The sequence below is a fragment of the Primulina tabacum genome, chromosome 11, assembly GCF_025594145.1.
Source record: "Primulina tabacum isolate GXHZ01 chromosome 11, ASM2559414v2, whole genome shotgun sequence".
NCBI classification, from domain to species: Eukaryota; Viridiplantae; Streptophyta; class Magnoliopsida; order Lamiales; family Gesneriaceae; genus Primulina; species Primulina tabacum.
Window position 1 is genome coordinate 26,899,703 of NC_134560.1, and position 72,089 is coordinate 26,971,791.

General features: G+C 36.5%; 1 protein-coding gene and 1 pseudogene across 2 annotated transcripts; one reads left to right on the forward strand and one right to left on the reverse strand.

Moving 5' to 3' along the window:
* Positions 1–33,729: 33,729 nt before the first annotated feature.
* On the reverse strand, positions 33,730–35,091 carry LOC142519713 (uncharacterized; annotated as a pseudogene).
* Positions 35,092–38,575: 3,484 nt separating this feature from the next.
* LOC142518186 (mannan endo-1,4-beta-mannosidase 2-like) lies at positions 38,576–43,454 on the forward strand. 2 transcript variants are annotated; one of them, XM_075620905.1, is made up of 6 exons: positions 38,576–38,744; positions 38,820–39,459; positions 40,083–40,280; positions 41,735–41,857; positions 42,535–42,746; positions 42,855–43,454. In XM_075620905.1, the coding sequence occupies exons 2-6, from the start codon at positions 39,088–39,090 to the stop codon at positions 43,264–43,266; spliced, it is 1,317 nt and encodes a 438-aa protein (XP_075477020.1). In that variant the 5' UTR covers positions 38,576–38,744; positions 38,820–39,087; the 3' UTR covers positions 43,267–43,454. The 2 variants fall into 2 exon arrangements, with proteins under 2 accessions (XP_075477020.1, XP_075477019.1); XM_075620904.1 differs by having other exon boundaries at positions 38,576–39,459.
* The last annotated feature ends 28,635 nt before the right edge of the window (positions 43,455–72,089 follow it).

Below are 72,089 nucleotides of genomic sequence, written 5' to 3' on the forward strand. Positions count from 1 at the left end.
ATCTCATAACCAGTAGCGTGAAATCAGAGTATTTGACATTTTCATAAATTCTTAAAAACATGGCAGTCCTCGGGTTTAGCCTCCCGCACAGTCCAAGCTAGCTCACTGGTCCTCACCCCTCGTCTCCTCAAATGCATCTTCACCTGCATCGATCAAGTCTAGTGAGTCTAAAGACTCAACACGTATACACTGGGAGTAACGAGTAATACGTAATAAAATCACATGCACCTTTAAAATAGAGCATACATACTTGAAACTTGAACTTGCATACTTAAGAACTTGAACTTACATACATACATAGACGTGCCATAACATGAAACTTTTCTTAAACGTGTTTGCATACTTATACATACATGAACATACATAACTTCATCATTTTGAGTAGAGGCATGTTCCAAAGCAATCGACTCATAACATAAATCTCCTGATCAGACTAAACCACAGTACTGGGCTGACAGAAAAAAATCCACTACCACATACATGAGATCCCCGTTCATGCTTTAACGGGTGGATTGGTCCCCGTTCATGCTTTAACGCTTTCCAATCCTGATCTAAACCCATTCATGCTTTAACAGGGTGGAGAGGTCCTCGGCCACGTTCACCGACTTCCAAACCCATTCATAATTTGGTCATGACACATTTAGCATACCTCAAAAACTTAAAATATTTTCTTTGCACGTCAAACATACTTACTTGGCGTTGAGGGATTCGTTGGATCTCGTTTGGGGCCGCTGCTGCAAAATACTAACAAAAGTTCAAGCACTTAATTTCCATACTTAGACATAATGATCGTGCTCTCCACCCAAAATGGAAATTTTCTTATGACGTTCTAAATCGCTCGGGACTTGACCTCCTTTAATCATTATACTAAGCCATGACATCAACTCACGGAACAAATCCTATCATGGTGTGTGAACATTTCCCAAAACATAGAAGACTGAGCCTAAAATAGTGTTTTAAAAAGTCATGGACGAGCGCCTTGGCGCTGGACAGTGCTCCGCTGCGGCCCTGCCTAGCGCCTAGAAGCTAGGCACTAGCGCCGCGGTGCTAGCAATGCCGCAGGCCAAGCGCTGCGGTGCCACAAGGGCAGCGCCGCGGCGCCTGGCTTGTGCTGAACGGGCGCTGCGGCGTTCCCTGGCAAGCGCTGTAGCGCTAATCCTGCTAACAACCAACCCAAAATAACACATTTTGATGCAATTTCAAAAGTCACGCTTAAACGACTCGAACCGATGCAACGAGACTCATATTAAGACGCTATGACAAGGATTCAACTCAAACAAATGTCCCCAAAACAACGACGCCCAACAACTAAGCAACATAATCCGTAAACATGAATTTTGACACCAAAATACTTCCTACGACTTCTAATGCAACCAAGTGCCTACCGACACAAGATTGAGCACCAAAATTCATCCCAATGTCATACTCACAATACCCAAACGCAGCAGCTATCCACCAACATTTCCCAACGAAGCCTGCAACTCAAAAACTTCAAGAATGCATCAATAACATAATTTTCCAGAAAACGCAGTTTAAGCAGTCCAACGAATAACACCATAACTCACTCAATTTTTATCCAAATATTTCGAGTTTACTGTCAAACCGAAGGTATCAAAAAGTTCTAAATTTTATAAGTTGAAAGTTTTTCCAAAAAGTCGATTGAAAAGTCGCAGTATTTAATTTGACAGCAAACTTCGAGTTTTGAGATCCAAAAACGTTTCAAAAGTGATCCAATCATTTTTGCTCAAACTTCTTCATAACATCCACATGTTTTTCATACAATAAACATAAAAATCATTACTATGACAAGATCGATGAAGAAACGAAAGTATATACATGCCTTTGAATCTTTAACGTTATCGAACGACGACACCGAAGCGAGGAAAGATACGAGGTTGATCCGGGAGGAACGTGGCATTATTTTCTTGCAATAAAATTCACCGAAAACTTGCTGGAAAAATCGAATGGAAAGGGCGGCTGCTCTCTCGCAAAGAACCCTATGTTTTCCTCTTTTAAAAATAAAAATCTGAATGTGTGTGTGTGTTTTACGGTTTCTAGTGTGTGTTTTAGTGGGTGTGTGCGTGTGTTTAATAAAATTAGGAGGGGTAATTAGTGAGTTAATTGGCTAATTAAAAACACTAATAACAAATAAACCCACTACATAAAATACTAATACATCACTTAAATACTATCATCAATAGATTTAAAATAAAGCTCACAGGAGATTACTTTAAAAGTTTTAAAATTCTAAAATCACTCAATTAATAATTTAAGCTTCAAAATGCTAAACTAAATAAATTATTTAAAATGCTCCATCCATAACTTAAAATAAAATGTCATATTTAAAAAAATTGTCCAAAAATATCACCGGTCTTCTTTCTTCGATCCCGCTTCGAATAATCGCCTAAAACGTGAAACTCAAGAAAACGTTTTAACATGCATCACATAAACATAAAGAATTTAAAACAATGCATTTTAAATAAATCATGACCACTAAAATCATTTTAAACTTAAATAAATGATTTAATCATTAAATAAATGCATGGATTTTACGCGTACTGATTTTGGGCTCTACACAAAGTGTTATGGGCCTTGAGTTGTTGGGCCATTTGATGGTTGACATATTTTATGAAATTTAAATGGGCCAAAATGGTTTTGGTGAAAAATGATTTTTTTGGTCCTTAAGTTTAAATTTACAAAAGTTGTACATATTTTCTCATAAAATAAGTAATTGAAGTTGGACTTTAATTATTTATAGTAAATTGTGATTTACAAGAAATTCGGTTATAAATAAATTAATTAGAAAGTAAACAAAGGAGTTTGTATACTTTGTAAATTTACTTTATAATCGTGGCGGTTAGTGATTGGATCAAAATATATAATATTGGATCAATTGATTATTGTGATAATTAATTGATGGAGTATGATATGTGATATTATGCATGAAGGATGATCAAAAGCCCAAGCCCAATTTGCTAGGTGTATATTAGGATATTTTGTGTTGAATGATTGAATAATTATCAATTTATAAAGTGGGCTTGGTTTATGGCCCGTTCCCACCCCATGAGATGTATCTCTATTTGCCATGGATATTTATTTGTAAATATTAGTATAGTGGAAGATCAAGATTGGAAGATAGTGGCCTTTATGATTATGAAGATCGAAGACATGTAAATATTGGAGGCTTATGTAAAAGTTGCATTTGCATCCCATGCATTTCCCTAGGATTGGACCTAGGCCCGTGCTTAGCTCACACGGGCCATTAGTTTTGGGGCGATTGATCATCCTTGTTTTGTTTACTGTTTATAATATATGCACGATATGTTATAAATAATGAGTATGTGCGTTATTATTATGATAATAACAAAGTTCCATGAATCCGGCAAACATACGATCAAACATGGCGAGCTTTTAAACAAAATTAATGATGAGACCTTTCAAAATTAAAAACCCTCATTTTGAATAAGATTCAAAATTAATATCAAGCCCGAAAAGGAGAATTATAAAGGTGTTTATAATTTTCATGTCTTCCATCGACAATGGGTGCATGATGAACGCTACCCGTGTTCGGGGCTCGGCTCATATTATTGGGGGGCCCTGGACACCGGAAAGCTGTGACATCCATTAACATGGTGATGTGAATTACGTGGAACTCCCATGATTACGGCTCATATTATTGAGGGAACTCATGGCGTCCGTCCATTAAGGTTCAACATCGATGGGTAAGGCTTGACACGTAAAGATGAACGACGTCATATTATTGAGTCCTAATCAAACGTGAGACAAAATTTTACGTAGAGGGTTGCATGGTGATGCAATTGGAAACTACCTCTTAGGAATTGTTATTGGCTGATATTATTCGGATCATGATTTGTTAATTGGACCTTACGTACCTACTGACGAAAGGAGCTTTCCCTTTTTCACTAGATGGTAGTGAAAAATGTCAAAACACTGGGAGCGAAAATTTATGAAGTAAAAGTACATACTTTATATCTTACTAAATATTTTAAAATAGTCATTAACATTTATCTGTTTTACTTTTCAATACTTTTTGACAATTTCTTCGATTCGCAATCCGCTAACTGCAAGACTCGACAAACACATTTTAACTGGACCTAATTACCTCAATTGGCTAAGAAATCTGAAAATCGTCTTGAATTCCAAAAGGATAGCATATACACTTACTGAGTCACCCCATGTTGAGGCTCTGACTGACTGCACTCCTGAGAAATTGCAGACTTACAAGAAATGGTGTGACCATGACTTGAAAGCAAAGTGTTATATGCAGGCTTCTATGAATGATGAGAGTTCTTCATCTAGTACGAAGATTGGTCCACATGGAAAGGGAAAGAAGCATTCTTTCCAACGTCCCAAGAATAACGTGCCCTTGAAGAGGCAATCTCCATGTCCCGCTGTGGCAGCCATACCAGTGAAGGCTGACAAGACTGTTGATGTATATCATCACTGCAAGAAGCCTGGACATTAGATGCGTAACTTCAGAGAATATCTTGCCCAGAAGGGTTCTGGAAATGGTATGTTCTACATTTAAGTAAACATTTCAATTAACAATAATTCTTTGGTATTAGATATCGGCTGTGGCTCACATCTCTGTAATTATTTACAGATGATGGGAAGAAGTAGGAGACTTAGGGAATGTGAGACCTTCTTGAGGTTATGCAATGGAGCAAGAGTTGCTGCCAAGGCCGTGGAAGATGTTTACTTATTGTTGAACAATGATTTTAAGTTGATTTTAAGAGATGTTTTGTTTGTACTTGATTTGGTGAAAAACATTGTTTCCATTTCTATGCTTGATAAAGATGGATATTCTTGTTTATTTAGCAAAGGTGTTTGCAACATTTACAAGAATGAATGTTTAATTGGTACTGGAGAACTTGAAAACAATCTCTATAACTTAAAATTGAAAGATATTTCACTAAACAATGTCCAATCAATAACAATAACAAAAAAAGCTAAAACAAGATACTCTAAATTCGGCACACAATTATGGGATGCTCGATTAGGACATATTTTCCTAAGAATGATGAACAAGCTAGTGGGAGTGGGCATGTTTGATATGTCTGATATTGATTCTCTCCCAACTTGTGAATCATGTCTAAAAGGAAAGATGACCAAAATTCCCTTTAAGGGCCATGTGGAGCGAGCCAAAGGGTTATTGGATTTGATCCATACTGATGTGTGCGGTCCGCTTAGCATCACCACTAAGCATGGACATGGTTACTTCATCACCTTTATCGATGACTTTTTGAGGTATGGGTATGTGTATTTGAGGAAATACAAGTTTGAAGCCTTTGAAAGATTCAAAGAATTCAAAAGTAAAGTAGAGAAACAGTTGGGACGAAGCATCAAGTCACTTCGATCGAATCGAGGTGGTGAGTACTTGAGTGCCGAGTTCCAAGAGTATCTTAGGGAGAATTGGATTTTCTCGCAGTGGACTCCGCCTGCTACACCACAGTTGAATGGTGTTTCGGAGCGTCGTAACCGGACTATGATGGACATGGTTCGATCTATGATGGGTTCACGGAGTTGCCGCCATCCTTTTGGGGATATGCGCTTGAGACAACGGCACTATTGTTGAACAATGTCCATTTAAAGGAAGTTGATAAGACACCATATGAGATATGAATGGGTAAGCCTCCCAAATATTCTTATCTTAGAATATGGGGATGCCCTGCTTATGTGAAGCAGGTAGTGGGAGATAAATTGGATAGTTGATCCATTTTATGTTACTTTGTGGGATATCCAAGGAATTCAGTTGGATAATATTTCTATCATCCCCAAGAAACAAAGGTGTTTATTTCTAGGAATGCAACCTTTTTGGAAAAAAAATTTCTATTGGATAGAAAAGGAGATATGATAGAACTCGAAGAGGTTCGAGAGACACCCACAATTGAAGAACCCACACCCGAAGAGCCAAGAGAGGCGATTCAAGCTCCTAGAAGATCCAAGAGAGTGTCGAGACCACCTATGAGGTATGCTCTGCTTCTTGAAGAGGGCCATGATGATCCTAACCATGGATGTGATCCAAGGACCTTCAAGGAAGCGTTATCTGATGCTGATGCATCCAAGTGGCTTGAAGCAATGGAATCTGAGATGAATTACATGCATTCGAACCAAGTGTGGAATCTTGTGGATCCACCTGAGGAAATTGTTCCCATAGGTTGTAAATGGATTTACAAGAGAAAAATTGGGGCGGATGGGAAGGTATTGACCTTCAAGGCGCGATTGGTAGCAAAAGGATATACTCAAAGACAAGGAGTTCACTATGAGAAAACCTTTTCTCCAGTTGCAATGTTCAAGTCTATAAGGATATTGCTAGCCATTGCTGCATGGTATGACTATATGGATGTCAAGACAGCTTTTCTTAATGGGGATATTAAGGAAGAGATTTACATGTCTCAACCTGAAAGGTTTACATCTGTCAGAAGTGAGCATATGGTATGCAAACATCAGAGATCTATTTATGGTCTAAAGCAGACATCTAGGAGTTGGAACCTTAGATTCGATAGTACAATCAAAGAGTTTGGTTTTACTAAGAATCCTGAGGAACCCTGTGTGTATAAGAAGGTCAGTCGGAGTGCTGTGACATTCCTAGTGCTTTATGTTGATGACAATCTACTCATTGAGAATGATGTAGGGATGTTGCAATCAACTAAAATATGGTTAGCGAGTAAGTTCTCGATGCAGGATTTGGGTGAAGCATCTTTTGTATTGGGAATACAGATCTATAGAGATAGATCAAGAAGATTGCTTGGTCTCACCAGTCCACATACATTGATACCATCGTGAAACGGTTCTCGATGGATGAGTCCAAGAGAGGACATCTACCAATGTGTCATGGCGTGTCCCTATCCAAGTCTATGTCTCCCAAGATTGATGCAGAGATAGCGGCGATGACAAGCATTCCTTATGCATCTGCAATTGGTAGAATCATGTATGGGATAATATCTACACGTCCTGACGTGGCTTTAGCACTAAGTGTAGTGAGTAGATATCAATCAAACCCTGGTCTTCCACATTGAAAAGCTATGAAAGACATCCCCAAGTATTTGAGAAGGACCAATAAGTTGTTTTTGGTCTATAGGGGTGGAGAACTGAAATTGGAAGGCTATACCGACTCTAGCTTCCAAAACGATATCAATGACTCGAAGTCAACCTCTGGTTTCGTATTCATGCTCAATGGTGCTGCTGTCTCTTGGAAGAGTTCCAAGCAAGACAGTACTGCAGATTCCACCACTGAGGCCGAATACATTGTTGTATCAGCTGCAGCAAAGGAGGCTGTTTGGATAAGGAATTTCGTCCAAGAGTTGGGCGTCATTCCTAATGGAGTTGCTCCTGTCCCGTTGTTTTGTGACAACACGGGAGCTATAGCTCAAGCAAAGGAGCCAAGGAACCTGACCCTAGCTCGAACAGCAAGCCACAACACCAGCTGTAGCTCACGGCCAAAACTCCCCCCATGACAAGGACTCCTCAAACTCACGCCTTGGACCTAGCCATCGAACCAGCCCCTGAACTAGCCTCTTGTGCACCCACCTAGGACCCTAAGGACTCACACTATCCCAGCTCGAAGCCCCCTTGGCGGAGCCTTTCCTCCCCTGCATGGCTGCATCATGTGCGCAGCTCTTGTGCTCTCGGGTTGGAGTCCTAGCTTGCTAGGACTCCTCCCCTGCTCTCTTGACTCGAGCCCTATAGTGGCTAGGGCTCTCTCCCTGACTCATACATGACCCTAGCCCAGCCCTAGTCCAGTCGAGACCCAAGCCAAGCAACCATGCCCAAAACTGAGCCCCTCGATCACCCAACATAAATTTTGCTTTCCAGCTTTTCTTTTGTATGTGTGCAGCATGTTTTGTGTGACTTAGGACTTTTTAAAATATGTAGAGACCACCCTTAAACCTTTCCTAATCATGGCAGCCCCTTAGGTATTAAAATAGGTGCCCATCGAGCCAAGTGTTTGCCGAGTGTTCACAATGAAACTCTATGTATAAACAATCTTTATTTTAATAATATTTGAAATTATTGTTTTGGCACATCTTTATCTGTATACTCATGCTAGTTGCATTGATAAAGTCCTTGAATATACAAATAGTAGAAACAATATGAGATGCTCATATGATGAGTATCATGAAACTCATATTTGCAATACTGTATATTCTAAACAGTTCCTAGTCGATTAAGCCGCCGCAAAGAAGGATATAGACTGCTCGAGTTTGAGACTATTATCTGCAATGTGAGTACCATGTTTCATTGGTAGGGTACATTGTGATGTCCGAGCATGCAGATAGGTGCTCCTGGTAGAGTGCACTGAACAACCCTCCGTATAGGACTTTCCAATTGGTTCTCACTTATCGAGTACAAATGTCCTAGTTTATGGTGGTACACCATTAGTCCTTATGACCGGGGACAACATTGAGGCTCTATGTGCTAGCATTGCACTTTTTACTTGTTTACCGACTCTCATGGGGTCGTCAGGTGGCAAGGTTGGGTGTTTTGTCGAAACATATAGGAGTCGATGCATTGTAGTCGGGGATTCACCAATTACCTTCGGTTATGGATATCCTATGTGATGTCATGTATATGTAGTATGACATCTCTGATCAGAGTATGGTGGTTATTATGAAAGAGGTTTCATAGATTACACCATCGATTCAACTACGACATGACACATAATATCGATTCTTTGACAGCTCTCGATATACCAATAGTTGTCGAATCGGTCTGGATATATGAGTTGAAGGGACCGTAATGTATGCTAACCATAATTGAATGGTTCTTGCAGGAACTATCATTTGATACCTAGGGAATCATGTAAGCGGTGCTGCTAGGCGTTTAACATGATTGGTTGGGTACTATCAGACTTGAGTTCTGACGTTCTTATGATCAAGGAGTTGATAAGTAAGAATGGAGAAATTAGGGTATGCTCATATAAGGACATGTTTAGTCCCGAATCACATGGAGATGTGAACCCACGGCTAGTTGTATCAATGAACCATTGAGGGCCACATAAGTGCTAACTTTCTAGATCCCGTTGAGATGTTAAAAATAGTTCAATGTGTTGAACGGCTTATAAAGGAGTTTATAAGCGCAAATAAAAATAGAAGTATGACTTCTATAAGGAGAATGTAACTTTTAATTTATGGAAGTGTTCCTAAATTAAAAGTTGGCAAAACAAATAATGTATTTGAAAATTGTGATTTTCATAAATATTATTATGGACTAAATTAAATTAATTCAAGTGTTGAATTAATTAAACAGTAGTGGACCTAGTAGAGTCCAAATAATTAAATTAATTCAAGTGTTGAATTAATTAAATAACATTGGGCCTTGTAGAGCCCAATTACAAATAATTATTCAACTAGTGGGCTTTACTAAAATCAAGTAAAGTTTAAATGGTCTCAAATGTGTTTGAGACATTTAAATAAAAAGTCCATGGGCCTTGTAATTGTTACAATCCCAAGTAGAAAGCATGCAAGGGAGGTGAAGGGTTGGAGGCTACTTTTTCAATATCCAAGGCATGGCATGCACATGCTCACTTTAACTTTTTCACACACCAAGAAAAACACTCCTCCTTCTCTCCTCCCCTACCATGGCCGAAATTTTCAAGTTATTCTCCTCCTTTTTTTGCTTCTTCAATTGTTGAAGATTGCACTCTCTTCTCAAAGAAAAATCCTCTAAATTTTCTAGTATAAAATTAGAGGGGATCTTCCTTGTTGGTGGTGGGCTTAATTTTTTAGCAAGGTGTGCTCTTGGAAGCTTGAAGATTAGTATTTCCATTGAAGAGCTTAGTTGTTTGACAACTAAGTTGGAGCCATCATCAATCTTCTAAGATTGATAGGTATATCTTTAAAACACCCTATGTATGATATTTTGTGTTTTATTGTATTTGCTACACATCTTAATGTTTAGGGTGCTCGGTTTTTGCTAGAAAAATAATTTTGAATCTTCCGTTGCGCAAGCGGGCACCTTAATCGATCTCCTTTCATTAGGATCATGCTAAACATAATTTTGGATCAACACACATGATTTAAAAACCATCCTTGATGCAAAAACAAAAATATAACCAAGTGTCCCTTGTTTTTCATGCAAAACATGTTCAAACAATTACTATGGTGTGATAGATGATTAAAAAGGGTGAATATGGCGTCCCTTTGCATATTTTACGCACTAATAAATGTTGACGATTGCGAATAACGGCGACGAACGACCTTGGCTTAATCTCCTTGACAAAACCGAAGCTTCACTCTTCAAAATATTATGTGTGCTGTGTATTTTCTGGTGGGGGAGAGTTTTGAAAGTGTAGTGGAAGGGGGCGTGGTTGTTATGGGGTTTAGGGTAGGTTTTTGTGCTAAATATTTTAATAAACCACTAACAATGCTTAGGCCCATTAAGAAGAGTTACATAGTCTCATTAGTGCTCAATTAAAATATTAAAAAAATTATTTTGAGGATAAAAGTTTGTGAATTTATTAGCTGGGTTGCTTACAAGTTTGTATTTTTGTTGAAAATCCAACACCGATAAAATTCACGTCCCGTCGTATAAAATCACCTCAAAATCCCTTATTTTTAAAAAATAAGAAAAAGCATCAATCATATTTTAAATAATTAAAAACAATTATTTAATAAAAACATTTTTTATTTTTCAGCCCTCGGTCTCCGTTCCTCGATCGCAACTCGAACAACTCATGAAAATACATTTTAATGCAATCATGTAGAAAAGTATATTTTAAACATGTCATCATGCACAACATAATTAATTTATGCAATTAATTTGAAATACACAAGGAATTTAATAACTTGTAAGCATGTGGTTCACGTGGACCTTTAAATTTTTGGGACGTTACAAGAACCATGGATCGACCCCCGTGAACCATGGTTCGACCTAATTCCCTCCTACTAACCCTAGTTCGAACCCATGCAATCTTGTTCGAGCCAACCCTCATTTTCTCGAACCACACCCGAACCACCTCGAGCCATCCCCTGACCAGACCACCTAGGGACCCTACCGACCACCTTGGACTCACCCTAACCCACGCACCTAGCCCCTTTATCGAGACATTGCTGCTCGAGTTCCTTCCTAGTCGTGGTAGGAGTCCTAGCATATATATATTCACGCAGTCCCTAAATCCGAGTCACCCTCGAGCCAGCATGGACCACACCCTGCCTAGACCCTCCTGGACCCTGTTCCAACCCCTGCTCACCAGCCCCAGCCAGCACCGAGCCCCTATAGTTGCGCGAAATGCATGCGCGTGCCAAAGAAGAGTCCTAGCCCCCACGAGACTCTTCCTCGGTTGTTGTCCAAGAGTTCTAGCCATGATAGGGCTCTTCATATCACCTAACCACGTCCAGCCCAGCCACTAGCACAGCCCTAACCGAGCGATGCACGGTGCCAAGCCCTTGGCCGAGCCACCTTCCCATCGATTTTACCAGGAAACCCTAGGACTCTCCTTCCTCGACCAAGATCGATTTCCAGCCTTTGTTTCAATCCTTAATGACTCTTTTCCCATCCCTAAAACACCTCCTATTGGCAGCGTACTCGTTGGAAATCATAACAAGTTCATATATACGTAAAAACTTTCAAAAAACTTTAAAAATAAACGTCAAATGTTAAGAAATTAGAACTCCCATATTTTTCATGTAAAAATAAACAAAATATGCATATTATGGATTGAATGATGCGTCGAGGGATTTAGAAACGTGCCTTTGCGTTTTAGAACGCTCAAAAATACGATCGTCGACGTGGCGTGCGAGGAAGAACGAACGGGCAACGAAGACTCCTTGTTTTCTCCTCTCCAATTTTTGAAAATAAGTGTGTGATATGTGTGATGTGTGTGAAGTGTTTTCGGCTGCTAGGGATGCTAGAAGATCTAGCTTTTTATTTTTATATATTTTAGTTTGTATGATAATAGGCTTGTGTTTTAGATTTTCAAAGTTTAGGATTAATTGGGCCTACTCATTCTAGGTAAATTGAGCCCAATAACACCTATTTAATTGAAAAATAAAAGTTGATAAAAATTAGTGTTAAAAAATAATGCAGTTGATATTTTAAAATTCTCTCTCGTTTGCCCAAAATCAGCTTCCCGGATAAAATCGACTCGTCTCGTAAAATAATTTTAATTCTATCATTTTTAATCATATTAATAAGCCTTTAAACATTTATTGAAAAATATTTATTTTTTCTTGGTCGTCCCCGATCTCCTTTTCCCAGCATATTATCGAATGTTCGGGTAAAATCCTTCAATTTCTTGAAATCATGCACTTTAAACATTTAAGCATGTAAAACATAACAATTAAGTATTTAAAATCAATTAAGTAAAAAAAATATGCTATTTAAATCATTTGCATGCATGCGATTTACGTGAGTTGGCTTTTGGACGTTACATTCAGTTTTGCTCCTGGTCAACTTGTCAAGTTTTTCTCAACTGGTAAACTGGACATGCTCAACTAAAACAGGTCAACTGTACCTGGTCAACTGCTCAATTGAATCTGCTCAACTGAACCAAACTAACTGCCCATGCTTTGAATCTCATTCCAAAGCATTTGTTTGATCTCCAAGATGTTGTATTTCTAGACTTCAACAATGATATATAAGTTAGATATAAGAATATGACTATTTAAAAAGTTTCTGTACTGTTTCTGATATTGAAATGGTCATTTCCGCCTTGCTGGACATTTTCCCAAACCTAAACTGGTCATTCAGTTTTCCTCCTAGTCAACTGGTCAATTTTTCCTCAACCCATTCAGTTTAGTTCAACTGTTAAACTGAACCTGGTCAACTACTCAATTGAATCTGCTCAACTGGACCAAACTAACTGCCCATGCTCTGAATTTCATTCCAAATCCTTTTTTTATCTTTAAGATGTTATATTTATTGGCTCCAATAATGATATATACGTTAGATATAAGAATATGACTGTTTGGAAAGTTTCTGTTCTGTTTCTGATACTGAAACGGTCATTTCCGCCTTGCTGGACATTTTCCTGAGCCTAAACTGGTCATTCAGTATTTCTTTTTGTCAAATGGTTCAGTTTTGCTCAACTAGTAAACTGCACCTGCTCAACTGAAACTGCTCAAATGAGCATGGACAACTGCTCAATTGAACCAAACTAATTTCCCATGCTTTGAATCTTGTTCAAAAGCTTTTGTTTGATCTTCAAGATGTTGTATTTATAGGCTTCAACAATGATATATATGTTAGATATAAGAATATGACTGTTTGGAAAGATTATGTACTGTTTCTGATATTGAAACGGTAATTTCTGCCTTGTTGGACATTTTCCCGAGCCTAAACTAGTCATTCAGTTTTGCTCCTGGTCAACTAATCAAGTTTTGCTCAAATGGTAAATTGAGCATGCTAAACAGAAACTATGAACATGGTCAACTGCTCAATTGAATGTGCTCAACTGAACCAAACTAACTGCCCATGCTTTGAATCTCATTCCAAAGCTTTTATTTGATTTTCAAGATATTGTATTTATTGGATCCAACAATGAAATATATGTTAGATAAAAGAATATGACTGTTTGGAAAGTTTCTGTACTGTTTCTGATATTGAAACGGTCATTTCCATCTTACTGGTCATTTTCTCAAGCCTAAACTGGTCATTCCGTTTTGCTCCTGGACAACTGGTTGAGTTTTGCTCATCTGATAAACTGAACCTGCACAACTGAAACTGCTGAATTGAATCTGCTCTACTGAACCAAAATAAATGCCCACGCTTGAATCTAATTTCCAAAGATTTTTTTTTAATCTTCAAGATGTTGTATTTATTGGCTTCAACAATGATATATACGTTAGATATAGGAATATGACTGTTTGGAAAGTTTCTGTTCTGTTTCTGATATTGAAACGGTCATTTCCGTCTTGCTGGACATTTTCCTGAGCCTAAACTGGTCATTCAGTATTTCTTTTTGTCAAATGGTTTAGTTTTGCTCAACTAGTCAACTGCACCTGCTCAACTGAAACTGCTCAAATGAGCATGAACAACTGCTCAATTGAACCAAACTAATTTCCCATGCTTTGAATCTTTTTCCAAAGCTTTTGTTTGATCTTCAAGATGTTGTATTTATAGGCTCCAACAATGATATAAACGTTAGATATAAGAATATGACTGTTTGGAAAGATTATGTACTGTTTCTGATATTGAAACGGTAATTTCTGCCTTGTTGGACATTTTCCCGAGCCTATACTAGTCATTCAGTTTTGCTCTTGGTCAACTAATCAAGTTTTGCTCAAATGGTAAATTGACCATGCTAAACTGAAACTATGAACATGGTCAATTGCTCAATTGAATATGCTCAACTGAACCAAACTATCTGCCCATGCTTTGAATCTCATTCCAAAGCTTTTGTTTGATTTTCAAGATATTTTATTTATTGGATCCAACAATGATACATATGTTAGATTAAAGAATATGACTGTTTGGAAAGTTTCTGTACTGTTTCTGATATTGAAACGGTCATTTCCGTCTTACTGGTCATTTTCTCAAGCCTAAACTGGTCATTCCGTTTTGCTCCTGATCAACTGGTTCAGTTTTGCTCATCTGATAAACTGAACCTGCACAACTGAAACTGTTGAATTGAATCTGCTCAACTAAACAAAAATAAATGCCCACGCTTGAATCTCATTCCAAAGTTTTTTTTTAATCTTCAAGATGTTGTATTTATAGGCTTCAATAATGATATATACGTTAGATATAAAAATATGACTGTTTTGAAAGTTTATGTACTGTTTCTATTATTGAAACAGTCATTTCCGTCTTGTTGGACATTTTCCCGAGCCTAAACTTATCATTCAGTTTTGCTCCTATCAACTAATCAAGTTTTGCTCAACTGGTAAACTGAACATGCTCAACTGAAACTGCTCAACTGAACCTGGTCAACTACTCAATTGAATCTGCTCAATTGAACCAAACTAACTGCCCGTGCTTTGAATTTCATTCCAAAACTTTAGTTTGATCTTCAAGATGTTGTATTTATAGGCTTCAATAATGCTATGTACGTTATATATAAGAAGATGACTATTTGGAAAATTTCTGTACTATTTTTGACATTGAAATGGTCATTTCCACCTTACTGGGCATTTTCCCGAGCCTAAACTGGTCATTCTGTTTTGCTTTTGGTCAAATGGTAAAGTTTTGCTCAACTGGTTCAGTTTTGCTAAACTGGTAAATTGAACATGGTCAACTGCTCAATCGAATTTGCTCAACATAACCTGACTAAATGCCCATGCTTTGAATCTATTTCCAAAACTTTTTTTTATTTTCAAAATATTGTATTTATTGGATCCAACAATGATATATATGTTAGATATAAGAATATGACTGTTTGGAAAGTTTCTGTGTTGTTTCTGATATTGAAACGGTCATTTCGCCTTGATGAACATTTTCCCGAGCCTAGACTCGTCATTCAGTTTTGCTCCTGGTCAACTGGTTCAGTTTTGCTCAAATGGTAAACTGAACCTGCTCAACTGAAACTGCTCAACTGAACCTGGTCAACTCCTCAATTGAATATCCTCAACTGAACCAAAATAACTGCCCATGCTTTGAAACTCATTCCAAAACTTTTTTTTATCTTCAAGATTGTATTTATAGAATCCAACAATGATATATATGTTATACTAGAATATGACTATCTGGAAAGTTTTTGTACTGTTTCTGATATTGAAAAAGTTGTTTCCGCCTAGCTGGACATTTTCCCGAGTCTAAACTGGTCATTCAGTTTTGCTCCTGGTCAACTGGTTCAGTTTTGCACAACTGGTAAACTGAACCTGCTCAACTGAAACTTCTCAACTGAACCTGGTCAACTACTCAATTGAATCTGCTCAACTGAACCAAACTTAAGAGGTATGCTGAAGCTCAGCCTACACAAAACTAGTTGTTTCGTCATCATTTATCTGCATTTTAAACTACGATTCAGACTTGACTTGTGCCTATGATTTGTAGATCATTGTCTTAGCTTCGTAATACATATTGAATCATTTCATTTGAATAACCGAGCTGACCAGGCTGACCAAAATAACATGACTGCTCATGCCCAATTGATTGCTTTTTCGTGCAATCAGTTTGGTTTTTCAACTATCAATTTGGCCAAGATAACATCTGATTTAGCCCAACTGACCTGAAATAACACTTGTCCCAAATTGAGTTTTATATTTTGTTGTTTTGTCTGATTTTTATTTGGACTAATGATCGGTGCGATATCATCAAAAAATCGAAGTTTGCCAGGTTTTCAATTTGGCTAAATTCAAGTTTCAGCTTTCATATTAAGTTAACAACTTGACACTTGAGTAAATATGTTATAAATATAATAACTACTTTTGTTATCATCAAAATCAAGATTGTTAAAGTTTTTAAAGCCAACACAGATTATAAAAACTTTAAAGTGTTATAGATGGATGTGAAGAGTGTCTTCCTAAATGGACTATTGCAGGGGAAGTATACATGGAACAACCTCCAGGTTTTATTGTTCAAATCTTACCTGATCATGTGTTTAAATTAAAAAAAGCTTGTATGGATTAAAATAAGCACCATGTTCCTGGTATGGCATTCTTTCAAAATTTTTACTTGATCATGATTTTACAATAGGCTCAGTGGATAAGACTTTATTCACATTTACTTAAAATGTTCGTACTTTTTTAGTTCAGATTTATGTTGAAGATATTATATTTGAATTCATTAACTCAAAGCTCTGTGAGAAATTTTTTATTCTAATGCAAGATAAGTTCAAAATGAGCATGATGGATGAAATGAATTTCTTTCTCGGACTTCAAGTTTAGCAATTGGATATTGGAATATTTTTCGGTCAGACAAAATACACCAAAGAACTAATTGAGAAATTCGTAATGGAGTCTTGCTCAGCAGCAGTAACCCCCAGGAGTTCATCGGTCAAGATTGATAAAGATTAAGTGGGAATATTAGTCAAGGCAACATTGTATCGAGATTTGATAGGCTCTCTATTGTACCTAACTATCAGCAAACCTGATATAATGTTTGCAGTTTGTATGTGTGCACATTTTCAGTCTGATCCAAACAATCACATCACTCAACTCCAAAAATAATTCTTAAATATCTCAAAGAAAATCAAAATATTAGATTATCATATGCTAAAGACTCATCGTTCAATCTAGTTGGATATTTTGATGTGGACTATGAAAGGTGTAAGCTTGATAGGAAGAGTACAAGCGGATCAAGTCAGTTTCTTGGAGATAGTGTAATGACCCGAATCTTTATTTTGAATGAAATACTAATTAATAGCTGATTAAAGGGTTGTTAATTGGGCATTATTAAGGAATTGATAATTCGGGATCAACCTATTGGGATCCAACGAATTTAAAATAGACAACCCAATCTACTTCAAATTACATTATCCCGAGAAATCCAACTAGACGAATGAGATTCTGACACGTGGCAGATAAGATTGATTCGGATTTTCTATACTAATCCAGATGCAGCCTATAAATGGAAGCTGATTTCATTTGTTTTCTACATCGCTTCCTTCAGAGAGTGTTCTAGCCATATACCTTAGGTTTTCTAGACAGTTTCTGAGGCAGTTTGGTGTCGTAAAGTTTCGGAGCTAGTGTCAACTCGAGGAGAGGTCGACGAACTGGGACGCAGATCGAGACATCATCAGCAGGCTGACGATGGACGCATGTATACTCTTAAAGTCTTAAATAGTGACTTAAAGATCATTAGGAATAACTTTGAAGCATGTTTGTTAATTCAGGATCTGGTTTGATAGTGATTTCATTATGTTGGTATTGTCTAGGTTCAAACAATTAAGCTTTCTGTCAGATTGTTTTAGTGAGGTACATGATGTACTTACTGAGATATCCAAGCGTGGTAAAAACATTTATATGCTGCATATTTATCTGTTGCATAATACATGTTTTACTGCTTTGGTATATCATGCATGACATATTATGTGGAGACTAATATCTTTTGAGATATATCTCGTTTGTTGGGGCCGCTCGGCCTTATTCTGTATTGTGGACGTTGGGGGCATCGAGAGCTACAGTATCAGACAGGACTCGCTGGCTTTGATGACCTGGACATTGTAGGTCCACGTCTTGATGATGAGTGTGGAAGCCAAAACATGCCTAGGGTAGATCAGAGACTACACACTTAGGCGTCTCTAGACTGAGCATGAGATTCTTGACTTGATCTTTGATATCCGAGCTATAGCATTTCACATGCATCATATCAGTTTGTACACTCGTACATTCTTATATTGGGGGATTGTCGCTCTAGCCCTTGTTTTAATCTTGGACACCCAATTCCTCGGGACAGGTCTTAGGTTGGACGGTTCGGACGGCCAGGGCAGTGGCTTGAGCATTTAGGTTTTCGGTAGTGATCCAGTGAATGTTTTATTTGGTTTATCATATTCTCGTGCAATATTATGTTTTTTGATATGATTGTATTAATGTTTAAGACTGCGGTTATTATTCTGTTTTCGTTTGGGTTGTAAGATGATAAAGTTATTTGGTTTCTGATATTTAATTGTTGTTATTATGTTTAAATTTTGCATGCTTATTAGTCTGTTCAGTGGCTCGGGTTAAGGTGTTACAGATCGGCTGATTTCTTGGTTCACTAAGAAGCAAACATCAATTGCCACTTCTACTGTAGAAGCTGAATACCTAGTTGTTGGAAGCTGCTTTGCCCAACTGCTATGGATTCAACAACATCTGAAAGACTATGAAATTGATGCCAAAGAGTCGCGAATTTTATACGACAATATAAGTGCAATAGCCATCACATACAATTGAATTTTTCACTCTCGGACTAAGCATATTGACATTAGTCATCATTTCATCAGAGATCATGTATTGAAGGACATTAGATTGGAATATGCCTTATTGAAAAAAATCAGCGAATATCTTCACCAAACCACTCTTAGAGAATAAATTTTCTTATTTTCAGAAATATTTTAGGATTTATTGATATGTCACGAATGCATGAATTTAGGGGGAATACTGAATCATGAAACTCTGCTGATAAGACAACTATATGTTAGTTTTTGAATATTAAACTAATAGTTAGCCTCACGATCTAACTAATAGACAATAAACTAACAGTTAGCCTCACGAACTAACTGATAGACAATACTCTCAGTTTAATTAATTTTATCATTTAGTAGTGATTTTTAATGATTTATTTAAATTCTTTTTATTAACCATTAAGGGCGACTTAATTACTCAATTAATTTTTTTACAGTTAAATTTGTATCAATGAAATCCATAAAGTTTTCAGTTTACCTTTGCATCTTCTTACTCAAAACATATCTAGTCTCAAACTTTTTGCCCTCCCACTTTGAAAATTGTCTAATTTCTATATCTAAGATCTTATTTCATAAATGGATGCTCCAACAAATCTTTCTACATCATGAGTTCTCTCACAATCGATTTTGAATCAATTTATTCCAAGAAAAATGTTGTTATCACACAAGTCTTCAAGTTTCAATGCAAGAGTGATAGTAACTAAAAACGGAAATATATCGATGCCTCTGTGAGAGGATAGTCTATTGATCGAGCAAGATTAATTTTTTACCCTATTTCAGTTGCCCATTGAAGGGCTAACAAACTTTTTTGAAGTGCCTCAACAAATAGCTGAGGACATGAAACTCAAGTTATCTGCATCCAGTGATCTTATCAAGACATCTAGGAAGGAGAAAGATATGAATTTGGAGTATCAACTTCTAGCTGATGTGGTGGCCAAACAAATTCTGGAAAAGGTAGGCTCATTAGATGCATACACTATAGAAAAGTTTATGGTGATGACAACCATTGGCATAGGACTCGAAATTAACTAGTCAGTCATTATGTTCTAGATTATGAGGGAAATGATTCAAAACGAGAAGCAATCAGTCAGATTTGCCTTAACTTTGAGCAGATTGTTTGAAGATGCAGGAGCCCTGCTGAGCAACTTTGTACCTCTGCACAAGTTCAATGCTATCACTGAATCAAATATTATCTCTCTCATGCCTAAAAGACATGCATTGAATATCTCTACTGATGGGATGATGGTAGTCAAGAAGAAAATTGGAGAAGAACTGGCTACTGTAAATAAACCACTTGCAAAGAAAGGAAACAATGAAATTGGATCCAAGCCCAAGAGGAAACTGATTTTTCAATCCAGTAACTCTAAGGTGGCAACTCTTTCTCTTCCTCCGAAAAATCCCAGAACAACAAAACCAAACTTGTGCCTACACCAATCAAGGCAGTACCTATATCTCAGGTACAAGAGGTCAAGGTCACTAAGGACAAGGCTATTGAAGAACCAACAGAAAAACTGAAACTGATAATGGTGGCAGCTCCACCCAGAAAAATCAGTATGATCAAGAAAAGAAGTAATCATTAGAGATCCCATCCAATACACCAGGTCATGACTGTTCTCTACCTTCTCCTCAGCCTCAGGTGATGGATCGGTGCTAACACGTACGAAGATGCTTCAAACACAATATTCTCAATGATCTTTAATAGCTCGTGTTCTAAAAATGTAAACACCGATGAATTAAATCGAGTTTGATTTTAAACCAAACGGAAGACACACGAAATAATCCTTCGTTAAGAAAGCTGACTAATTTGAAAGTCTTTTAACTTGTGTAAACTGAATAACTGAAATAAATGGAATCAGTTCTTGCATATATTAGTTCAGTTATGGTGAGAATTGAACTGATGACAGTTCGAACTGTTCAAATCAATTTGAAAACAATATTTAAACAGTTAAGTACACAAGATATGTTTATGGATGTTTGGAGACTTCAACTGTTCCTACGTCACCCCTTCTACCACCTCGGGTAGGATCCACTAGAAGACTTTAATTTATACAACACCTTGTACAAACCCACTCAGCTTTGGACTTACACGACTGCCTAACTGAAATCCTAGCATAGACTGAAGGCAACACCTTCTAGCCAACACTTGTTTCACGTCTACGTGTTAAAGACTACATACACAAGTTTAATGTCTTTGTGCAAGACTCACTCAGCTATTCAATAAGCTTAACTCTCTGTATATGTGAGTGGTTGTGTGTGAATGTGTGAGAACTGATTTGTGAATATAACACGAAAGTGTTCGCACACACTGAGGAAATTGTGCTTTTAATCTAAGCGGATAGCACGTTGAAGTGTTCCCTCAAATCTGGGCGGATTGCTTCTTGTAAGCTAATATACATTGAGCGCGTCCTTCTTCTTTTTCTCATGATTTTCACACACACTGTTTTTCTTCACGCCCTCTTTGTTGATGGTCTTGGTCTTGTATTTATAGATGCTTCGTGACCGTTCTTCACGACTCATCAAATATGTACGTTGCAGTTTGAATACATTCCTTGATATTTGTGTTTTGTCCTTTCTGACACCCATTATGGAACGTCTTGAGTTTAAACTCTGCTGCAACTTTCATTATTTTCCATTGACTGGACAATTGCTTTCCTTAATGCGCACAATTGGATTCCATTTAGATAAGCTTGATGTTTTATGCAAACTGATCGGCTCTTAACTGATCCTCTAAACTAGTCTTGAACTTGTTTGGTGAAATCAGTTGCCTCGTCAGCTGAACTGATTTTATTGCTTTATTTGAACTGGTCAGCTGGGCTCTTCATCAGTTGAGCTCTTCATCAGCTGGCCGGACTTCTGAATGTCTTATGTTGAACTACCTATCATCTGGACAATTAGTTGAACTGGTCTTTGATATATCAGTTGAACTGGTTCAGTTGGGCAATCAGTTGGCGCTTTCAGTTTGGGTCTCGATAGCTTTAGTTTAGGCTCTGTAGTTTTCTGCGCACTTAGGTAAATTCATTATAAACAAAATAACAAGTTTTGTTAACATCAAAATCAAGATTGCGAACATGAAATGTTCTAACATCAGGAAAAGAAAAGAGGAGGTAACTGAAGTTCAAGTCTTGAAACCAATATCAATAGTACAGATACAAATAGACCTAGTGATAGATAAGGTTAATGAATTTACTGAAGAAAATATCAATTTTTTTATGAATGAGTGAAATTTTGAACAATCACCTTTGTTAAAAAGTTGAATAAAAAGGATGTACTGAACATACATAGCGGAGAAGGCTGTGCTACAACTAGTCAAAACTATGGTTATGACTGAAACTCTTAAAAGTCGAGCTTATCTTCTAGATCTTCTAAAGATTAAAAAGTTGAAAACAATTTGTGCTTAACAAAGATCAAATTATGATCTTTTATGCCCAACCTCATCTGATGACATATGAGTGATAAAATCAACTAGATATGGACAAGGTCTACCCATAGATGAATGTCAAATTCTAGGAAAATGATCAAAAACTTTTTGAGCCAGTAAATTCCAAGGAACAAAAAGTGGTTGGATCTTCATCTCAGTATGTCTCCGAGCAGCAGATTGAATCTGACTCCAAGGAAGCCAAACTCCCTACTCTGCTAGATATTGTCACTTCTCCTCCTCTGAGGCAGATTACTCTTGCAAAAGTTGAAGAAGTTGTGAAATCCAAAGCAAAACATCATGATGAAGATGACATCCTACTGAGTGAATTGCTCTCCACATCTCATTTGCTTATGAAGACTGATGCAGTGATCTCTAATGCAGAAGTATTCCAATCTGAGGATGTATTTACGATTGAATCCGATGAAGATACATTTGTTAGAGGAATCATACAGGAATTGGTTGAAAAAGCTATGACTGAGCAAGATTTCCTAAAAACTGAAGAACAAATCAGTCAAGACTGTAGACGAACATGCTGAGGCGCCTATCAGCCAAACTGAATCAGGAGACCTAATGATTGGGCAAGGAGGACCATTCACCAGTCAGACTCTTGGACTAACAGTTCTTGCATCCAATGAACTTTGATAAGTGCAAGAATTGCACTTAATTTATATGTTAATCCATTTGAATTATGTTAGTTTCGAATAGAATTACGCTTGGTATTTGTTGTTTTTGTGTCGTGCAGGAGAGAAATGATGGCGATTAGGAGCATTTTTTGAGTGTGAACTACGATGGATTAGAGCGACGGTGCCAAGGAATCAGCGCCGCAGCGCTAATGGGCAACACCAAAGAACAAGCGCCTAGCGCCACGGTGCCCGAAGAGCCGAACATCAAGTGCCTAGTACAGCGCCGCGGCGCTAATGACGATGAAACTCACCAAATGGGCTTTCAACTTACGGCCTGAACAAAGAGAATAAAAAGGGACCTAGGACAGATCAGAGGGAAGCCGTTTTTAGAGAGAAATACAAACGAGAGACGAGAGGACACACGAGACGAAGATCTGGAGTGCGAAGATCGATCACAAAGATGAAGAACAACGAATCTGGGGACAGAGACGCCAGTTCTGATTTGTCATCTAATCTTTCACTTTTTTAATTTCTAGTTTTTCGATGTCTAAAACTTCAACCATGTTTTGTTTTTGTTTAGATTTCGTTATGAACTAATTTTTCAATCTAGAGGATGATGTAGCTTTGTAGATACGATAATTTGACGTGGTTGTTTATATGATTGAATTCCTTTTGGTTTAATTGTGTTTCTTTGTGTTTATTCGACTTCAGTTTACTGGCCATAAATTGTTGTTGTATGATTAATTCTACAACTCGAGAGAGGGACTAGGATTATGTATCATTAGAGACACATCGTTGAATGTTTATATCGTTCGGAAGGCGTATAACTTTAGCAAGGCCTAGGTAAGAACACCCTTTTCATTTATCATTTAAACTTAGATTCTTATTAGGAATATTTGGATCGAAGTTTGAATGATATAATTTATTCGTCACATGGGAAAGGGGAAATAAAATAATTAAGTGTTCTTGGCCATTGAATAATTGGAATTCATGAATATAAATTCAACTAGGAATAATTATTTTTGAAACTTAGTGAAATCATTCCTCTAGATATTTTCTCTCATTGATATTTTCTCGACTCAGTGATTAGATTAATATTTATTTGCGATTAATGCATTTTCAAAAAAATCAAACCATTTATTGATTTTTCTAGATAAAGTCATGACTATTTGAATTACAACACTAATATATTTTAGTTATACACTCCTGGTGGGAACGATATTTTACTTTCATATATTAAAAATTGACAATCGTGCGCTTGCGAGCGGAAAATATGCAACAAACTTCCAAGAATAGAGTCATTCTCTCCTAATTTTGATTTAACTAATGGATCAACTCTTGATCAGATTAGCTCAAGTCTCACTACCATCTCTTCCTTTGTGACTGTGGGGCCCTTAACTCCTAATCGTTATTACAATGTAATTTGATTAGGGTTAATTAATTACAACGGAAAACGAGTTTAAATTTTCTTTACAATGAGCACAAAATATATTATTTGAATACTAAAAATAGTATTTCTCCTCGCATCATAAAATATGTCCACACATAATCAAAACCAACTACATACAAACAAACTCATATCCCCGGTATATAAATACAAATACATATACACTGGGATAGACCACTAAACCTCAAATAAACTGTGACTCCCTCCAGAAGTACCATCTCCGGTCTCCTGATAACCTGGAGTACCTGTCATTGTCAACATACAAAGACAACAACAGCCCCCTCTGGGGTGAGCAAAGCTCAGTCTGAAGCAACCACAATATATACCACAAATATCTAAACAATGATATATGATATGCAATGCATGTATGTCGTGGAGGTATCAGGTCAAATGCTCATCCACTCAGCATATATCAGAATCAATCGAATCGCTATCAAATCAATGCCCGATTTGGCACACCGGCCTCAATCAGGGATACTCATATGATAACGTCGACAAAGCGTCATCAAATCCCAAATCTCAATCAATCATCGGGGCCACAAATGACTTTGCTTTAAGGGTCATGTAATACCAAACATAGCATCGTGTTCACAAACCCCAGAATCAAATCAAATCCATATCAGGGTATCTAAGGATCATAGCTCAACGTGCATGTCATGTATGCCACATAAATTCAACAATAAGGCATATAGATATGTATTCTCAATTCAATCAATCAAACATATATCATATGATACAGATATCTGTCGTATGTTACTCGATCGCAACATACCTCAATTCTTCGTTTCAGTCGATGTAGCTTGAAGAGTTCAGTATAGAAACTCTATCTCAACTAATTTATCAGTAACTTAAATCTTCAGGAAAGTCCTGAAAATGCCAACTCAGACAATTCACCTCCAACTCGTACAATTCCGAAACCGATACAGCTTGTACTTCCAATAACCGTGGCTAAAATCGAGCCCAAACCGAATCTAACCGGCAGCAGGCGGCAACCTCGCCGGAGAAGAAGACCGGAATCACGCAGAAAAATAGAGGGTTCTCGAAAATTTGCAAAAATGGTATCAAAAGCAAGCTTACAACATAAGGAGCAAAACCCCTCAATCAATTTTTACTTTTGAGCGGCGGAAGACGGCGATTTCAGCGGTGAAAGAGGCGGCGTTTTTCGCCAGGTTTTCGGAAATCACAATTTTACCTAGCAAGAGTGGTATCAATGGATAGCTATCGTCATGGGCTTTCCAATCGTATATTTACTTGAATTTTTTGATAACCGGTGCGGCCACAATCGGCAGGCAAAGGTGGCGAAAATGGTGAAGAATTGATACGGGGAGAGAGAAAGAGGTTCGGATGATAACGGTACATCCGTTTGGATCAGTCAAACGATCAAATTTTTCAAAACTCAAAACATGAAACTTTTATATCTTTGAGTTTTCTACGTTATATCCAAATTTCAAATCATTTGAACTTCATATGATTGATATTTCACTAATTACCATTTTGTCCTTAAAATTAATTCATTATTTTTCAACTTATTTACGAAAATGTCATCAAAATAAATTGAATATTTTTCAACTTATTTACAAAAATGCCATCAATACTATTTTATTTTCGGAGTCTTACATTTCTCCCCAACTTAAAAGATTTCGTCCTCGAAATCTCAAACATCTCTATATACATAACATTGACAACTATATAATATGTCACCAGTTATAGTACATATCAAAACTAAAATCAGTAAATGGATCACTATACATTGAATACAATGGAACATGTGGAATAGAATCAAACAAGTGCGGATATTATTCTTGCATCTTGCTTTCCAATTCTCACGTTGACTCCTCCACACCATGTCGTGTCCATTGCACTCGAACTAGCGGAATCGATTTATTATGCAATACTTTCTCCTTCCGATCCATAATGCAAACATGTTGTTCAACATAGGAAAGGGAAGGATCAAGTTCAACTTCATCAGGTGCAAGTACATATGATGGATCTGGTTCATACTTTCTCAACATAGAAACATGAAATACATCGTGAATGGAAGATAGAGCTGGTGGCAATGCCAACCGTTACGCAAGATCCCCAACTCGATCAAGGATCTCGTATGGACCAACATATCGAGGTGATAACTTCCCTCGCATGCCAAATCGAACATTGCCTCTGAAGGGAGATATTTTCAAAAACACTTTATCATCTTTATGGAATTTTAAGGGTCGTCTTCGTTTATTCGCATAACTCGTTTGACGATCTTGAGCAGCTTTCATTCGTTGTCAAATCAACCGAACCTTATCATTCATTTCCTGTATCATTTCAGGTCCAGTCAATTGTTTTTCCCCAATTTCATCCCAGAATAATGGTGACCTACATTGTCTCCCGTATAAGGCTTCAAACGGTACCATACCAATACTCGTTTGAAAGCTATTATTATAAGAAAATTCCACCAATGGTAAAGCATCTTGTCATCCCATTCTGAAATCCATCACAATCGCACGTAACATATCCTCTAACGTTTGAATTGTACGCTCAGTCTGGCCATCAGTTTGAGGATGATAAGCAGTACTGATAGCCAAACGCGTACCCATCGCTTCTTGGAAACTATCCCAGAATTTAGAAGCAAACCTGGGATCAGGATCAGATACACTTGAGACTAGCACACCGTGCAGTCTCACAATATTCTCGATGTATAAACAGGTCATTCTCTTATAAGGATAAGTCCGCTCATACGGAATGAAATGTGCAGATTTCGAAAACTGACCAATAATGACCAAAATAGCATCACAGCCCTTGGGCGAACGAGGTAAATGAGTCACAAAATCATAGCAATATGTTCCCAATTTCATTTCGGGATTTCAAGACTATGGAGTAATCCTCCAGGTTTCATTCTCTCGGCTTTCACTTGCTGGCAGACAAGACATTTCGAAATAAACTCAGCAATGTCCTTCTTCATACGTCTCCACCAGAATTGAGGTCGCAATGTCAAATACATCTTCTGGCCTCCAGGATGAATATTGTATTTGCTACAATGTGCTTCACGAAGAATGGCATATTTCAAATCCGAAGTATCAGGAACTACCAGCCGACCATTAAGTCGTAAAGAACCATCAAAAGAAATCTGAAATCCAGACTGATGTTCTGCAGATACAAGTTATTTAGACTTTTGGATCTGAGCATCGCTTCGTTGGGCCTTTCGTAATTTAGATAACAAGTTCGGCTCAATTTGCAATGCTGAGATAGTGACAGAATTTCAATTCGAGTTAAAAGTCCAACCAGAAGTACATATATCCTCGTGTACTTTGGCGACATTGACAAAAGCTAACACAGAATCATGAACTTTACGGCTAAGGGCATCCGCGGTAACATTCACCGATCCAGGGTGATATTGAATCTCACAATCAAAATTCTTCATGAGATCCATCCACCTGCGTTGCCTCATATTCAAATCAGATTGAGAAAAGATGTCACGCCCCGAGTCCGAAGCATCGGTGACACCCTGCATTGTTTAACAATTAAATTGAAATCAATAAAGCCTCGTATCAAATCAAACCAGTCTTTTTCATAAATAAAGTATTGTCTTACAATGACAATGGAATAAAATACATCAGAGTTTCAAATAGCGGAAACGAAAGAAAAGCAAAATCTTGAGTTCTGATCTTGATCTCCGGTTCACCAACCCCAGAAGGCATCTTGCTCTTCCTCATCCAGTTGCTCCTCATTTTTATCTGAAATTTGTAAGGGGTGAGTGTTTTGGGAAACACTCAGCAAGTGGGGGTCGATCGATTCCAAAGATACATATAGAACTTAGTTTTCTTAAAACGTTCTTTTAACAGACTTTCAAAACTTAATATTCTTAGCTTATCAGGACAGAGACAAATCGAATAAATGATAGAATTCATCAGATGATTCAGAACAATTCAGAAACAGATCAATTCAGAACAGAACATATCAGAACAGACAGAACACTGTTACTCATCTCATTTCCATGGTCAAATTGTCCCCAATATGTTAGTCCTCTAAGGGGTGAGGCCAGAACACGATTTTATACCCACCGATGGGGGCCAGACAGAACATGGTTTTATACCCACCCATGGGGGCCAGAACAGAACATGGTTTTATACCCACCAATGGGGCCAGACAGAATTACAATTCTCGTCCCATTTCAAATCAATTCGTAACAGTGCAAATAGAATTCAGAAGTAACAGACAGAACTTTTCAGATATTCAGATTTCAGAGTTTTCATACTGACACAGCAGAATCAAGAAATTCGAAGCACAGACGAGAACACATAATCGATCGAAATTTTAAAATAAAACATGCTGATTTTTCGAAAATAAGGACACACCAACATGTATGTCATGTTATTGATATCAATGTTTAAAAATACAAACGAAGTACATAACAAAAGCCCACTTACCGTAATTTTGAAGGTAGGTTCGAAATTGCAAACTTTTGGCCCGAACTTGTCTCTCGAAAATTTGACAGCACTTCGATGGAACTTTTACAGATGACGTCTTTATTTCAGCAGCACTTCGACACCGGTCTTTAGCACTTGAACCGCACGAGCAGCACTTCCTTCTTGTTGAATTGGCCGAGAGGTTTTATGGTGGGGGAGAGGGAGCCGAATTTTAAGGCTTTTTGAGTGTGTTTTTCTATCAACCTTAATGTCCTATTTATAGGTGATTTTTGGTCTTTTCATTCTCCTCATGGCCGATTTCTTGGTCCTCAAGATTGGAGTAATGGTGCTCATAATGTAGGTACAAAGTTTCATGCATGAAAATCCAAAATCCCATGCATTCTTCAAGTTCTAGATTAGTCATGAATGTGGCTCAAAATCTCATGCACTCCTTAAATGTCATCATGATTTTCTAAAGGGTCATTTCCTGCATCATCAATATGTCCTAGCTCTTAGCTCCTCCCGCAGCTCCTTCATGGGTTAATGCGAAGGTAATTTCTTGCACATTTAATTTGTCCAAACTCTTGGCTCAACTTATAGCTCCCTTTTTGGTTTTGTTAGGACAAGCTTGGTTGAGCTGCTTTGAGCTGAAAGATCGAGTCCTTGAGCTGGGGTTTTACTCCTCTCGTGACAATACTTCGATGGATGTGGTTACTTGCATCTCGGCTTCCGGTTGAGCTCATTCCCGAGCTTTGAAGTTACTTCCACGAGTTACTAGCTGAAAATCTAAGTTCATATTTAAGTTTTATAATTAGAATGAAAGTATTTTGATCTTAGATTAAGCTAAGTTTTAAGCTCGTATATTTCTTACCTTATTTACACTTGGGATCGTAAAATCTCGGGTTCTTACAAAAGAGATATTTCAGACTCTTATGGTCTGAATATATAACAAACTTTTCTCCATACAAGTAATGGCGCAAAACCTTCAGTGAAAACACAATTGCGGCCAATTCAAGATCATGAACAGGATAACGTGTTTCATGAGATTTTAACTGACGAGACGCATAAGCAATCACCTTGCCATTTTGCATCGGAACACAGCCTAACCCTCTACCAGATGCATCTGTACATACTACAAATCATCTGGTTCCTGAGGAAATAGTAAGCACAGGTGCTGTGGTCAATCTCTTCTTCAATTCAAGAAAACTAGCTTCACATTCATCTGACCAAATGAATCTCTGATTCTTCTGCGTCAGTTGAGTAATAGATTTAGCTATCTTCGAAAATCCTTCAATAAAACGACGATAATAACCAGCCAAACCCATGAAGCTACGGATCTCAGGAACATTCATAGGTCTCGGCCAATTCAATACAGCTTCAACCTTAGCAGGATCAACAGATATATCATGTCTTGAAATGACGTGGCCCAAAAATACTACTTTGTCCATCCAGAATTCACATTTGGATAATTTAGCATATAAATGGCTAGTACGAAGAGTTTGGAGTATCAGTCTCAAATGTTCAGCATGCTCCTTTTTTGATTTCGAATATACAAGAATATCATCGATAAATACGATAACGAATCGGTCAAGATAATCCCGAACGAATCGGTCAAGATAATCTCGAAAGACACGATTCATTAGATCCATAAAGACAGGAGCATTCGTGAGACCGAAAGGCATAACCAAGAACTCTTAGTGGTCATACCTGGTACGAAAAGCAGTCTTGGGTACATCTTCTTCTCGAACTCGTACTTGATGATAACCAGAACAAACATCAATCTTCGAGTATATAGAAGTACCCTGAAGCTGATCAAATAAATCATCAATACGAGGAAGTGTGTACTTGTTTTTCATAGTAGCCCGATTCAGTTGTCTATAGTAGATACACATTCGCATAGTGCCATCTTTCTTTCGAACAAATAAAACTGGAGCTCTCCAAGGTGATACACTCGGTTAAATATATCCCTTGTCAAGAAGATCATGTAGCTTGAAGAGTTCAGTATAGAAACTCTATCTCAACTAAATTATCAGTAACTTAAATCTTCATGAAAGTCCTGGAAATGCCAACTCAGACAATTCACCTCCAACTCGTACAATTCCGAAACCGATACAGCTTGTACTTCCAATAACCGTGGCTAAAATCGAGCCTAAACCGAAGCTAACCGGCAATAGGCGGCAAACTCGACGGAGAAGATGACCGGAATCACGCAGAAAAACAGAGGGTTCTCGAAAATTTGCAAAAGTGGTATCAAAATAAAGCTTACGACATAAGGAGCAAAACCCCTCAATCAATTTTTACTTTTGAGCGGCGAAAGACGACGATTTCAGCGGTGAAAGAGGCGGCGTTTTTCGTCGGGTTTTCGAAAATCACGATTTTACCTAGCAAGAGTGGTATCAATGGATAGCTATCGTCATGGACTTTCCAATCGTATATTTACTTGAATTTTTCGATCACCGGTGCGGCCACAATCGGCGGGCAAAAGTGGCGAAACTGGTGAAGAATTGATACGGGGAGAGAGAAAGAGGTTCGGATGATGATGACGAATATTTTATTTTTATTTTTTCCTTTTTTTTAAATTTATATTATATTATATTAATAAAATAATATAATATAATATAATATAAACTATTTAACACTTAAATAACGGTACATCCCTTTGGATCAGTCAAACGATCAAATTTTTCAAAACTCAAAACATGAAACTTCTATATCTTCGAGTTTTCTACGTTATATCCAAATTTCAAATCATTTGGACTTCATATGACTAAAATATGTCACTAATTACCATTTTGCCCTTAAAATTAATTCATTATTTTTCAACTTATTTACGAAAATGCCATCAAAATAAATTGAATCTTTTTAAACTTATTTACAAAAATTCTATCAATACTATTTTATTTTCGGGGTCTCACAGTGACAGTTCTTAAAAGAATCAATCTGAACACTGAGGAAGATTTGAATCATTTAAAAATAAAATGCTTAAAGAAGTGTCGGATCTATCCAGAGGCATGATCGACATATTTAATCGATTGGAGCAGATAAAAGAAACTCAGGAAGCTACAAATACTCATCTTGGCGGGGCCAATTCAAGCCAATAACTTCTAAATATGGACCAAGATAGAGTAAGTCCAAGCTTCTAATGAAAACAGTTAACTTCGGTTCTTGCCAACCACAAGCCATCTTTTGGTGCTGAAAAAAGGAGGAAAATAAGAAGTCATTTAGCTCCAATCAGCATAAATCTACTGGTGAACAGAAGAAACCTACTGGCAAGTATTCCAGTGAGTTTAAGGATAGTTGATGAAAAACAATATTTGTATATAGTCAGATAACTCGATTGTATATATTGTTGAAAATAATGAATTCAGTATTGACATAGTTTTGTCAAACATTATAAATGAGAAAATTGTTAGAACATTTTATGTTTTGATGATTTCACAAACGGATAATCATAGACCATGACTTAACTGAATTGAAGAAGGAAAATTGAATATTCATAATGTTAATCAAATAATGATTCAAAATTCTATTGTGAATAAATTATTGAAGATATCTAATATGAAATGTGAACAAAATTTTTTTGCCTTGCTTCACTGTCGATGATTCATGTTATTGAGATAAAATAGACTAAAAAATATTAAGGACTTCTTAATTGAAAATGTTCAAACATATATTGTGTAACTAATTTCTGAAAAATTCTGATTAAAAAAACATATGAACTATTATTCCTAACATCTCAAGCACATCATTGTGTAAGATAGTTTATGTGAATATTTGTAGTTGTTAAAAGAACGATCGAAATATAATATTTATCATGGATATTTTAAAATATTAAAATTCCCTTCACTAGATTGGCAAACTATGTTAAAACCTTTCCGGTGTTCACAAAATATCGCACCATATATGCATTAAAATTCTTATACAAAATTTTATTTAAATTTTTTATTATTAATATAATCTTTGCATTTGTTTACACAAAAAATAATTAATAGCAAAAGAGTTGTGTATAAAAAAATAATATATAAGATTCTATCTATCTATCATACGGGACCTGTTGCCGACACTTGTGTGAAGTAGTAGGAAATATTCTTACCGGCAGATAGGGCGGAAATTACTACACAATGCACGCCACGTGCCCAAGCCTTTCAGGCATTTGTTTTTATTTTATTTATTATTTGTCTTTTCTTCCCGATTTCAGTTGTCAGGCGTCAATCAATTTAGATAGAATAAATACATCCCGGTAGGGCTTTTTTTTTGCCCCCTTTTTTTCCCTCCATTTCTCAAATATATAATTCAGTTTTTATATTTAATAATTTTTTATAACTAATGTACCTATATTAAGGCGAAATGTTATAAATATGTATAATTATTTTTTGAATAAAATAAATAAAGATAACCTGGACACTAGTATATATATATATATAACAATACCATCAAATTATATAAAAGACTTGTAAATTAATAAATCCGATATTTTCGTTGACTGCCCCAAACTGTGTTCCTAAAGTTTCAAAAAGTCACCAACTCACAAAACCATTTTCTTTGTAGAAATCAATAGTATCGAGATGGGCTGAAAAAAAGGAAAAAAAAATTAACCAAAAAATTAAAAGAAATGGATGCTATTGTGACAAGGATATAATGCCCATAATTTAATTATTATTCATAATGATCAAACACAAGAAAGACCTAATTCAATAACATTCAGATTTAATCTTTGCATATAGTAAGGCCATTTCCAATCCATAAATCTATTTTGGTGCAGTTTCTGCACCAAATATAACATTCATCTCCAACTCATTTACTTCAAATCTTACACTAAAAAATATATTCCTAGAATATTCTTTTTGTTTACTATTTATTTATAAATTTAACAATATAATTATAATTAATGTTAACATTACTATTATAATTACAATTTTATTTTTATTAATAGCTAAATTTATTTATTTGATTCTTATATATATTAGCTCAGATATTTATAATACGAATTAATACAAATGCTTCATTATTAAACTTGACATAATTTTAATACAGATAATTTATTTTTAGAACTTAATATGAATCCAAATTCAAACATCTGAACAACTATATTCCTCCCACAAATGATCAATTAAAGCATTTCGTAGTGCATAGTGAGCATCATTGTCTTTAATCCTTTTATATCGAGCGAAAAATTCTTGAAATCTGATATTCTCATCGACAACCATTTCTACATCCGGAGTTGGTGCTTCTCTCATATTTTCAATGGGTGCGCTAAGGTCACGTTCATCTTCGATAATCATATTAAGCATTATAATACATGCTGTCATTATATCATGTAAATGATGTTTCTTCCAAGCACGTGCTGGAGATGCCACAATCGCAAATCGAGATTGGAGAACACCAAATGCACGCTCCACGTCTTTTCTACAGGATTCTTGTTTCATTGCAAAATATTTCTTTTTTGGACCGTGTGGATCGTGGATAGATTGTACAATAGTTGACCATTTAGGATAAATACCATCAGCCAAGTAATATCATGTATCATACTCTTTTCCTTCAATTGTATAATGAGCTCGAGGGGCAATACCTTGTGCGATGTTGGAAAATAGATTGGACGATCCCAAAACATTTATGTCATTATTGGATCCGGGCATACCAAAATATGCATGCCATATCCAAAGGTCGTAGTCAGCTACTGCTTCTAAAATTATTGTTGGAGAACCACTACGACCTGCATATTGACCCGCCCAAGCCGTTGGACAATTTTTCCACTTCCAATGCATGTAATCAAGACTTCCCAACATTCCAGGGAATCCGCGTTGTTTACCAATATAAAGTAACCTGGCAACATCATGGGCAATAGGAGATCTCAAGTATCGCTCAGCAAAAACTTCCACCACGGCTCGACAAAAGCGTTGCATGCATTGAATTGCAGTGGACTCTCCAATTTTGATATATTCATCCGTAGCATCCGCAGGTAATGCATAAGCTAAAATTCGCAAAGCAGCAGTTGTTTTTTGAATAGTCGATAGCCCGAGACGCCCCACACTATCACTTCTTTGTGTGAAGTAAATATCATGATTCTTTACTTCATCAATTATACGAAGAAAAAGATTTCGAGACATTCGAAATCTCCGTCGGAACGTTGCTTTGTTATATCTTGGGTTATCGGCAAAGTAATCGTTGAACAGATTACAGTCGGCAATTTCTCGATCACGGTGAATTACTATATGACCTGGTATTGAACCTCCGTGTGTGACTTCTTGCTCTTGGTGGATAATGTAGGTAGCAACCAACTGTTGATCTTGTGCTACAATATTCAATATTTCATTTCGTGTATTATCCAAATTCTCAAAATCATCCATCCAATTAATAGGTGTTTCATCTTCATTATCAGACAATGAAGATGAACTAGAGGATGATGCGTTAAATTGGAAATGAGAATTCATTTTCAAGTTTGTGAGAGAGTTGGATAGTGCGTCGCATTATATAATAATTTATCAAAAAATATCATTGTTGGATGAGATTGCCTTATCAGTATTATGACCGTTGGATGAGATTACATCTAATCTTGCCCGTTGGATGAGATTACAATCTTATCATCATCTTGACCGTTGGATGAGATTGCCTTATCTACAATCTGGCCGTTGGATTGGATTGTGCTATCTACAACCTTATCAGTATTATGACCGTTGGATCATATTACATCTGATCTTGCCCGTTGGATGAGATTACAATCTTATCATCATCTTGACCGTTGGATGAGATTGCCTTATCTACAATCTGGCCGTTGGATTGGATTGTGCTATCTACAACCTTATCAATATTATGACCGTTGGATGAGATTACATCTGATCTTGCCCGTTGGATGAGATTACAATCTTATCTTTTTTCTACTATAAGTAAAATATATCCGATTCATGAGATCATCACATCTTTAATTTTCATTCCAATCAAATCTTTATTCCAAGCAATTCAATGGCTTCAAATTCTAGAACTGCTTCATACAATGTCGAAGAAGACAGAGTCTTATGTCATATGTATCTTGATATATCCCAAAATTCTATAATAGGTATCAATCAATCCAAAGATCAGTTTTGGACTCGTATCGAAGAAGCTTACAACATCAGCAAACCAAACAATCTACAAGTACGTAACAAAAGATCATTGCAGTGTCGCATGAGAAATATACTCCGTGAAGTTGGAAAACTAAGGGGATGCATTCGTCAAATTGAAACTCTCCGCCCAAGTGGCGCATCAGAAGAGGATATTGTAAGTATTTCTTATTCAACTATTTATTAAATTACAAGTTTAATTTCTTATAAGATAATAGTTGGATATTTTCGTACAGTTAAATCGAGCAAAAGATTTGTTCATGCAAGATGCTGATTTTAGTAAAGGCTTCAAATATGATCATGTGTGGTATATTATGAAAGATATGGAGAAATTCTCGAGTGACATCAATCCAATGAGCGCACCAGTATGAATGCATGTCACAAGTTTGGACTCGTCACAGTCAGATAGCCAAACACCAAATACCCCAATATCAGGTTCTCCTGGATTACCTCCGTTTTCAATTAATTTAAGTAGTGATGAAAATACAGGCGGCACTTCATCCCAGCGACCTCTTGGTGTTAAAAAATCTAAACTAAAGAAAAAAAGGGACGACAATGTGTTGGAATTGATATCTACAATGAAAGAAGGGCATCGCGATCTTATAAATGTATTACAAAAAGGATCAACTGAACTTCAACAAAGTTATGAGATGAAACTCCTAACATTGCAAAATGAGCAGTTCAAATTAGCAAATCAACAAAAAAAAAATTGAAACTAGACAACAACAAATAGCATTAGCAACCCTTCAAGAGGAGAATAAAGTTTTGTACATGGATCTAAGCACGATAGGTGATCCTGAAATGCGTGAAATTGTTCGAAAGGAACGAGCCAAAATTTTGAAAAAAAGAAATGAAGAACATGGACAACACGAAAATGACACATTTGGGAAATATTTTGGTGATTTTGGAGGATCGGGATCTAATTTAGGAGATTATTGATCATCTACATTGTTTGTCATTTTAATGTTTTTATTCGCATTGTTATCTTTGTAATTTTCAATAATGCATTATCTTCGAATTTGTATTCCAATTATGTAGTATCTTTGTATTTTGTATTTCAATTGGGTATTGTAATTTTAATTTCAAAATTTTGTTGTTGGTTTTTCTGATAATTTATCAATTATATATTTACGAGAGTTCAAAATGTCAAAAATAATAAAAAACTTGAAATATTTTTATAAATTTTCTAATATAATTATAATTAATTTTTTTGTGTTTTAATTTTTATTATGAATTATATAATATTATTATTAAAAATATTTAATATATATTTATATTAATTTAAAAACAATAAAAAAATTTTAAAAAAAATAAAAAAGGCCCAAACCTAGCGCCATTTTGGCGCTGGGCTTCTCCATTGCGCCAAATTTGGCGCAGAGGAGGGAGGCTGCGCCATTTTGGAGAAATGGTGCAGCCTCCGTTGGAGTAGAATTCCTGCGCTATCATAGCGTTTAATTTGGTATCCATCCTCGTTTCATCAGGAATTTTCCCAAATTTTTTGTTGGCCTCTGCTCTTGTTTCCTGGATTTGTTTGGTATATGGTTATTCTTTTGGTGTGCTCTCTCTTTCACATTGTCGTCTTAGTGTGGTGTATTCAATTCAGAGTTTTGATGATTTTTAATGATTTTTTCAAATGATAGACTTTTATAAATTTCATAGATTTTTATTGATTTTTACAGAATCTCATATATTTATCAACAGATTTATGTGGATTTATGTAGAATTTTTTGCAAGATTTTTATAGACTTTTGTAGACTTTTTTTATAAAATTTTATAAATTTTGTACTTTATCATAACATATTATTTTTTTATTAGTTTTTTTAACCAATAATTAATTGATATATATATCATATTCAATTTGAAATTATTTTTCCATATTTATATTAATAAATAAATTTACTTATTTAAAAATTTAATCATTTAATCCTTACATGTGTATATATGTGGGTTTGTATGCATGTTTGTAAATTTTTTAAAATACATCAATTGAATAATCTGTAACCTTGTTTTTAAATTGATAATATACATGTGAAAAGAATATTATTTAGTATTGTGTGAATATAATTTTGTATAAAAATATCATAGCTTACATATTAATTGAAAATTATAAAATGAATTTAAAAATCATGGTTATTACGAGACTATTCAATTATTAAGAATTAAGCAACATTTTTTGGATCATCTTTTATTATTGTTGAATATTACATTAATTTGTATGAATCATAAGTTAAAAATCATAAAATCAATTCTAGAATTCAAAATTTCATGTGATATTAAAATAAAAAATTATTAAATGAACAATCAACCAAAAAATGAAAAATTTGAAAAGAAAAGACGAAAATATATAAAGAGATACACTTCAAAAATTTGAGAGAGTGATAGAGATAGATGAGATGAGAGAAGATAAGAAGAGAGATGATGTGAAGCGACATAGAGAAAAAAAAAAGCTTGTGTATGAGTTAGAAATTTTAAAAATCCATCCAAATCTTTGAGTTGAACCAAATACAATTTTTTACAATTTATAGTTGTACCTTAGGTTTTAATGTTTGTTTGTTAATGAATTCTATTAAGTTATTAAAAGTGTATGGAAAATTTGAATACCTATAGACTTTTATATAATTTTTAAAAGTCAATATTGAATACCACTTGACTTTTTAAAACTATGTGAAAATCTATTTTGAATACCACTAAACTTCTATAGAGTATTTAAAAGTCTTAATTGAAAACTTTTAAAATCTACAAAAATAATTAAAAATCAATAAATCTCTTATATTGAATGCATCCCACTTCTCACCTTCTCTCGTTACCACCATCAACTGCCCATTGGTTCACATTACTTTGTGTATATATATGATATAAAAATATATTAAATATCCATTGTTTTAGCGCAGAAAACATACAATTGGCACCCGGTATTCATTCAGTTTTCCCTCTTCTCGATCTAACATAAGCAAGAAAGCTTTCTGAAGCAGGTTTTTGTTTTGTGGGTAGCAGAAATTGGGAGTCTTTTTTTATTTTGCTTGGACTTGGGCTGTCTTTATAACCAATTTTTTTGCGGAAAGGGATCTGGGTTGGCTTTCAATGTTTTTGTCATTAACTTGAACCCGAATATTTCTGGGAGGAAACTGAATAGATCTGAAGTCGTGTCAAGAATAGACCTATTTGGAATATTTATGTTTTATTGTAATTTCTGCGTTTCCGGCTCAAAGTTTTAACCTGGATAGTTGAAGATACCGTTATCTTCAGAAGCTTCTTGATTTCTTGCCTAAGACTGTGCATTACACCCTCGCTTTGTCTTGCTTTCAGAGTGATACTGGTTGAGTAATTTTGATGGTTAAAAGTGGAATGGTTGGGGGGAATGGGGTTTTCTACCCAATCGTTGGTTTTGCTTCATGCGTGACTTTTATTTACTTGTCTTTTGGGGATTTGTGGATCAATATTCATAGTGACACAAAGCTGAGCTTTGTGGAAAGAAATGGCAGCCAGTTCATCGTGGATGGTAGGCCTTTCTACTTTAATGGATGGAACTCTTACTGGATGATGGATCATGCTGTTGATATATCAAGAAAACATAGGATCAAAGCAGTACTGCAAGCTGGTGCTAAAATGGGACTCACTGTGTGTAGAACTTGGGCTTTCAATGATGGTGATTACAATGCTCTACAAATCTCCCCTGGCCGGTTCAATGAAAATGTTTTCAGAGTACGATGAAAGTTTTTTGTGTTTATTTGTTTTGTTAGAGTATAATGAATCTCTTCAGTTGCACAGAGTCTGATCTTTACTTTCTGAATTTATGATAGTCTAATGTTTGTTTTCCAAGATTTCGTACCTAGTTTATGTTTGTCTAAGTCGGGGGTTTGTTTGATGTGATTGCAGTGATAATAACTACATTTTCTGTGATTGAAATTAATGGTCTATTTAATGTGGACCTCAATTTAGCTGTTTGTGTGAGAATTTACTGTTTTTGTTATCACTGTTTCTCCATTATATTACATTTAGGCCAAGTTTTAGAAAATTGAAACAAAATCTAGAGTTAGTTGATGAATCCTCAAGTTCATCACGTGCCATCTATTCTAAAATGATATTTCTATACCTTGTTCCATATCTCTGGATGTGTAACCTGTTCAGAAATTAGAATTACAATAATGAAGGGCTAGACTACCGTTACATGCACTAATCTTGTACTTGTATGCATTTGTTTCCCTTTTCTCTGTTTATCAAATGTGAATTTTATGACGATGGCCCATGAATTGTCGTAATGGTAATTTGATAATGTTATCTTGATTAGAATGATCTTATGTATGGATTCCATATGCAAATCTCAGGCCTTGGATCATGTTATCGCTGAAGCTAGAAGGTACGGGATACGTCTAATCCTATGCTTGGTTAATAACTTGCAAGCGTATGGTGGAAAGTCTCAATATGTTAAGTGGGCGTGGGAAGAGGTCGTTGGATTAAGTCCTTCTAACGACTCGTTCTTTTATGATCCGACTATCCGACACTATTTCAAGAATTATATTAAGGTGACTTAATTATTGATCATCTGTTCTCTGCTAATTCTTTAAATTGAAATTTGCCGCTTCAAATGGTCTTTAAAAAACTAAAAATCAATTGTTTAGTTTGCTTATTTGAAAGCTGCAAACTAGTGAACATGATATGCGTACGATTTTGGATTTTCTTTTCAAATTTAGAATGTTACAAATTGTGCTCACGTAATGGAGTCTGCAAATTCCGATTCTCTTATGATTCTATCCATATCAACTCTTTACTTAAACTAAAAGCTCCTTAAATTTTGGTCAAAAATAAAAATAATTTGATATTGAAAAACATTATGTTGTCTACTTTTCTCATTTCATTTCCTTCTTATAGTTTGGAACCTCACATTGAAGGGGTGTCCATCAAGTTCCATTCTGCATTCATGATATTTTTCACTACACATAAATAAATGCAATTAGAATCTTTACTCTTTACGTTCAGTAGTGATGAACTATAACTGCTGTCTGTTGATAGTTACCAAAAATCGGAACTTTCGTAAGTTTAACTCACGTGATGCCTTAATAACTTGTGATAAAACTGAATTGTTTGATAATGAAAACTTAATGTAAAATAAAGAGCTTATTCTAAAAAGTACTAATGGGAAAACCTGAGAGGACTTTATTCATTTTAAAATTAAGGAATAACACGAAACAGTTTGACCTCTGGATTTCTCATCTAACTATCAGATTTTCTTTGACACAAAATATTAGAGTCACAGTTAGCTATCCGAAATAAATTTCTACAATCCTTTATGCTCCTTTTAAACTATCGATCATCAGCCTATTCTTATCAAGTAATTCCTTCCTCTTTATCTTTCAAGTATCCAAAGTATGAAAATATGTCATGTTTGACTATATTTAACCTCCCATCACTGGGAAGAATAGTGAAAACTATTGTTTTTCCAGAATTAATAAAGCCAGACGCGTAATGCTGATGCTTATTAACTTACACTTGAATCTTAGGATCAAAAGTGTTGTCTCTTAAATTTGTAAGTTACCTTAATTTTGATTCATAATATTCAGCCTAGATATGTTCCATAAATTCGATAATTCTTTTAGAGTATTGTAGTGTTATATTGAAGCTATATATATATATATATATATATATATAATATAATTCGCTCAAACTTCTAGTGGACAAATTACAGTATCATATATCAAGCCTTTTCTTTTATTGGAAGCTATTTTGGAAATTGGCATCAATGTGTTCTGTGTATAGAAGTGACAAACCAGTTTAAAAGGACCAATAACAAAAGAATGAAAAAACTTAGCCCCCGCTTGCATATGTATACCTTTCTTCTTTTTAAAAGAGCTGACACTTGGCCAAAAGGATTAATTTTTGCTTTCTTTCTTTTTTCTTTCTTTTTTATTGCCAAACAGTGGAAACTGATGAATTATCAGCCCACCATTTGATTTAATTTTTCTTATTTTCTTTCTGACAGACTGTTCTAACAAGGAAGAACACCATCACAGGGATTGAGTTCAGGGACGATCCAACAATTTTTGCTTGGGAGTTAATCAATGAACCCCGCTGTATGACCGATAAATCTGGTGACACACTTCAGGCTAGTAGTTAACTTACTAGGAAAACTTTCATGTATTTTTATTCAAGAACATGCAGTGTACTAAGGATGATCACTCTTGGGCTTCCTTGAACTCAGTTTTGTCTATGATCTTCTGCATGTCAAGTCAAGATTTTCTATTCTCCGGTGAAATTATTTTGATCCCCTTCTATGTTTCTACCTCGAAGCAATGGCTATTGCGAGTTGGGATGTACATTATAGAGATTTTGAATGGCTAATTAGGGTTTTGAGATATTACCATCTTTTATTAGATTGCAGTCAGTTTGGAAACTGAACTTGTGAGGTTGTTATGAACATATTTTTCCAATGCACTTTCCCACACCAAAAATTTTGAGCCACCTCTCTTGACTTGTCTGTTAAAAATTATTTCGATGTTAGTCTCATGTCGTAGTTCTTGTATCTTGTACATCTTATTGTGGTACGCCAATCCAATCCAAATGTTAAGTGGAAATTTTGAGCAACCTATGACCTGAGATTGACTAAATGTTGTATTCCTCTTGTCCAATAGGATCACTGGTTCTTGGCACAACCCCTCCAAATCTCTTTCATTTTCGTATCTATTCCACCCATGATCCATCATAGTTTGTTTACTCATCAAGAAATTCTTGTAATGTTATTAAGGGTTGTTTGGATTTGAATGATATCTTGTGTAACTGCAGGATTGGATAGAAGAAATGTCAACTTTTGTTAAGTCAATTGACAGGAAACATCTACTAACGGTTGGTCTCGAAGGATTTTATGGACCGAAAAGTACTAAACGCTTAACTGTCAATCCAGAATGGTGGGCATCTGATGTAGGAACTGATTTTATCCGCAACTCAAAGATTTCAACTGTTGATTTTGCATCTGTACATATTTACCCTGATCATTGGTGAGTTATTTATCTGCACATAATATGTTCCAAATTTTTTATCAGCTATTCGATATTTTTACCACTTGACTCGGAAGTCTGGATTCACCCCTCCCTCCCTGTTTGTAGGTCGCATGATCCGCGATTCGAATCTAAATTAAAATTTGCCGCCAAGTGGACGCTGTCTCACATTGAAGATGGTGACAAAGAGCTGAAAAAGCCAGTACTCTTCACAGAATTCGGGTTATCCAAAGAGAACAAGGATTTTGACCATTCCCAACGAGAGAGATTCTTCAAAGTCATTCTTGATGTCATCTACAAAGCTGCCAAATTAAACAAGTCCGGTGCAGGATCTTTAGTCTGGCAGTTTCTGGTTGAAGGGATGGAAGAATTTAACGATGAATTCGGGTTCATTCCATGGAAGAGACCATTGACATATCGGTTATTAACCGAACAGTCTTGTAGACTTGCGAGGATTCAAGGGGCTTTACCTTCACAAATGGAGTACTTGAGAAGGCTTTGTGCCGCCCGGAGACTTTAAAAAGAATACATATTTTTACTATCTTAAGACGAATCTTGAAAAATCTATATGTGAGTGAGTGATATATGTTTGAATGTTCTGTTGGTTTTCGTTGATTGTTCTAGAGTGAGAGAAACAAAAATCAACATATAGAGGTGCCTGATAATCATCCCCATGAAAAAATATATATAGATATTTTCTGCTGCACAGTTGAATCTGTACCTAAATGGGTCGAGGTGAATTACCACAAAAAGCAAACTGTTTTTCTGGTCGCCAAGTAAATGGCTTGTCCTACATATAAGAAAGGATCCACTGAAGTTCTTGAACAATTTTAATGCGTTTTTAAGCGTTAACTGAACCAAATAAATAGCAAGTCTTGTGCAAATTTTAAAGCCACATGTATAGGACAAGGCATGTTCTATTTTTAAGGACAGGGCTTACTGTCAATTTTTTAATTTAAAGGAGAAGGCTGCAAACTATTTGGCCAATATGCTTGAACTTTGGCCCATTTTTATTGATTATATCATCATTTGCATCCGGAACTCTCTTGATTGAGACAAAGGAATTTTGTAAAGAAGTTGAGAATGAGGAATGACTCGAAGATTATAAATACACACCGGATGAAACGTTCTCAACGTTTTTCTATAAAATATACTAGAATTTTTTTTTCTTTCTTTTCTTAAAATACTTTCGGCCGAATATACTAACATATATATATATATATATATAATATATATATATAAATTGTAAGGTCTAGGAAATTTGAACTACGTAACCTGACTGCATGCAATCTGAGGTTTTTATTAAAATCAGTGTTTGATTATTTTAAAGCTTTAAAGGCATAATTATTGCATGATTAGGTATGTCATTTCATGGTTTATTAAGATTTCATGCATTAGGTCTGTAAGTTGTATTTCGCGCTCGAACGAGAAACGAAGACCGGAGATTATCAGGAAAAATGTTTTTGTTAAATATTATTTTAAATTATTTAATATAAGGTTTAATTAAGTATGATTTTTGAAAATGAGCATTGGTTGGGTATTTTTACTCGTCGGGTCATATTTTTAACTAGTACGTAAAATTTAGCGAATCAGGGGATTTTTTGAGGGTTCGAACAATATTTTCTAAAACTTACTAAAACGAAATATATTTCGGGAGTGTTATTTGGCTTGATGAGATTATTTTATTGTTTAATGAGCCCAAAACCCTTTTTAATCTATTTAATTTTTATTAAAGGCCCATTTATGCATAATTTTTCTACTTAAACACCACCTAATCAAACGCTAAACCTATCTCACACCCCTCGGCTGCCTACCCCATAGCAACAGCACCATTTTCGAAGTTCTTCAGCAGCAAACTCTCAAATTCCCCCAAAACTTTCAAGAAAAAATTCGTCCCCGCCTCTCGGGACCTTCAAGTTTTCGAGACCTTCAAGTTTTCGAGCACATAAACGTTAAGACACACCATGTATCTCTTTTTCTCATCATCCATGCTATGTATATGCTGTTGTGTGTGTGTTTGCATGAGAATTTATTTGATTTAACATGTAGTATTCTTTTCGCAAAGTTTTCACATGAAATATGCATGGATTGTTTCATAACTCACGTTTCTTGTTCTCTTTTTGTAAATGATAAACATAATGTAACGCCCCGAAAATTAAAAGTCCATGCGAACCACATGCATGCAATTATTAAATTCTTTGTGTATTTCAATTAAATGATTTAATTGCATAAATTAATTATGTTGTGTATATTGCATGTTTAAAATATATTTTTCGAGATGGTTGCATTAAAATGTATTTTTAAGGGATATTCAAGTGACGATCGAGGAACGGGGACCGAGGGCTGAAAAACGTAAAATGTTTTTATTAAATAATTATTTTTAATTATTTAAAATATGGTTGATGCTTTTTAGGATTTTTGAAAATAAGGGGTTTTAAAGTGATTTTATGTAAAGGCCCGTATTTCGTATTCATATTTTAGCGGAATTATTAAAAATTTTCTAAATAAATAATTATCTTGCCTCATTTATAAAATAAACATGTAAATAATTTTAACTTTAAAATAACAGCGGAAGTGTAATGCCCGAGATTTTATACCGTGTTAAATTACGATTATTGATTTTTAATCGAGATAATTATGAAAGGGCTAACCGGACACGAAATGAGATCGCGTGTGAAAATTGATGTGCGAGGACAGTAGCATCGGCGCACATGCGTGACCAGATGCGCGCACATGCGCCAAACAGGCAGAAGACCTCGCGCATATGCGCGGAAGATGTCGCGCATATGCGCGAAGCCTATGCGAGGAACTCCAGAGAGTCTCGCGCATATGCGCGGAGATGAGTCGCGCATATGCGCGAGGCGATGTGCATGATACGCGCGGAGACCGAGTGTCTCGCGCATATGCGCCGATTGGGGTCGCGCATATGCGCGAGACGTGTGCTACAAAGATTGAGCCACTCGTCCATTTGCATGTGCGTATATGTATATATATATATATACAACCGAGAGTCTTCAGCAAAAAGGAAAGGAAAAGCGAAGCTCCGAAGAAAATTAGCTTTCAATTTCAAAATTCGATTTGCGATCAATCCGTCTGTCCAAATTTGAATCCGAGTACGGCACCGTTTTCCTAGCAACGACAGCTACAACAGGACGTAAGTTTTGTTACGTTTTGTTAAGATTTGAAATTATGCTATGTCCAGACTCAGATACGATTCATATATAGTATTCTTGACATAGTAGACATCATAGAATCGAAGTCAGATTAAGAAACAGATTGATTATGGAATTGTTATGAATTTCAGAGTTAAATTGACTGAGATGTGATGTCAGATTCGTACGGTGGTTGATTATAAGTTATTGGAATTAGTATATACTGGTGTGGTATCACCGGTATCGCAAGATTGTACTGTTGTACCGTCAGAATTTGATAAAACGGGGATGTTTTGATTTGAATAGAATATTGATACAGTATATTGATATTGTCATTGCCTGATTGAACATTGACAGGCTTTGAGTCGAGACTTCGATTGTATCAGAGCGACATAAAAAAAAAGTATAAATAAATTTTGATTCGGGATTGCACAACTCGAGTTAGGTTTGACTTGAGTTTCCCAAAATCACATACTTTATTTTATTGTATTGATATTTGCAGATTATCAGATTGATATGTTTAGTCTATTGAATTATAGCAGAGCCAGAGTTTGAGTCTAGGGCAGATCAGCCTAGCTAGGGCAGAACCGCCGAGTCTTTGTCAGAACCGCGTAGACTCTAGACTTACGGTGTATCGATGAGCTTAGATGTAGATCGACGTCTATTGTAGACATTCGATACAGCATACCAAAGTCTAAATTAGATCGGGATTCCTAGGTTAGAAATAAGTTGAGATAAGATAATAAGTCAATGACTTAAATACTGATTCGTATTGGTTTATGTAGTCAGATTGGATACATGTTTTAATGATTGTTTATGCTTTTATATATGTTTTATATGATTGCATTGATACATTGTTTATATTGGGATATTTATATCTCACCGGAGTTATCCGGCTGTTGTCTTGTCTGTATGTGTGCATGGCAACAGGTGGGACAGGTTCAGGGTCACAGAGGTGAAGAAAGATCGAGTTAGAGTGGAGACTACGGACTTGGACTAGAGTTAGGGTTTAAACACTTGTTATATAGTTGTTAAACCTTAGTTGAGACTGATTGTATATAGTGCAAGATTTGTACTTTTAGTACTGACGTGTATGTTAAGATGTATGCCATTACGTTCCGCATTTAAAAAAAAAAATTTACACCATGTTTATTATAATTAATTAAATTAATCCCAATGACGATTAATAAGATGATTAGCGTTCGGGTCCCCACAACAGGTGGTATCAGAGCGATAGATCCTTTAGATTGAGATAGAAGAGGCTAGTAAGCGGGGTAGATTGAGGATTTCTTTCCTGCTTTTGAATGCTAGCATGTCTTATTGCTTTAATACATGTTACTTGCTTATCTGATTTGATATAGTAATATGTTTTATTGAGATTGGATCAGCACCGATTCTAGATCAGCAGTAAGATGATCAGAGGAGGACTGAAGTTGGTTGTTGTATTTGAGTTACTAATTCTGTTGATAACCAGATATGCCTCTCAGACGAATTCCAGAACAGGGTAGTACATCAAATCCTCCAATGGATGTAACACCGACTCCAATGGAAACGTTACTGAAAAGATTTCAGTCATTTCAACCGCCAACTTTGAAAGGAACAGAGAACGCTGTGGAGTGCGAGAGTTGGCTTGACGATATTGAAATGCTGTTTGATTCATTGGAGTATACAGATGAGCGGCGAATTTGATTGATTGGACACCAGTTACACGATGTTGCAAAGAACTGGTGGATTACAATAAAGAGGGCTTTGGAGCATAGAGGTACGACTATCACCTGGAATGTTTTTAGAACTGAATTTTATCAACGATTCTTTCCAGTGTCGTACCGGAAGGACAAAGGAGCGGAGTTTGCCAATCTAAGGCAGGAACAGATGAACATAGAAGAATACGTGTCCAAATTCTCCACCTTGTTGAAATTTGCTCCACATGTGGCTGACAGCGAGGAAGCTACTGCTGACCAGTTCATCAATGGCTTGAACCTCGATATTTTCACATTGGTGAACACAGGGCGACCGAATAACTTTACTGACGCCCTGAACAGAGATAAGGGAGCAGAAGCCGGTCTGATGAGACAGAAAAGGACTTCATTTGTGCCTCCAGCACCAAGACCACAACAACCACCTCCCAGATTCGAGGGTGGCAGCAGCAGTGGAGGGAAGAAAGAATTTTAGAAAGCCAGAGGAAAGCAATTTAAGAAATCTGGCAGCAGTTCTTCCAGCTCCGGTGGTTCCAGACAGAGCCAGAGTTACACTGGAGTTTATTGCAAGACTTGCGGAGGAAGACATGCAACTGAGCAATGCCAGGGAGTGACTGGTAGTTGCAACATCTGTAAACAGCTGGGACACTTTGCTAAAGTGTGTCCACAGAGAGGTTCCCAAAGATCTCAGGGAGCCGAGTCATCGGGATCAGCAGCACAGACTGAGAGACGATCAGCTGCTGTTCATACATTCCAGCCAGCGCTAGCTCAGTCACAGCAGAGGCCAGAAGGTAGCCAGACTGTTAGCCAGCCTCCTAGACAGCAGGCCAGAGTATTCGCTTTGACAGAGGAGCAGGCCCAGGAAGCACCAGATGACGTTGTGGCAGTAACTGTTCTTTATGTGGTTACCCTGCTTATGTATTGATTGATACTGGTGCTTCACATACATTTATTTATGAACGATTTGCATTAGTCATGCATTGCCTGTAGAGTCTTTAGCTACTGTAGTGTCTGTCTCTTCTCCTTTGGGGACAGGTTTGATATCAGTAAATTCGGTTAAACATTGTGTACTACGGTATGACGGGCATGAGATTGAATTAGATTGCATCGTACTTGGGTTGTCAGATTTTGATTGTATTATCGGTATTGATATGCTGACCAAGTACAGAGCTACAGTTGATTGTTTCCACAAGATAGTGAGATTCAGACCAGATATGACGGAAGAGTGGAAATTCTACGGTAAGGTTTCTAGATCGAGAATTCCTTTAGTATCCGTATTATCTATGACTCGATTGTTACAGAAAGGAGCAGAGGGATTTCTTGTATATTCAGTAGATTTACTGAAGTCGAGTCCATCATTGGCCGATTTGCCAGTGGTACGTGAGTTTGCTGACGTCTTTCCAGATGAGATCCCGGGATTACCTCCAGTTAGAGAAATAGACTTCAGCATTGAATTGATGCCAGGTACAGTACCGATTTCTAGAGCTCCATACAGAATGGCACCAATTGAATTAAAAGAATTGAAAGATCAGCTGGAAGACTTACTGGCCAAGGGGTACATCAGACCGAGTGTTTCTCCTTGGGGTGCTCCAGTATTGTTTGTAAGAAAGAAAGACGGTTCGATGAGACTCTGCATCGACTATCGGCAACTGAACAAGGCAATGATAAAGAATAAATATCCTTTGCCTCGTATTGATGATTTGTTTGATCAGTTGCAGGGTTCTTCTATATATTCCAAGATCGATTTGAGATCGGGATATCATCAGCTGAGAGTCAGAGATTTTGATATCTCAAAGACAGCATTCAGAACCAGGTATGGACACTATGAATTTATTGTCATGCCGTTTGGTCTGACGAATGCTCCAGCTGTATTTATGGGATTGATGAACCGTATATTCCAGAAATATCTCGATGATTTTGTGATTATTTTCATCGATGATATTTTGATTTATTCAAAGAATATGAGTGAGCATGCTGAGCATCTAAGAACGGTGTTACGAATTTTAAGGGCTGAGAAATTATATGCTAAACTGTCGAAATGCGAGTTTTGGTTAAGACATGTAGTATTTCTGGGCCATATTATATCCGGAAATGGGATATCTATGGATCCCAGTAAGGTTGAAGCCGTGATTTCTTGGCCAAGACCTACGTCAGTGCCCGAAATTCGCAGTTTCATGGGTTTAGCGGGATATTACCGTCGTTTTATTAAAGATTTCTCAAGTATTGCTAAACCCCAATTACTCAGCTGACTCAGAAGAATGCTCCATTTGTTTGGTCTGAAGAATGCGATACCAGTTTTCTGGAGTTGAAGAAGAGATTAACCAGTGCTCCGGTGTTGACTATCCCATCCGGTACTGGTGGTTTTGTGGTTTATTGCGACGCTTCTCACAGAGGGTTGGGATGTGTTCTAATGCAGCGAGGGCATGTTATTGCTTATGCCTCAAGACAACTTAAACCACATGAGACCCGTTATCCAATCCATGACCTTGAATTGGCAGCCATTATCTTTGCATTAAAGATATGGCGACACTATCTTTACGGGGAAAAGTTTGAGATATATTCTGATCATAAGAGTTTGAAATATCTGTTTTTACAGTCTGAGTTGAATATGAGGCAACGAAGATGGCTTGATCTGCTTAAAGACTTTGATTATGAAATCAAATACTATCCAGGAAAGTCTAATGCAGCAGCTGATGCACTAAGCCGAAAGGTATGTTCTTTATCCTTGTCGACAATCGGTGTTTCAAATTTTATAGAAGAATGCTGTTTGTCTGGATTAGCATTTGAAACAGATTATAGACCGTTGAGACTCTATACAGTACAAGTGGAACCCGAGCTGATCTTAAGAATCAAGGCAGCTCAGAAAGTTGATCAGAATGTACAGAATTCAGTATCGATGATCAGAACAGGACATCGATCGGAATATCAGATACGTGATAACGTCTTGTATGTAAATAATCGTTTGGTTGTGCCGAATGTTTCAGATTTGAGACGACAGATATTGTCAGAAGCACACAACAGTCGATTCAGTATTCATCCTGGTGGCAGAAAGATGTATAATGATTTGAAAAGACAGTTCTGGTGGAAACAAATGAAGACTGACATTGCCAAATTTGTTTCCAAATGTCTGAATTGCCAGCAGGTGAAAGCAGAAAGAAAGAAACCAGGAGGTTTATTACAGAGTTTGTCCATTCCTGAATGGAAATGGGATCACATTTCCATGGATTTTGTGACACAATTGCCGCGTTCCTCCCGAGGTTGTGATGCGATTTGGGTCGTGATTGACAGATTGACCAAATCTGCATGTTTTATTCCATACAAGATGACGTACAGATTTGACCAGATGACAGAGATCTATGTCAGAGAAGTGGTCAGATTGCACGGAGTGCCGAAGTCAATTGTATCAAACCGTGATCCTCGATTTACTTCGCACTTCTGGCAGAGCTTGCAGCAGGCTCTCGGTACGAAGTTACATCTGAGTACCGCATATCATCCACAGACTGACGGACAGTCAGAGCGAACTATCCAGACATTGGAGGATATGCTGAGAGCAGTAGTGCTTGATTTTAGCACTAATTGGCAAGATGCATTGCCACTTTGTGAATTTTCGTACAACAACATCTATCAGACGAGTATTGAGATGGCACCATTTGAAGCGTTGTACGGAAAGAAGTGTCGATCCCCTCTCTATTGGGATGATATCTCTGAAGTGCCTGAGATTGGACCTGACATGATCAGAGATATGACAGAAAAAGTGAAGCTAATTCAAAAGAAAATGAAGGCAGCACAAGACAGACATGCCAAATATGCCAATGTTTGATGTAGACCGTTGGTATTTGAGACAGGAGACCGAGTATTTTTAAAGATTTCACCTTTCAGAGGAGTTGTCAGATTTGGCAAGAAAGGGAAACTGTCTCCACGATATATTGGGCCTTATGAGATTCTTGAAAAGATAGGAGATCGTGCATATCGACTCGCGTTACCGCCTTCATTATCTGGGATACATGATGTATTTCATGTATCGTTATTAAGGAAATACCTTCCTGATGCTTCACATGCTATTCAGCCAGACGAGGCCGAAATGGATGAGACGTTGAGCTATGTTGAAAAACCAATTCAGATTATTGATTGTAAAGAAAAACAGCTCAGAACGAAGACCATTCCATTTGTGAAAGTGCAATGGACTCGTCATGGCACTGAAGAAGCCACTTGGGAAACTGAATTAGATATGAGATAAGAATTCCCTGAGTTGTTTCGATAATGTAACTTTTTAGACCGTTTCTGTATATACTCCCTATTGATATAATTGAATGCCTGCGATTTCGAGGACGAAATCGTATCTTAGGGGGGGAGAAATGTAATGCCCGAGATTATATACCGTGTTAAATTACGATTATTGATTTCTAATCGAGATAATTATGAAAGGGCTAACCAGACACGAAATGAGATCGCGTGTGAAAATTGATGTGCGAGGACAGTAGCATCGGCGCACATGCGCGACCAGATGCGCGCACATGCGCCAAACAGGCAGAAGACCTCGCGCATATGCGCGGAAGATGTCGCGCATATGCGCGAAGCCTATGCGAGGAACTCCAGAGAGTCTCGCGCATATGCGCGGAGATGAGTCGCATATGCGCGAGGCGATGTTCATGATACGCGCGGAGACCGAGTATCTCGCGCATATGCGCCGATTGGGGTCGCGCATATGCGCGAGACGTGTGCTACAAAGATTGAGCCACTCGTCCATTTGCATGTGCGTATATGTATATATATATATATATATACAACCGAGAGTCTTCAGCAAAAAGGAAAGGAAAAGGGAAGCTCCGAAGAAAATTAGCTTTCAATTTCAAAATTCGATTTGCGATCAATCCGTCTGTCCAAATTTGAATCCGACTACGGCACCGTGTTCCTAGCAACGACAGCTACAACAGGACGTAAGTTTTGTTACGTTTTGTTAAGATTTGAAATTATGCTATGTCCAGAATCAGATACGATTCATATATAGTATTCTTGACATAGTAGACATCATAGAATCGAAGTCAGATTAAGAAACAGATTGATTATGGAATTGTTATGAATTTCAGAGTTAAATTGACTGAGATGTGATGTCAGATTCGTACGGTGGTTGATTATAAGTTATTGGAATTAGTATATACTGGTGTGGTATCACCGATATCGCAAGATTGTACTGTTGTACCGTAAGAATTTGATAAAACGGGGATGTTTTGATTTGAATAGAATATTGATATTGTCATTGCTTGATTGAACATTGACAGGCTTTGAGTCGAGACTTCGATTGTATCAGAGCGACAGAAAAAAAGGTATAAATAAATGTTGATTCGGGATTGCACAACTCGAGTTAGGTTTGACTTGAGTTTCCCAAAATCACATACTTTATTTTATTGCATTGATATTTGCAGATTATCAGATTGATATGTTTAGTCTATTGAATTATAGCAGAGCCAGAGTTTGAGTCTAGGGTAGATCAGCCTAGCTAGGGCAGAACCGCCGAGTCTTTGTCAGAACCGCGTAGACTCTAGACTTACGGTGTATCGATGAGCTTAGATGTAGATCGACGTCTATTGTAGACATTCGATACAGCATACCAAAGTCTAAATTAGATCGGGATCCCTAGGTTAGAAATAAGTTGAGATAAGATAATAAGTCAATGACTTAAATACAGATTCGTATTGGTTTATGTAGTCAGATTGGATACATGTTTTAATGATTGTTTATGCTTTTATATATGTTTTATATGATTGCATTGATACATTGTTTATACTGGGATATTTATATCTCACCGGAGTTATCCGGCTGTTGTCTTGTCTGTATGTGTGCATGGCAACAGGTGGGATAGGTTCAGGGTCACAGAGGTGAAGAAAGATCGAGTTAGACTGGAGACTACGGACTTGGACTAGAGTTAGGGTTTAAACACTTGTTATATAGTTGTTAAACCTTAGTTGAGACTGATTGTATATAGTGCAAGATTTGTACTTTTAGTACTGACGTGTATGTTAAGATGTATGACATTACGTTCCGCATTTTAAAAAAAAAATTTAGACCCTGTTTATTATAATTAATTAAATTAATCCCAATGACGATTAATAAGATGATTAGCGTCCGGGTCCCCACAGGAAGTAAATATTGTTTTCAATCAACAATTTAAAAATAATCCAACGTAAACAACAATTTAAAAATAATCCAACGTATTAAAACTGAGTTTGAATAATAAAAGGTGCATAAACTAAAACATGAGGTCCTCGGGTTTATTACTGCTGCCCCAAAATAGCTCACTGGTCTCCGCCCGCAGTCTCGACCTCATCAATACCTACAACAATCAAGTCTAGTGAGTCTAAAGACTCAACATGTATATATCTTGAATAACAAGTAAATAGATCATAAAATCGCATGCAACGTAAAAATATGATATCGTAAAGCGCATCGTGAAAATCGTATCATGAATAATTATAACTACGTGCATATCTGAAAATCATACGTAAAAACTTTGCTCAATAGAGCTCTGTCATATCATATCATAATTTTCTAGTAGAAATAATGTTTCTAAGCAAGTGGCCCATAACATAACGTGAGCGCCTGATCAGACTAAACCACAATATACTGGGCGGTAGAGATCACCACATCCCTTGGACTGGATATCCTTACCCATACATAATCGTAAACCGGTCGTAAGTCACCGGGTGGAGAGGTCCTCGGTTGCGCCTACCGACTTCCAAACCCATAAACATAAGGTGACCACAAGACTTATCGCATATATCTCAAAAATAAACTTTTTATATTTTTATGCACGTAATATAATTATAACCTTATTTTTACCGGATGAGTTGGATCGTTCTCAGGCTTGCTACGACTTAATTCTAATATGTGACACATGCAATAAATCTTAACTTGACAAAAACTTAACAATCAAACTAAAAACGAGACGATTAGAACCAATAACTTTATTTTTAATCATGGCTTCGTACCAACCCGAACCAACATTAAACCGACGTTTATCCATGATTAAAAATACCCCTAACCTACTGAAAAATGTTCATGATGATAGCTGTACCCGAAAATTGGTGAATGGAATCCAAAAACATAAAACACTCTTTCTAGAGTCATTTTGGCACATTTCACCGTAAATTCTCGTACGACCTCTAAACTCGACCAAATCACAAACGGCCAAAAACATGACTTTCCTAACTCATTGAGGTATTTTCCAGTTCAAGGCCATAGGCTAAAAGCCAATCAAGAACTCAAACCACCTCCTGAACCGCAACTCAAAGTTGCTGTCAAGAACAGAAATTACAGCAGCGGCTGTGTTGCTTATTTAGGATGAAACTCTGAAACCATTGGTCGTTTGCTTGAACCATCAACCAGAGACTCTTACCGACATCCTAAAGCATGGCTTGGACCATGGCTAAGGGCTAAAAGCCAACCACAACCCAAACAAATACCTAGGACAAAATCAAGCTCTTACCGAGAACACCCAACCTGTGCAGTGGGATGTCTTGCGTTGCTTTGATGTCGTAGATCGTTCCAGTGGCTATATGGTTAGCCATGGCTCAATCTAGACATGATGAAGTGATGTATGAATCATGTCTATGGGCTACAAGCCAACCACAATCCATCCAACACCCAAAAAAAAAAACCGAAACCATCCTCACACAACCAGAAACTAAAAGAAACCGAGTGATGCTTGTGTTGTTGTTTTAAAAATCTGATGGAACCATGAACCAAGTTTTGAAAGGACACCTTGGTCACGTCCTAGACATGATAAGTGAGGGTTCTAACCATGGCTACAGTCCCTAGGACAGCCAAGATTCGAACACACACCTTAACCACTCAAATGGCCAAAACCGTGACTCATTTCTGCACCTAAGGGAAAGTTGCTGTCATTTCTTTGTTTGTGCGTATATGGACTGAAACAAATGAACCAAAAACACTCTAACACATTCTAAATTATGCCTAGAAGCAGCCTTGGGTGCCTGGAACCGAGCAACTCTCTGTAAGCAACAAAACAATCCAACCGTGAAGCACATAGCATAGGGCCGATAAGCTTGTACAGATTTTTGAATACTTGCTGTCAAAATTTCGTTTTGCCTCATAAATCCTCAGTATGTAATGTTTTAAAATATCTATAGGACTTGATTGAAGCGAAAAGAAACCATATATACATGCCTGGAATTTGTTTTGACAAAAACAAATCAATACGACGAATACGAGCGGCGGAGTCGGAGTTGGATCCCTTTCTTGTTTCAGCTGCTGTATCTCGATTCTAAGCTGCTGTATCTCTGATATTTTCGAATGTAAGGTTATGTAGGAGATGTAGATATTGAAGACGAAGGTTCAAGGGATGATAAATGGGTATTGAAGTGCATTAAGATGGAGGTTACAAGTCAAGAAGTGGAATGGTTTTGAAATGATTTCTCCTCTAGCTGCCGTTGCTTATTTTCCTTATTCTTACTGCATATGCACGTTGATTTGCTAGGATAGTGGTTTGAGTAAGATTGAGGTGTATTATAGTATTTGAATTTACTAATAACTATTGAATTAAAGGTGAGGAATTGTATTTATTTTAAAGGTCATTGAGGTGACTTGAATGAGGAGTTATCACACCTACAAAATGGCTTGACCGAAATTATTACTAATTTTTGGCATGGTATAATATTGTTAAAGGCTTATATTTTAACTTCTTAAGATTTAATACACTCATTATATATTTTAATGAATTAACCAATTGCTTTAGGATAGAATCTTGCATTGCATGCTTGGTCTAAAAATTTAAGTATTTAAATGCTATGTTTAATTTCTTGAATATATTATACCTATATTAATTCATCCTCATTTGTTTACACATTTTAATTTAAGCTTTAATTAAATATTGAATCTAAAAGAACTTATTTAACAATGTAGCTCTAATTAATTTAATAAATCCTAAAACATTATATTTCTTTAAATTAAATTATTCCTTGACATAAAGTAAATTTAGGAATATTTTCTTATTATTAAATCTTATCTCAAATCTCCAAATTCCGGTCCGACCTCGCGTATTTATCCTGAAAAAAATATAACTAAACATATACTTTTAAAATAAATAAAACACTTCATATAATCATAAAAATTCATTTTTAATTTAAATAATAGAAATTATGCATGGCTTATACGTAATTTGATTTTCGGGTTCTACATTTTATACGCCGGGATATAAATTTTATTGGTGTTGGGTTTTCAACTAAAATACGAGCTTTTTGGCAACCCGGCTAATAAATTCACAAATTTATTTAAACAAAACTTTGTTTATATTTTATTTAAATCTTAATTAAACTAATGGGCTTAATTAGAAGGCTTAATAGGCCTAAGCCTTAATTAGTTGAATTATGTAGTATATAATAGGTTAAAAACCCTACACCTAGCATCACAACTCACGCCTCCCATTCTTTCAAAATCTGAAAACTCTCCCCACCCCTCTCTTAAACCTCACGGCACACACACTCACAATTTAGAAGAGATTTTCGAAGGGTGCAAGTTAGAACAAGCCAAAGTTGCGTCCCGTTCTTCGTCGTCAACGGTTTTTCGTGCGTATAAAATGCAAAGGCACGCCATACATCTCCTTTTCTCATCCATCATATCATATTATTGTTTGAATTATTGTATACATGAAGAACATGAAATATTTTTCATAATTTTTGGATTATTGCATGTATACATGAGGAAACTTGATTTTTGAATCCAATAATTTGTTTATTGTTCGGTTAAGGGGCTTCCATGACTAGGGTATTGATCAAGGACGTTTTTCACAAGTTTTATGGTCCTAATAGCACACAAAAAATGCACAAACAGGCTGCACTCACACACAGAAACAAGCTGGAACGAATTCTGGTATGGCTATGGCTAGGGTGGTCCAGGTGATGGCTCAGGGTGGTACAAAGTGGGTCAGGGAGGCTAGGACTCGTTGGTGGCTGCTGCAAAGAGTCCCACGCAAGTAGGACTCTCGCAAATAAGGGGATGCGCAGGTGCTGTCTATGTACAGCACCTTGCTGCTTGGTCCAGGGGCTCGGGCTTGGGGTTGCTCGGCTCTGGGACTGGTCTAGGGTCAGTTAGGCTCATGAGGGGTCGGTGGTTAGGTTGCTGGAAGAGTCCTAGGCAACTAGGGAACCCACTTCAACAAGAACACTACAAACACACACGTGCAGAATTTTAGGTAGAGTTCCAGGATGTTTTGGGAGCGGGCCAGGGCTGGTTTTTGGGCTGGACTTTGTCAGTAGGGTCCCTAGGTGGGTTGCCTAAGTTTTGGCTCAAGGTGGCTCGGGCGTGGCTCGGGTAAATTAGGAAATGACTCGGTGTGTTCGATAAAGTATCGAAAACGAAAATTAAAAGGCTAAAAATAGAACCATGGGTCCACGGGTGTGGTTCATGGCTCCTAAGGGTAGAATAAATACTAAAAATGTTATGTTAAAAATTTGGGATCAAAATAACTAGTTTTGGATTTATTCGGGATTTAATCGGCGCACAAAACGCTAATTAACGAATTAATTAAAACGCCTAGTTTTATGCTTAATAAAAATATGAAAAATTATATTTAAGCTTAAATAATTATTAAAAGTCTAAGTTTTTAATTTGAGAATTTTATATTAAGGTTTGATTTAATTCGGGATTAAAACGTGTTAATACGTCTTATTTAAATATTAAATCAAAAGTCCTCGATTTAAGCTAAATAAAAATATGAAAAAATTCATGTAAGCTTAAATAATTATTTGGAACATGTTAGTGTCAATGAATTTAAGAAAAAGTCAAAAACGTAAAATGTTACGTCCAGGGGTAAAACTGTCTTTTTACACCTAAAAATTAGTAAACGTCATGGCAGTGCCTTGAATGCTGTTTTATGTGCTAATATGATTATTTTCTATAGTTATGATGTTTATAGAATTTTTTTGTGTTAAAATGATATTTTAAATGTTTATGAGATTTTATATGTAAAATGATATTTTAAATGCTTAAGGAATTTTAGATGGTTATGATTTAATATGTAAAAATGTTATTTTACATGTTTTTTGAGGGTAAAATGTCATTTTAAATGTTTATGAAATGTTCATGATTAAATTATGATTTTTTTTAAATGTCCATGGGATTTTTATGAATTAAGGAATACATTTAAAAGACGTGTTGCATGCTTGGTTTCAAAAACAAAATGTTATGTTATGCATGATTTTTCTAAAGTGATGGGAATGAAAAATGTTGAAGGAAGTGAAGTGATTGTGACTAATTCGTTAATGATGGCGATGTCATGAGGGTGATGGTTCCAGTGGGAGCCCGACGATCGTGTTTCCATTATTGCGAATATGAGGTTATGAGGATATGAGGTTTGAGGTAAGAATGAGAATATCGTGAGGGGAGAAGGCCCCAGACGGAGCCCATTTATGGGAGAAGGCCCGAGAGGGAGCCCTGGCGATCGTATTTCTATTCGATCATGATAGGCCAGGGCCCAGTTGACCGGTGAGAGTGTTGCTGGTGTCCCCCGCCGCCCAGTACTGTGGTTACATGTAGATGGATCCATCGACTTTTGAGGTTTGAGGAAGTCATAATTAACGATCTGAATTCAACAAAGGAAAAAGAAAAGGAAAAGGAAAAATGTTTATGATCATGAAAAAATGTTTTATGTCATATCATGTTGAGGAAAAAAAAAGGAAAAAGGTTAAGGTTTATGTGATGCATGTCATGAAAATGTTTATGCTTAAAGTTGATGCATCATTTTGAAAATGTTTCTATTTAAAGTTCATGCATCATAAAAAGGATTATGAAAATGTTCATGTTTGAAGTTTATGCATCTTCATGAAAACGATATTTTAAGTACAAGTATTTTTCACTGTTATATGTTGACTGTATTACGTATTACTTGTTACCAAGATTATGGTGTGTTGAGTCTTTAGACTCACTAGGTGTGATGGATGCAGGTGAGGTTGGGGGAGGTCTTGACGGGTGATTCTACTGGACTGTCGGTGCACACAACCCGAGGACCAGCGCTACTATTTTCCGCATTACGTTTTATGATTACTGATTTATGTTAAAGATATTTAAGACTATTTATTTATGCTTTTGGGGAGATTTTTGAGAGGTTTAGTATGGGCTATACTTTTCAAACTTATTGCTTTATTTAGGTTTGGTAAAACAGTTGACGATTTTATTTTATGACTATTTCACTTGATTTTTAAAATGCTAGTTGGATGATGTTTTATTTTAAAGGGGAAAATATTTTATTTTCATGAGGTTTATGTGTATGGCCGAAAATTGAGTGTTTATATATAAAAAAAATTTCTAGTACTTTTAAAGCAATAAAAAGGGTAGACGTTTCAGTTGGTTTCAGAGCAAAGGTCCTGTAAAGGGTTGGGTTGTGCCACCATCAGCGCCAGAAAGATCAGTCGTCAAGCCTCAAAGTTGTAAGTTTTTACCTGCTTTATATGATTTATATGTTGTCACCTGCATGACTACATGAATTATATGTTCACGTCACATGTTTAATAGCTTCATGATATTATATGATTTATATGCTTTGGAGTTTTTTTATATGTGATATGATATGAAATGAAAAATTATTTGATTTTAACGCATGTTGGTTTTGTGCTGGAATTGGACTATGTTGATTTTTGGGTTTTAGTATTGACGTTTTACTTTTTGGGCTATAGGTTAATCGTGAATATTATGAATGCTTTATGGGACACATAGATTTTCTAAGAAAATATTTATGATTTAAGGTTACTAGTCGAATTAATTTTTGGGAATTAGACGTAAGGAATAATGATTTAAGGATTTGTAACGACTTCGGGAGTAAGAAAATATATAAATTGGAATTTATGTTTTGATGAAAGGTAAATTAGGTTATAGCAAATGATTTTGGGTAAATAAATTTAAATTATCGAAATTTATGTTATGGGAAACCCGTAGAGGAGAATTAAGAATGTTAAGAGCTTATGGGTTAATCGTAGGATTTTTGAAATTAAAGACCAATTAAGATTGAGGAAATTAAGAATTGATTTTTGCAATTGTTAAGGAATTTGGGAACTAATTTAGCAATAAGCGGTAATTTGATGGTTTAATTGATAGGAATTTTTGATGATTTGGGCTAGAAAGAATATTTAGAACCTTGGGATATCTTAGTTAAAATGTTATAAGGAATGTTAATCAAGAGTTTTTAGAATGAATTGATATTAGGCTTGAAAATCTAAGCGTTAGCGGATGCGTTTGGGATTTTAAGATTGAAATTTGATAAGTCGATGAACATTTTGGGTATAAATTAAGGAAAGTAATATACGATAAGTTTGGTCATCCATCTTTTATTATTGGGAATGGTAAGAAAAGTTAAAATTTGAGGTTATAATAGTAACATCATTATGTCATTATGGGTTTTCTTAAGTTGCAATTCAAAAATAAGGATTTAGAAGGAAAATTAATTGGGATCAAGGAGACGTAAGGACATTCTAGAATTTAAATTTTATCAGAGTAGCGCAGCGGAAGCGTGGATTTTTGGGATACTAAGAACTAAGTCTAAACTTTGGGTTATTAAGGATAAGCGAATTTCGAGTACGGAATTCAATTTAAGGGGGGAAGATTGTAACGCCCCGAAAATTTAAAAGTCCATGCGAACCACATGCATGCAATTATTAAATTCTTTGTGTATTTCAATTAAATGATTTAATTGCATAAATTAATTATGTTGTGCATATTGCATGTTTAAAATATATTTTTCGAGATGGTTGCATTAAAATGTATTTTTAAGGGATATTCAAGTGACGATCGAGGAACGAGGACCGATGGCTGAAAAACGTAAAATGTTTTTATTAAATAATTATTTTTAATTATTTAAAATATGGTTGATGCTTTTTAGGATTTTTGAAAATAAGGGGTTTTAAAGTGATTTTATACGCCGGGACGTAAATTTTATCGGTGTTGGGTTTTCAACTAAAATACGAGCTTTTTGGCAACCCGGCTAATAAATTCACAAATTTATTTAAACAAAAACTGAAACACCCCACTCCCATGACATTTAAATTAACTAATTAACATATGCGGAAGCCTTAGCATTTAAAGGAGAAAGAACAATATATCTTTTACATCATAAACATAATCCATACTAATATATATATGGTCGTTCACAAAATATCATCCAACACATAACCACAAGCCAACACGAACCTTTCCATTCATTCATTTGCTAAACTACATAACATTTTAAAACTTTACATATGTTCACTTCACCACAATTCAAAATGACAAAACCAAAAGTCTTTCCCCTGGCATCTTATATGACTTCTCCCACCTCGAACAATCCATTTCAGTCTTTTTTATCACCTGCATCACATGACATTAACCGGAATGAGAATAAAACTCAGTAAGCAGAAAGCTGTACATAACAAATACATAAACATGGCTTGGCTTGAAACATGGCTATGGAAATGGCAATGAAAATCGAACAATACCATCTTCAATGAACAATACATAATCAAGGCAATATAGATGGTATAACATGGCATGAATTAAAGGAAAGAAAATGATAGTTCTGTGACCTGTGATCTGTATCTCTTTGATATATAAATATATCAAAACTGTGAGAGATACTCATAATCATGTGATTGGCCAATGACATGCATGAATTACTATCATTCCTTGGCTTTAATAATAGGAAACTTCATTGAGGCATTTTACCAAACACTTGATGGACACAATGGTTTATTAGCTCCTTGATCAATGAATCCAATGAAAATACTTGAACAATGAACATATAACAATATATCAATCATGTATATACCAATGAAAGGAGCTAATTATCAATAAACATGGCTTATATACATATATTTATCATGTGAGCACAAGGAGAAGTTTCTACTTACACCCCACAATCACTATGATGGCTATGATGAGCTTGAATGAATCATACAACAATAATCATAATAATATCCATAAATCATTACCATTAATCCAAGGAATCAATAATTAGATTTAACCCTTCATCACTCCAAACCTTTCCAATTCTAAAATATAAAAGTTCTTACCTTGAAGCTTGAAGTATAAGGTAGGAGACACTAAAATTTCTACTAGAATCCTTGAAATTGGAGTGGAGAATTGAAAGAAAGAAAACTTTGAAGAGAAAGGAGCTTGAACCGTAGGAAAATAATGGTGGAAGAGAAAAATGTGGAGAAACATCTAGAAAAGACATATATAAGCCTTCATTCCCTCAAAAACGTGTTTTGGAAATTTTTAACAGCCTGCTAGGCGCATAGGCGCGACATTTCCGGCGCATATGCGCACCCCATACTGCCCAAAAATAATAACTTCGATACCCCGCGCGCCATGGCGCGAGTTCTGGCGCGGTGGCGCGCCTCATTCTGCCCAAAATGCATTTTTAACTTCCGAATTTGCAAAAGTGGTCAACATGAAAGTTGTAGCCCTATGTGTTTTCTTGAATCTCCCCAAACGTCAGGTCATTTGGGGGTCTGAGTAAAAAGTTATGCCCATTCTCCCAACATGTGTCAGTGCAGGAACAATGAAACACACGACACACTTCGGGCCACTTTTGGCTCGTCTTCCCTTATGATTTGAACAAAACTCAAAACATGAAAGATATAGCCTTATATCTTATCTTTCTAATGGAAGTGGCCTCACGTCAATTGGATCAATATACAAAACATTATACTAAAAACCACAACTACTGCCACATTTGTCATACCATTTCTGCACTTCCATTTTCTATTTGGCTCAAGTCAACTTTCTATTCTACCCATTAATTTCCATAATTATCACCAACTATGAACATAATACCAAAACAATAACCATTTCAGTAAAGATATCCATAACCAGTAACCATTCAACATAATCTCAACCAGTAAAGCATAAAACATGATCATAACAATAATAAACCATAAGGATTAACATGATAAAAGGTTGGGCTATTACAATCTCCCCTCCTTATAAAAATTTCGTCCCCGAAATTTTCTTACTATTGAATAAATTATGATAACGATGTTTCATTTCTTCCTCGGGTTCCCAAGTCGCCTCTTCAATCATATGATTCCGCCATAAAACTTTTACTATACCAATCTCTTTGTTTCTTAATACTTTTACCTTGCGATCAAGAATTTGAACCGGTACTTCTTCGTAGGTTAGGTTAGGTAAAAGATCTAATGATTTAGGTCGAAGAACATGAGATGGATTGGGAAGATATTTGCGTAGCAAAGACACATGAAAGACATTGTGTATTCGATCCAAGTCTGGTGGCAATGCAAGACGATAGGCTCGGTCTCCAATCTTGTCAAGAATTTCAAACGGCCCAATGTATCGAGGACTTAGTTTACCTTTCTTGCCAAATCGCATAACTCCCTTGAGAGGAGCTATTTTAATAAACACATGATCACCAACCTCGAATGCCAATGGCCGTCGTCGTACATCAGCGTAACTTTTCTGTCTAGACTGAGCGGTCTTCATTCTTTCTTGGATCAATGCCACAACATTTGCTGTTTGTTGAACCAATTCTAGGCCCAACATCTTCTTTTCACCTACCTCTTCCCAGTACAATGGGGATCGGCACTTTCTTCCATATAAAGCTTCGTAGGGTGCCATGCCGATTGAAGACTGGTAGCTGTTATTATACGTGAACGCCACCAAAGGCAACTTAGAATCCCAACTTCCCGTGAAATCAATCGTGCAGGCTCGTAACGTATCTTCAAGAATTTGAATCACCCTCTCTGACTGCCCATCACTCTGAGGATGATATGTTGTGCTAAAAGCCAACTTGGTGCCCAAGGCTCTATGCAAACTTTTCCAGAATTTAGAAGTAAACCTCGGGTCACGATCAGATACAATTGATACAGAGATTCCATGAAGTCTTACAATCTCAGCTACATAGACTTCAGCATACTGGTTCATTGTAAACGTCGTTTTGACCGGAAGAAAATGAGCCGACTTAGTTAACCTATCAACAATCACCCAGATGGAGTTGTAACCCTTTGGTGTTCTTGGAAGTCCTGTTACGAAGTCCATGGTGATATGCTCCCATTTCCACTGAGGTATTGGGAGAGATTGCAAAGTTCCAGCAGGTCTTTGATGTTCAATATTAACATGATGACAAATTAGACATTCAGAAATAAATAATATGATATCTTTCTTCATACCTGGCCACCAATAAAGACGTCGAAGATCTTGATACATTTTGGTACTGCCAAGATGAACTAAATATGGCACTGTATGAGCTTCAATAAGTATATCTTTCCGAATGTCATCACCCATAGGAATACAAATTCTACCTCGAAAGGTCAATAAACCATCACGATTCAAACAAAATTCAGAAACTCCTGTTAAATAATTTTTATTCTTCAACTCTAATAACTGAATATCCAATTGTTGCTCCTTTAGAATACGATCAATCAAAGTAGAGCGAAGAACTAGTGCAGATAACTGATCTACTGTACCTGGAGATACCAGAGTTATTTCGTTCCTTTGCAAATCAAGTAATAACGGTTTCTGAATCATGGAACCCAATAAATAACTGGATTTACGGCTTAAAGCGTCCGCAACAACATTAGCTTTTCCAGGATGATAGCTAATGGTGCAATCATAGTCTTTTACTAATTCCAACCACCTCCGCTGCCTCATATTTAATTCTTTCTGTGAAAACAAATAACTCAAACTTTTATGATCTGTAAAAATTTTCACATTTCTCACCATATAAATAATGTCGCCAAATCTTTAAGGCGAATACCATAGCCGCCAACTCCAAATCATGCGTGGGATAATTCTTTTCGTATTCTTTTAGCTGACGAGAAGCATAAGCGTTCACTTTCCCACGTTGCATCAACACAGCACCTAACCCCTGCTTTGAAGCATCTGTATACACAACAAAATCCTCAGTACCACAGGGAAGTACTAATACAGGGGCAGAAGTTAACTTATCTTTCAAAGTTTGGAAAGCTTGTTTGCATTCTATGGTCCATTCAAATTTGATAGCCTTTCGTGTCAAGCTCGTCAATGGTAATGCTATTTTCGAGAAATCCGCTATGAATCTTCTGCCAAGCCAAGAAAACTCCATACCTCTGATACTGTCTTTGGAATGGACCATTGCTTAATAGCTTCAATCTTGGACGGGTCGACTGCTATTCCTTCTTTTGACACAATATGGCCTAAAAACGCCACTTGCTTTAACCAGAACTCACATTTCTTTAACTTGGCATACAATTGCTTCTCCCTCAATGTCTGTAACACGATCCTCAAATGCTCCCTATGAAGTTCTCGTGTCTTTGAATATATCAAAATGTCGTCAATAAATACAATCACAAAAGCGTCCAAATACGGCTTAAAGACACGATTCATCAAATCCATAAACACTGAAGGAGCATTAGTTAATCCAAACGACATCACCAAAAATTCATAATGGCCATACCTCGTTCTAAAAGCAGTCTTTGGTATGTCCTCCGTTTTTACCTTCAATTGATGATATCCGGATCGAAGATCGATCTTTGAAAATACAGTGGCCCCTTGCAATTGATCAAAAAGATCGTCGATTCGAGGTAAAGGATATTTAATTTTAATAGTTACCTTATTGAGTTTGCGATAATCAATGCATAACCTTAACGATCCATCTTTCTTTTTCACGAACAAAACTGGAGCTCCCCATGGCGAGGAACTAGGACAGATAAAACCTTTATCTAATAACTCCTGCAATTGATTCTTCAATTCCTTCATCTCAGTTGGAGCCATTCTGTACGGAGCTTTAGAGATTGGGGCTGTACCTGGACTCAATTCAATAACAAATTCTACCTCTCGATCAGGAGGTAACCCAGGCACATTATCAGCAAATACGTCAGGATATTCCTGAACCACTTCAATATTCTATAATTGTTCATTACTGTCCCTATTCACATCTGATACTAAAGCCAGAAAACCAGTACAACCCTTATTCAATAATTTCGTAGCTTGGAGACAAGAAATAAGGAGAATACTTAGTGAAGAACCTAGCCCAACAAATTCATCACCCTCATGATCATCAGTTAAAAACCCCACGGTCTTTTCCACACAGTCAATCACGGCACGATAAGCGTATAACCATTCCATACCCAAAATAACATCGAAAGCAACCATCGGAATTACAATAAAATCAGCATACAACAATCTCGAACCTATCTGTACCGGACATGCCTTAAGAATACTAGTAGGACAAATCTCATCACCAGAAGGCAACATAATATTGAATTCTAAAGGCATGATAGTAGGCTCGCAAGATAAGGAGTGCATAAATACTTCAGACATAAAAGAATGAGTTGCTCCGGTATCAATCAATGTAAGTGCTTCCTTTGCAGATATTAGAATATTACCTGATATGACTGAAGAATCAGGATTGGCTCCTTCTTTTGTCATCGTAAAGATTCTGCCTTGAACTTTTCCTTTATCAGAGGAGAGAGGACACTTCTGTTCTATATACCCCATTTCTTTACATCTATAACATCGGCCACTTCCCACTAGACACTCACCTTTATGTTGCTTGCCACATTTAGGACATAATGGTCGCTCCATCTCTGAAGAAGGCGCAGAAGGTTTATTGCGTTATTCCATTTTGCCTTTTCCTTTGTGACCACCTCGAGTACTAGTACTTGCCCCTTGCCCTCTCGCTTGAAATGCTTGCCTTCTTAATTGCCGCTCCTTTTCAATTTCTTGTTCATCGTGCTCGGCAAGTAAGGCTCTTTCAACAATGTCTTGATAAGTGATCACCTTGGCCATATGAACATCCCTTCGAATTTCCGGTTTCAACCCACGAAGGAAGTGTTCTCCTTTGTCTTTATCATTTTCAGCAATAAACGGAACAAACACGCATCCTTATTCAAATTTCAATGTATATTCAGCAACAGACAAGGAATCTTGCCTCAACTCAAGAAATTCTTTAACCTTCTTCGCTTTAACTTCTCTTGAAAAGTACTTGGCATAAAATAACTCTTTGGAAAATTCTTATTTTAACTCGCGAACATTGACAGTCACTTTGGTAGCTTCCCACCAGATGCGAGCAGCTTTCACTAGCATAAACACAGTACAGCTCACTCTATCCCGATTAGTGAACTTCAAATAATCGAATATAGCCTCCAATGATTTAACCCATTCAAGAGCTACGAGTGGATCGGCACCACCAACAAACTCGGGAGGGTTCATTCGCATGAATACATCATAAGAACTACCTTCGTTGCTTTCCACTCTACCCTGTCCTCTTTCTTGACCATGACCTTGGGTTGAGGTATGCAGGCTCAACAACTGTTGAATTTGTTCACCATGAACTTTTGCTTGTTCTTGTATTAATTTACTGAATTCATCTACAACGTTGGTAGTCCTATCAGTGGTAGGGGTCCTATCATCCCCTTCAGTAACCTTTCGTTTAGGAGGCATTTCCTACACGTAAGCTCACTTTAACATAGATAGGAAGAAAATACATCAATAACAATGGAATATGATCAACTCTCAATGTTAAAATCAATAGATGCAGGATCGAAAACATACCGGATTGTCCTAGGTAGAAGAAGTCATATACGGTCCAAGAACTTTCGCTCTGATACCAATTGAAACACCCCACTCCCATGACATTTAAATTAACTAATTAACATATGCGGAATCCTTAGCATTTAAAAGGGAAAGAAAAATATATCCTTTACATCATAAACATAATCCATACTAATATATATATGGTCGTTCACAAAATATCATCCAGCACATAACCACAAGCCAACACGAACCTTTCCATTCATTCATTTGCTAAACTACATAACATTTTAAAACTTTACATATGTTCACTTCACCACAATTCAAAATGACAAAACCAAAAGTCTTTCCCTTGGCATCTTATATGACTTCTCCCACCTCGAACAATCCATTTCAGTCCTTTTTATCACCTGCATCACATGACATTAACCGGAATGAGAATAAAACTCAGTAAGCAGAAAGCTGTACATAACAAATACATATACATGGCTTGGCTTGAAACATGGCTATGGAAATGGCAATGAAAATCGAACAATACCATCTTCAATGAACAATACATAATCAAGGCAATATAGATGGTATAACATGACATGAATTAAAGGAAAGGAAATGATAGTTCTGTGACCTGTGACCTGTATCTCTTTGATATATAAATATATAAAAACTGTGAGAGATACTCATAATCATGTGATTGGCCAATGACATGCATGAATTACTATCATTCCTTGGCTTTAATAATAGGAAACTTCATTGAGGCATTTTACCAAACACTTGATGGACACAATGGTTTATTAGCTCCTTGATCAATGAATCCAATGAAAATACTTGAACAATGAACATATAACAATATATCAATCATGTATATACCAATGAAAGGAGCTAATTATCAATAACCATGGCTTATATACATATATTTATCATGTGAGCACAAGGAGAAGTTTCTACTTACACCCCACAATCACTATGATGGCTATGATGAGCTTGAATGAATCATACAACAATAATCATAATAATATCCATAAATCATTACCATTAATCCAAGGAATCAATAATTAGATTTAACCCTTCATCACTCCAAACCTTTCCAATTCTAAAATATAAAAGTTCTTACCTTGAAGCTTGAAGTATAAGGTAGGAGACACTAAAATTTCTACTAGAATCCTTGAACTTGGAGTGGAGAATTGAAAGAAAGAAAACTTTGAAGAGAAAGGAGCTTGAACCGTAGGAAAATAATGGTGGAAGAGAAAAATGTGGAGAAGCATCTAGAAAAGACATATATAAGCCTTCATTCTCTCAAAAACGTGTTTTGGAAATTTTTAACAGCCTGCTAGGCGCATAGGCGCGACATTTCTGGCGCATATGCGCACCCCATACTGCCCAAAAATAATAACTTCGATACCCCGCGCACCATGGCGCGAGTTCTGGCGCGGTGGCGCGCCTCATTCTGCCCAAAACGCATTTTTAACTTCCGAATTTGCAAAAGTGGTCAACATGAAAGTTGTAGCCCTATGTGTTTTCTTGAATCTCCCCAAACGTCAGGTCATTTGGGGGTCTGAGTAAAAGGTTATGCCCATTCTCCCAACATGTGTCAGTGCAGGAACAATGAAACACACGACACACTTCGGGCCACTTTTGGCTCGTCTTCCCTAATGATTTGAACAAAACTCAAAGCATGAAAGTTATAGCCTTATATCTTATCTTTCTAATGGAAGTAACCTCACGTCAATTGGATCAATATACAAAATATTATACTAATAACCACAACTACTGCCACATTTGTCATACCATTTCTGCACTTCCATTTTCTATTTGGCTCAAGTCAACTTTCTATTCTACCCATTAATTTCCATAATCATCACCAACTATGAACATAATACCAAAAAAATAACCATTTCAATAAAGATATCCATAACCAGTAACCATTCAACATAATCTCAATCAGTAAAGCATAAAACATGATCATAACAATAATAAACCATAAGGATTAACATGATAAAAGGTTGGGGTATTACAAAAACTTTGTATATATTTTATTTAAATCCTAATTAAACAAATGGGCTTATTTAGAATGCTTAATAGGCCTAAGCCTTAATTAGTTGAATTATGTAGTATATAATAGGTTAAAAACCCTACACCTAGCATCACAACTCACGCCTCCCACTCTTTCAAAATCTGAAAACTCTCCCCACCCCTCTCTTAAACCTCACGGCACACACACTCACACTTTAGAAGAGATTTTCGAAGGGTGCAAGTTAGAACAAGCCAAAGTTGCGTCCCGTTCTTCGTCGTCAACGATTATTCGTGCGTATAAAATGCAAAGGCACGCCATACATCTCCTTTTCTCATCCATCATATGATATTATTGTTTGAATTAGTGTATACATGAAGAACATGAATTATTTTTCATAATTTTCGGATTATTGCATGTATACATGAGGAAACTTGATTTTTGAATCCAATAATTTGTTTATTGTTCGGTTAAGGGGCTGCCATGACTAGGGTATTGATCAAGGACATTTTTCACAAGTTTTAGGGTCCTAATAGCACACAAAAAACGCACAAATAGGCTGCACTCACACACAGAAACAAGCTGGAACGAATTCTGGTATGGCTTTGATCAAGGGGTGCGGCTTTAGGGGTTTCTGCTGGTGGGTCGGCCAGGGATGGCTGGGACTTGGTAAGGGTCAGCCTAAGGTCAGGTAGGATCCTAGCATGGCTAGGACCCGTGGCTAGGCGGTTAGGAAGAGCCCATGATCACATGGACTCTTCCCTCGCATGCTTTTGGTGCAGCCGAGTGCTGCAATTTTCGAGGGGTTAGGGGCTTGTCTAGGGTGGTACAGACAATGGCTAGGGTGGTCCAGGTGATGGCTCAGGGTGGTCCAAAGTGGGTCAGGGAGGCTAGGGCTCGTTGGTGGCTGCTGCAAAGAGTCCCACACAAGTAGGGCTCTCGCAAATAAGGGGATGCGCAGGTGCTGTCTATGTACAACACCTTGCTGCTTGGTCCAGGTGCTCGGGCTTGGGGTGGATCTGGTCTGGGACTGGTCTAGGGTCAGTTAGGCTCATGAGGGGTTGGTGGTTAGGTGGCTGGAAGAGTCCTAGGCAACTAGGGAAACCACTTCAACAAGAACACTACAAACACACACGTGCAGAATTTTAGGTAGAGTTCCAGGATGTTTTGGGAGCGGGCCAGGGCTGGTTTTCGGGTTGGGCTTTGTCAGTAGGGTCCCTAGGTGGGTTGCCTAAGTTTTGGCTCAAGGTGGCTCGGGCGTGGCTCGGGTAAATTAGGAGATGGCTCGACGTGTTCGATAAGGTATCGAAAACGAAAATTAAAAGGCTAAAAATAGAACCATGGGTCCACGGGTGTGGTTCATGGCTCTTAAAGGTAGAATAAATACTAAAAATGTTATGTTAAAAATTTGGGATCAAAATAACTAGTTTTGGATTTATTCGGGATTTAATCGGCGCACAAAATGCTAATTAACGAATTAATTAAAATATGCTTAATAAAAATATGAAAAATTATATTTAAGCTTAAATAATTATTAAAAGTCTAAGTTTTTAATTTGAGAATTTTATATTAAGGTTTGGTTTAGTTCGGGATTAAAACGTGTTAATACATCTTATTTAAAGATTAAATCAAAAGTCCTCGATTTAAGCTAAATAAAAATATGAAAAAATTCATGTAAGCTTAAATAATTATTTGGGACATGTTAGAGTCAATGAATTTAAGAAAAAGTCAAAAACGTAAAATGTTACGTCAAGGGGTAAAACGGTCTTTTTACACCTAAAAATTAGTAAACGTCATGGCAGTGCCCTGAATGCTGTTTTATGTGCTAATATGATTATTTTCTATAGTTATGGATGTTTATAGAATTTTTTTATGTTAAAATGTTATTTTAAATGTTTATGAGATTTTATATGTAAAATGATATTTTAAATGCTTAAGGAATTTTAGATGGTTATGATTTAATATGTAAAAATGTTAT

Excerpts from the sequence above, each read along its gene's own strand:
- LOC142518186 (XM_075620904.1), top strand. The coding sequence starts at position 39,088 with ATGGTTAAAAGTGGAATGGTTGGGGGGAATGGGGTTTTCTACCCAATC. Across the intron at positions 39,460-40,082 it reads TCAATGAAAATGTTTTCAGA|GCCTTGGATCATGTTATCGC; the intron begins GTACGATGAAAG and ends TGCAAATCTCAG. Across the intron at positions 41,858-42,534 it reads AATCTGGTGACACACTTCAG|GATTGGATAGAAGAAATGTC; the intron begins GCTAGTAGTTAA and ends GTGTAACTGCAG.